This window comes from Sapajus apella, unplaced genomic scaffold (assembly GCF_009761245.1).
Source record: "Sapajus apella isolate SASKATOON/1434 unplaced genomic scaffold, GSC_monkey_1.0 scaffold25, whole genome shotgun sequence".
Lineage (NCBI taxonomy): Eukaryota > Metazoa > Chordata > Mammalia > Primates > Cebidae > Sapajus > Sapajus apella.
In genome coordinates this window covers 20,844,206-20,916,294 of record NW_022436965.1, presented here as the reverse complement: position 1 = coordinate 20,916,294, position 72,089 = coordinate 20,844,206, and the positions used below count along the sequence as shown (strand labels likewise).

The 72,089-nt window shown below is 40.4% G+C and overlaps 1 protein-coding gene across 1 annotated transcript; it reads right to left on the bottom strand.

Annotated features, from left to right (window-relative positions):
• Positions 1-36,553: 36,553 nt before the first annotated feature.
• Positions 36,554-66,639, bottom strand: DPT (dermatopontin). The gene is made up of 4 exons (XM_032291458.1): positions 66,255-66,639; positions 53,853-53,978; positions 40,693-40,800; positions 36,554-37,702 (listed from the first exon to the last, which is right to left on the bottom strand). Exons 1-4 carry the CDS (start codon positions 66,557-66,559, stop codon positions 37,636-37,638), a joined length of 606 nt encoding a protein of 201 aa, XP_032147349.1. The 5' UTR covers positions 66,560-66,639; the 3' UTR covers positions 36,554-37,635.
• Between the last annotated feature and the right edge of the window lie 5,450 nt (positions 66,640-72,089).

Below are 72,089 nucleotides of genomic sequence, written 5' to 3'. Positions count from 1 at the left end.
GAATTCTGACTCCTTAGGGCCCTTTTTTCATCAATTACAATGAAAACAAAAAAAACAATAACTGTCAGACAAAAAAGAAAAAAAGGTACCAACGACACCCTCTATCTCCACATATCCCCTTATCTCCTTTTTATTTCTTGTTCCTTTTTAGCCAAGCTACTTAAAATGGTCATTTAAACACCCTCTCCACTGACATTCATCACCAGTGCTGTTCTCAATCTTTGGCAACGTCAGCTACTGGATACTGACAGCTTAGATATCCCTGGCATTACAGAAAGTTTATCACACTTATTATTGTCTTTGAATCCTGACAACATTGTGAAGGAGTTATTATTATCTTCATATTGGAAATAAAGAAACTGAGTCTGAATTTAATTTGCCCATTGTCACTTCTAGCACGTGGAGGAGCTTCACTTCTTCTCAATGGCTTTCATGCCTCCCCTCAGCAAATCAAGGCTCATTTGCTGACTTAGTCAAGAAATAGTTTTGAAATTTGTATCCACATTTTCATTTGGCTTTTAATTCTATGAGATTGTTTGCTTGTTTATTTGTTTTTACTATATCAAGCTGCATTTTCCTTATTCTATCTAGAGTGGGTTGCGTAGAATTTAGAATTTTGTCTTTTTAAGAAAACAAGTCTTTTGTGGTAGTTCTTTATATTTGTGTAGACCCTCATGCTTTCCCTTAATACTGATCTCTCTTCTGTTTTCCAGCAGAACAGATAGACATATCTGAAATAAAAGATTAATGATTCACACTTCAACCAAGTTCCTCTGGCAAATTAAATTCAGACTCAGTTTCTTTATTTCTAATATGAAGATAATAATAACTCCTTCACAATGTTGTCAGGATTCAAAGACAATAAGTACGATAAACTTTCTGTAATGCCAGGGATATCTAAGCTGTCAGTATCCAGTAGCTGGCATTGCCAAAGACGTTGCCTGGGAAGTGACAGCTAAATATACACTTATTTATAATGCAGCTTACAAATATCTGCAAAGCAGAGGACACGGTATCAATATTCTCCAGTCACACATATGAGAATACCCAGTCCCTGTTTACCTAATACCTATTGGGCCAGAGAAACATAGTCTGGGGCATGGATGTGTGCATCTGTCCAGGTATCTCAGTCCCGATTATGCTAATTACTTGAATGCAGAGTCCCAGACATTAGAGCCAGGAATAACTTTAAAGGCTCTTATTTCACCATTTCACAGGTAGGAAGGTTGAAAAGTTCAAAGTGACCTCTAAACCAGTTTTAGAACAGCCGGGACTTAAGTCAGATACTCTGACAGCAACTGCAGCACTCTTTCATCTTCAGAAAGTCACTTGGTGTAGCTGAGTCCTGTGTCAAGGGACACATGGCAATTTGGGAGTTCAGAGATTCAAGCAGTTCCTTCATTGATATGCACCATGTTACTCTTGAGCCAAGCTGATGATTTCCTATTTTCTCAGACTCCCCTGGGGATAGGAAGGTCTGAATTCCAATAAAATGCTCCTCTTTGATTCTGAGTTTTTAATGGAATGTATGCTACCATCCTTGTGAATTGGAAAGAACAAGTAACTTTCTGCAGAGTTGATGACTTGATGCAGATTACCTTGATATGGGTGTCCTCAGTGAGCCTTGGATCTATAAACCGTAACTCTTAGCCACATTCATCATGTTGGTCAATTAATTAAGCTTCAGCTTAAAAGGGCCATTAATATCTATAGATGTTGCTTGCCAAACTCCAGAATCTTTCTTCACTTGAAAAATATGCTGATCCACCTACAAACTTGGAGTAGAAAAAACATAAAAGACCTGAAGAGCTGGCTCATCCTGCAGTCTTGGCCAGCAATGCTCACTGCTGTGAGTTGACTCATGTTCTTGGCTGGGGAGGTGGATGCCAGTTCAGCGCCCTAGAAATCCTGCTCTCCTACTGTGAAATTGGGGTCCTGAAAGCCACCCAATGTTTATGCCAGAAGGCTAGGAAATACTGGGATAAAATTTTCCAACATGCTCATCTATTATCCCCTCTTATCCCCATTTCTAACTCTGGCCTTGAATATCTAATAAAAATCCCTGCAGTATCAATGTTGTAGTAAAAAGAAAGGCATTTTAATTTTGTTACTACTCTTAATTATCTGTGAGTCCTTAGTCACATCACATAACCTCCTTGGACTTTGTATTCATTTTTTATGGCTACTATAAGAAATCACAAATTTAGTAGCTTACAACACATAAATGTATTCTCTCAGAGTTCTTGAGGACACAGTCTGAAAGTAGCATCACAGTGCTGAAATAAAGATGCTGGCAGGGTTGTGCTACCTTTGGAGACTCTAGGGGGAATCTATACTTTGCCTCTTCCAGCTTCTGGTGGCTGCTGGCATTCCTTAGCTGTGGCAGCATCATTCAAATTTTTAAGACCAGTGTCTTCAAGTCTCTCTCTGCTTCATCTTCACATCACATCATTCTTTGTGTATCTGTGTGAAAAATCTCCTTCTGCCTCTCTCTTATAGAAAGACATGTGATTTTATTTGGGGGTCCACTTGGATGACCCAAGGTCATCTTCCTATCTCAAGATTTTGAATTTAATCACACTAACAAAGACTCCTTCAAGGACTCCTCTTTTCCCCGCTTACAAAGGTTGCATTTGCCAATTCCAGGGATTGGAATGTATTAATAGTATTTTTTTGGGGGGAGGCATTTTTTTTTTTTTAGCATACATAGACTTCAAATGACTCATTAATTGAATAACAATAACACTGTAACCACTGGAACTATCTCACTTTGAGTTCCCTTCCAGCTGTGAGATTGAAGGTGCTATGAATCATATATCAATTGCAAAGTATTCCACATTTCAACATGGCCTAAAAGAAAGCTAATGTGATAGCCTTGGATGTAACCTGTAGCCATAAAGCTATTCCTGGATAAATTGACAATTAGTAAATGTTTGTTCCTGAGACCAATTTTTCACTTTGGGTCCTTACCTTTGCCTCAGTGTTGTCCCATTCATCGTGTTCAAAGCCTGGCCATTATTCTCCTGTATAGATGCTTATAATTAATAGATACAACTAGCCACCTACCAATAATTTGGACTCCCTTCTCCATAGCAAAGAATCTTTGCTGGGAAGCAGCTACCCAACCAGGGGGCTGTATTTCTCAGCCCCTTTAAATCTGGGTGCAGCTATGTGCCTAATGGAATGTGGGTGGAAGCAAAGTCTGTCATTTGTAGGCCTGGCGCACCCAAAGCTTCCATGTAATCCTTCATACTGTCTTTCCTTGATGGTCCATTCCCCGGATGCATGCTCTTGCAGCAAGCTTAAAAACCATATTTTGAAGATGTAAGAGGTGCCAATAGCACCAGTTCCTCAGTGGGTGTTTTCAGTAAGTCCACAACCCATTCTCCTACTGATGAATGGACTTTGGTGCTTTAGAAATAATTAATGTTGTGTCAAACCATGAGTACTTTAGAGTTTATCTATTATAAGCAACTGCCAATCATTTTCAATACCAGGACTGCCAATTTATTCTCATTAGCATTAATAAATGGTTAAGATGGCAGCAGAAAAGAACTTACCACCTTCCTCAAGTCCTAATAGCTAGATTACCTGCATAAGAATCCTTTGGGTTTCTGAAAATTCCTATATCTCATTCTAAATAGATGAAATTATGATTGTGGGAGTGGTGGTTGGGTGAGTTTTTGTGGTAGTGGTGATGGTGTAGGCTATATTCCTGCATTTTAAATCATCTTCCTAGGTAATTCTTAAGCATCCTAAATTTTGAGGAAACCAATTTATAGTGCTACCCATCATGTTTTAATAGAGTTCACTTCGTGTTTCAGGGGCCAGCAATCCTGGAGCAGAGAGAAATGACAGAGGTTATCCATATACTTTGCCTGTTTTTAAGAACGGATCTTGTTTTGAGGTTGCATGGGATAACTCATGAGTGGTTTACAAGGAATGTAAATAGACAACCACTTTCACATTAATATTGTCCTGCATGTTTCCAGCCTTCATTGGATATTGGAGGTTTGGTTATAACAAAGTAAAAATATATGTAAATTGTAGCTATACCAGGACTAGGACTAGGGTGAGGTGGGTGAGACACTTGCCTTGGGTGTAAAAGTTAAGGGAACACCAAAAACCTCAAATAAGAAAATTGTAATGATATATTTTTAAAAATTAAGATTAATGCAAAAATCTATAATGAAAAAAAGTCAAAATTTTAAATAAAGACAGGCACCGCAGTTACCAATTGAAATGGAAAAACTCAAATTAGTGTTTCTATTTTTATAAAGTTGAATTTTGTGCAGTTACTGAGATTCTCTACCCCAAACTACAAGGTTAGTCAAAAGGAGAAACTTGATGAAGAACATGTCAGTAAAGGTCAGTGACACTTGGCAAATATCAGTGCAATGAAAGTTTACTAAACACAACTTCTTTTGTTACAGGTGCTGAGAATACAACAATGAACGAAACAGATTAAGCCTCTACTTTCGTGGAGTGCCCTACAGTTAAATGACAGATGTCACTTTTGCTCTCACCTAATTGGCCAGAACTATTTAAATGGCTCAATTCAACTAGAAGGGAGAAAAGTAATGAAATCCTGCCATGTGCCTGAAGATTGGGGCACAAGAAATACTTGGTAAACAGCACAAATGCACGTTTTTCACCATCAAACCTTTGGCCATTCTCTCTCTCACAGGTAAGGTACTCTCCCGTGGGAGACAAGCCAAACATTCTACTTAGTCATATCAGGAAGCTGAAATTCTAGAGGCTCTGGATGGTGCCAGGCAGTCTCTATATTAGATGGCATTTATATCAAGTTTGGATGTGACTTATCTTCACGCAAAGCTCTATGAAATGAAAAAGTAACTTTTACACCCCGTATAGATTTCCCAGGCCTGACATAACAAATAATCACAAATTTGAAGGTTTGAAACAACAGAAATTTATTTTCTCATGGTTCTGAAGCTCGGATGTCTGATATTGAGGGATCATCAAGGCTGTGCTTCCTCTGAAGGCTCTAAGGGAAAATTCTCTCTTGTAGGTAAGGATACAAGAAAGGTATAGTGTAGGTACCTCTAAGCATTCCTTGACTTATGGCTGCATGACCCCAATACCTGCTTCCACATTCACATATCCTTCTTCCCTCTTATCTGTGTCTGCATCCTTCTGTGTGTCTCTTTTAAGAATACTTATCTTTGGATCAAGGAGCCACACAGGTAATCTGGATGATCTCACTTAAAGATGCATAATTAATTTCATCTGCAAAGGTGTTTTTTCCATAATAAGGTCAAAATCACAGGTTCAGGTTCAGGGATAAAGATGTGTGCTGACTCTGTGCGTATGTGGGGAGTGTGATGATCTAGTTTTGTGGGGAGTGAGATGACCCTGTGCTGATACGGGGGCTGTGCCGACCCTATGCTTATGCGGGGAGTGTGATGACCTAGTGCTGATGTGGGGAGTGAGATGACCCTGTGCTTCTGTGATGACTTCCTCTATACTCATATGAATGAGGTAAGGGCTTTGGAAAGGCAATTCCTGCATAATATCATACTTTGCTCTCTGTTCAGGTGATTTTTGTATTGCTCCATTACTAAGTTTGCTAGTTAGTTTAATGGGTTGTAGAAAAGAAAACATTTCCTTTAAAATACGAGGGCAACAGAATAAACAATTCATGCAAATAAGGTCAAATGTTTTCTAGTTGACTGAATATAGTTTTACAATGTCTTCTATAGTTGATCTACCAGTGGAAAGATTATTAGAGAGTCATTTATTTACTTCTTAGGGCACTAAGTTCCCAAAGCCATCCGTTCCTATAAAGAATCCTGGGGTCTGTAATATTTTATGTCATAGCCAAGGAATAATTTTCCACTCTTCCTCCTGGGTTTATACAATATCACAGCAATCGGTGACATTAAGGCTATTATTTACAGACGAATTGAGTGACTCATAACTTATTATTGATTTCAGAAGCTTTAGCTGACTTCTGCCTTGAGAGTTTGCATTTATCCAATCTCTATTTCCAAACAGTAGATGCTAACATCATGAAAAACAATTGCCGTACTTCATAAATGAAGTTAACCATGCTGGTTCACTATGCATAGCACACGCATCATGTGTTGTGGGGAAAAACTATGGCCTCCATATTTATTTCTTAAAACTGAGATGACAGCACTGACTCAGTATCAAAAGAATATATTCCTTGAATATAGTTTTCTAGTTTGTGAATGATTTTCCTGAACTGAGCTATTTATTATGGCTTATTATCATTTGATACATGCATTTGAGAAAGAGTTGTCTCTAGTGAGGGATAACAAGTGTTTTAAAACAACAGAGTAAAGTCCTCTGACTCTTGGAGGGACCTCAGACATCACATGCTTGAATGGAGAAATTTCAGTGTCTTCTTATCTTTACCATTGTTTATTGCCCTCCACAAAGAAGGACCCAAATCTGAATTTTTAAAAACATATTTTCATAAAAGCATTTTGGCAGTTATGAGATTCAAATATAATAAATATTCTTTAAAAATGTAAGTGAAGGTTATATTTACTCAGAGTAAGGCTTGGTTTCTTGAAGCAAATCACATGTCATGCTCATCAGCAAAATGCAAATAAAAACCACAGTGAGATGTCACCTCACCCCAGTTAAAGTCCCTATTATCAAAATGACAAAAAATAACAAATTCTGGCGAGGATGTGGAAAAAGGGGAACTCTTATACACTGGTGTTGGTAATATGAATTAATGCTGCCATTATGGAAAAAAGTGTGACATTTCCTCAAAACACTGAAAATAGAACTGTCATATGATCCGGCAGTCCCACCGTGGAGTGTATATCCAAAGAAAAAGAAGTTAGTACAGGCATATTTCATTTTATTGTGCTTCACTCTATTGCACTTCACAAATATTGTGTGTTTTTATTTTATTTATTCATTTTTTGAGATGCAGTCTCTCTGTCTCACCCAGGCTGGAGTGCTGTGGCATGACCTCAGCTCACTGCAAACTCTGCCTCCCAGGTTCAAGTGATTCTTCTGCCTCAGCCTCCCCGAGCAGTTAGGATTACAGGCATGTGCCACTATGCCCAGCTAATTTTGTATTTTTAGTAGAGACAGGGTTCCACCATGTTGGCCAGGCTGGTCTTGAACTCCTGACCTCAGGTAATCCACTCGCCTTGGCCTCCCAAAATTCTGGGATTACAGGCATGAGCCACCATACCCAGCCAGATACTATATTTTTTACAAATTGAATGAAGGTTTGTGGCAACCCTGCATCAAGCAAGTCTATCAGGGCCATTTTTCCAACAGCATGTGCTCACTTTATGTCTCTGAGTCACATTTTCATAATATTTCATAATAATATTTTTAATTTTTTCATTATTATTCTATCTGTTATGGTGATCTTTGATCAGTGGTCTTCGATGTTACTATTGCAATTGTTTTGGGGTGCCATGAACTTCCTCCATAGAAGATCGTGAAATTAATCCTTAATTGTTGTGTGTATTCTGACTGCTCCATTGACTAGCTCTTCCCCTGACTGTCCCCTGCTCCTCAGGCCTCATCCCCTAAGACACAACAATATGAGAATTATGTCAATTAATAACCTTACAATGACCTCTAAGTGTTGCAATGAAAGGAGGAGATTCATGTCTTTCGCTTTAAATTGAAGGCTAGAAATGATTAAGGTTAGTGAGGAAGCCATATTGGAAGCTGAGCTAGGCCAAAAGCTTGGCCTCTGGCACCAAAGTTAGCCAAGTTGTGAATAACCAGGTAAAGTTCTTGAAGGAAATTAACAGTGCTACTCCAGTGAACACATGAATAATGAGAAAGCAAAACAGTCTTACTGCTGACATGGAGAAAGTTTTAGAGACCTGGCTAGAAGGTTAAACCAGCCACAACATTCCCTCAAGCCAAAGCCTAATCAAGAGCAAGGCCCTAACTTTCTTCAATTCTATGAAGGCTGAGAGAGGTGAGAAAGCCGCAGAAGAAGTTTCAACCTAGCAGAGATTGATTCATGAGGTTGAAGAAAAGCAGCCATCTCTATAGCATAAAAGTGCAAAATGAAGCAGCAAGTGCTGATGTAGAAGCTGCAGCAAGTTATCCAGAAGATCTGGCTAAGATCACTGATGAAGGTGCTCATACTAGACAACACAATTTCAATGTAGATGAAATACTGGATCCTTATTTTACAAGAAGACGCCATCTAAGACTTTCGTAGCTAGAGGAAAGTCAATTCCTGGCTTCAAAGCTTCAAAGGACAGCGGGGCACTCTTGTTAGGGGCTAATGCTACTTGTGACTTTTAAGTTGAAGACAGTACTACTCATTTACCATTCTGAAAATTTCAGGGCCCTTAAGAATTATGCTAAATGTGCTTTGTCTGTGCTCTATCACTGGAACAATAAAGCTTGGATGACAGCATATCATGTATTCAGCATGTTTTACTGAATAGTCAAAGCCCACTGTTGAGACCTACTGCTAAGAAAAAAAGATTTTTTTCAACATATTACTGCTTATAGAAAATGCAACTAGTTGCATTTTGAAAGAAGTTTTACTGTGGGTAAAATGCTATCAAACAGCATCACATGTTACAGAGAAATCTGTTTGAAAGGAAGAGTCAACTGATGAGGCAAATTGTTGCCTTATTTTAAGAAATTACCACAGCCATTTTAACCTTCAGCAATCACCACCCTGATCAGTCAGCAGCCATCAGCATCAAGGCAAGATGCTTTACCAGCAAAAAGTTGACAACTTTCTGAAGGCTCAGATGATTGTTTGCATTTTTTAGCAATAAAGTATTTTTCAATTAGGTATATACATTTTTAAAAGATATAATGCAATTGCACAGTTAGACTACATTATAGTACAAATATAACTTTTATATGCACTGGGAATTAAAAAATCCATGTGACTCACTTTATTGTGACATTTGCTTTATTGTAGCAGTCGGGAACTGAACTCACATTGTCTCTGAGGTATGCCTGTACGTCAAAGAGATACCTGCACCCCCAGCGCTATTTGCAATAGCCAAGATATGAAATTGAGCTAAGTGTTCATCAATGTATAAATGGAAAAATAAAATGTGATATATTTACACAGTTGAATATTTAGCCATAAAAAAATGAAATCCCATTATTTGCAGCAATATAGATTAGCCTGGAGAATATTATGTTAAGTGAAATAAGCCAGGTGCAAAAAGACAAATACTGCCTAATCTCACTTGCATGTGGAATCATAAAAAGTTGATCCCACGAAACTTAAAAGTAGACTAGTGGTTACCAGAGGCTAGGGAGAAAGTGGGAGTAGGGAGGATAAAGAGAGGTTGTTGAACAGGTACAGAGCACAGTTAGGTAAAAGGAATTAGTTCTGGCATTCTGTTGCACAGTAGAGTGGCAATATTAACAATAATGTATTGTATATTTTAAAATAGCAAGGAGAGGATTTTGATGTTTTTACCATAAAGAAGTAGAAATGTCTAAGGTGGAAGATACGCTAATTGCCCTAATTTGATCATTACACATGGTGTATATGTATGGAAGCATCACTTTTTACCCCATAAATATTTACAATAATTATGTGTCAATTAATTAATAAAAATAAGACAATTGAAGAACAATAGAGAACTAAATGGCCACTCTTTGAATCATTTGTCAACTAACTATATTTTAATGTATATCTCATTTAGGTATCTGCCAGGTATTGACTTTACAAAGATGAGCAAGATTGATAAGATACAGTTCCTATCCTAAAAAGCACAGAATCTTCTTTAAGGATAAATATATCAGGTATTTCTATTTACATCAGGTAGGGGAATGAGTTTAAAGGGAAATAGGGCATAAGAATTATCAAAATAAATTATATATGTTTCAGTTATATTTCCCTTTAATTATTGTTAAACTCCAATCTTAAGATTTTGTGAAAATCTTCTTTTCCTTTCGTCTTTTTTTTTTTTTGAGACAGCATCTCCCTATGTTGCCCAAACTGGTCTCGAACTCCTGGGTTCAAGCAATCCACCTGTCTCTGCCTCACCAAGGCTGAGATTACAGGTGTGAGCCACCACAGTGCTGGGATTACAGGTGTGAGCCACCACGCCTGTCCTCTGAGAATCTTATTTTCTATTTCATTTATTATCTAGACTTTGATATACTGCTTTCATTCTGTTTCTTCTCCCTTTTGACAGTAGGACTTTCTCTAACTTTTTATAAACTCTTATTTCTATGCTATTAAAACCGTCTTCTTAAAAGGCTCATTATGTCACCCCCCTACTTCATAATCTTTAATGGTTACCTGTTAGAAGCATTATAAATTAGAAATCTACATGAAATTTGAAAAATGAAATTGGGAAAATGCCAGAGTTAGTTTCAAGTATTCTGAGATATCTGTTAAGTTACTTAGTGCTTCTAATCCTCAAGGCCCTTATTTGTAAAACAGAGAAACTAAACTTACTTTTCTCATAGGATTTTGATGAGGACACATTCCCTGGTTTATAATAAGTACTCAGTAATTGACAGCCATCACAGCAATTAAATACTGTGTATAAGACCTCATTCCTTTAACATGTTTCTTGTCAGGGATACCATGGAACAGATTTCTCTTTGGCTAAGAGACTAATAATTGTAAAGATCACTTGTAAGATTTTCTGGATTCTCAGCCCATTCTAACACTATATGTGTATTACAGTCATGAAACAGCAGTGTTCAGTACATAAATCCCTTGTAAAAGTTTTAAATAACTCTCAACACATCTCTTAAAGCCCACAAGACGGTAATAGGACAAAGGAGGGGATGCTCTTCTTGCATGCTGCTAATATTGGCTAGATGCTAACCAAAGACACCGAGGGGAAGGACTTGGTGACATGGTGGCAACATTCCCAATGCCTTAAGCTGAGTAGTGCTCTCTTCTGCAGTGACTGATTGCTATTTATAGCCTTAATTTTTGGAGCTTCTAAGTAAGTGTCCTCCAAGGAACTTATCAAAGAAAAGCAAGAAACTAGAAGAAGCAGCCAGTTCCTTTTCTATAATTGTGATTTTGAATACAATCACACTGAAGATTATGCATTGAAGATAATGTATATCTTGATTATATTTATGGACTTAAGAATTTCCAGTCTCTAAAAATGAGATATAATGTGTCTACAGTACCTACAGGTCTCAAGTACTTTATCCAAAATGTCTGCATGTCCTGCCTTTGTATGTTCATGAAGGCTGACTCAATCCCAGCAAGTCAGAGTCTTTGACATGAAAGTTCCTTTCAAAGTGTCTTCCCAATTCCATTTTCTTCCACAAACAGAGACAGAAGAGAACAAGAAGGTGTTGCTGATCTTCCCGTAGAGAAAGAGGAAGGGAAAAAGAGATTCAAGTTATCTTTTTTATCTCCAAGCACATAGAGTTTTCCTTCATGGGAAGCTGAATCTTGATATAATCAGATGTGGGATAGCTTCTGTAATGTTAAAGGGCCTGGGTTGATGGACAAGTCTGAGGACTAGAGGGGAAGGAGAACGATGTCATGTAGGAAATACGAAGAACTAATCTAAACCCTTTGTAGAGTTCTGCAACAAAAACAACAACAACAACAACAAAAATAGACAAACAAAACACTCTTGGGTACAATCCCAGCCCATTCTTAGGTCTTTGATAGAAGAATATGATAAATAAAGCTCTGTATGAAATTTTCAAAATATTTAGCAATGATTATTAGATGGAAGTGTTTGAAGTAATGGGTATTTTGTAGCCATTCAGGGTATATATACAGAGCTAGGGTTAACTAGGTAAGTATCATTTAGCTTAATAAATATGAAGCTTTATTCTATATATATAGAATTTGTTTATTTATGACTTCATGGGTCATTGTGTTGGAAATAAGCAACAGTAAAGTGTTTGCCAAAAACTTTGAAAAATTAAATAAATTACTGTGAGACATACGTAAATATCACAAGTAAAATATGTAATGTCATTTTACTAGTTAGGATAGGCAAAGTTTCATTATAGATAAAATCAACTACCAAATCTCCATGGATTACTCATCATGGTTTGTTTCTTGTTTAGAGTATGTGTCCTTCACATATTATAGCAAATATCTTATCTGAAGCCCTGTGTTCCATATTTTCTTTCCTTTGGGACCCAGAGCAGACCTCAAGTAATCTCTTGAAAATTCAGTTTCCTAGAGGGTTTTCTACAAAGAGAGAGAGAGGGAGAGAGAGGGAGATAAAGAGAGAGAGAGAGAGAGAGAGAGAGAGAGAGAGAGAGAAAGAGAGAGAGAGAGAGAGAGAGAGAGGGTCAGGAGGATAGCAGCATCTAGTTCACTTAGTATAGTTCTATTTTAAATTAACACATCAATATCTGGTTTTATAAACTGATTTCTTGTAAGCTTAGTTGACTTGAATTAGCTTCCTCATTCAAAGGGGTTTACTATATACTTTTATAAACAAAATCACAAAATGTGCACTTCATGCATGATTCGATGTATTTTTTTCTATTAGATTTGACAGTAAAATAAGTCAATTTTGTGAGTCAATATCTTTATGTTGTCATATAGAGGACTGTACAAGATGTTGCAAAAGAGATTAGCATTTGAATCAGTAGACAACTGAAGAAGGTTGCCTTCACCAATATGGGTAAACATCACCCTCTTTTTTGAGCATCTGAATAGAACAACAAGGTGAGGGAAGAGTAAATTTGCTCTCTCTGCTTGAGCTGAGATACCCATTTTCTCCTGCCCTTGGACATTGGCCCTCCTAGTTCTTGGGCTTTTGGACTCGGACTGGGGCTTACACATCAGCCCCCTGTCAATTCTCAGGCTTTCAGACTTGGGTTGAATGACACCACTCAATTTCCTAGACAGCAGATTATGGAACTTTTCAGCCTCTGTAACTACATAAGAAAATCCCTGTAATAAATGTTCTCTTACATATCTCTATACATCCTATTAGTTTGGTTTCTCTGGAGAACACTGACATGTAGTAATGGTACCAAGTTATTTACCTAAATATTTATGTAAGTGTTTTTATAAAGTCATTTTGAAGCTGTGGTTAATATCTACAATTAATTGACTTAGTAAAGATTGTCCTTGGCCAGGGATAGTGGCTCATGCCTGTAATCCAAGCACTTTGGGAGACCAAGGAAAGTGGAACACTTGAGGCCAGGAGTTTGAGACCAGCCTGGCCAACATGGTGAAATTCAGTTTCCACTAAAAATACAAAAATTAGCTGGGCATGGTGGTGCATGCCTATAATCCCAGCTACTTGGGAGGCTGAAACACGAGAATCGCTCGAGGCTGGGAGGCAGAGATTGCAGTGAGCTGAAATCACACTACTGTACTCCAGCGTAGGTGACAGAGGAAATCTCTGTTTCAAAAAAAAAAATTAAAGATGTCTTTGATAATCCAGATAGGTCTTATTCAATTAGGTGAAAGGCCTTTAAGAGAAAAACTAAGATTTTCCTGAAGTAGAATGAACTCTTTCTGTGGATTCCTCCCTGCTGGGCTGCCCTACAGATTTTGAACCAGCCAGTCTCTATGACCACATAAGCCAATTTCTTGGTGTAAATCTCTCTCTTTTTCTCTCTCCAATATAATATCTGGGTTTTTGTTTTTGTTGTCATTTGTAGATATCTGATTGGTTTCTACAAAGAAAGCAAACAGCATCTTACTTCCCGGTACGAAAAGAAATCTATACCCGTCACATACTGGGAAGTGAGGTGCTGCTGTAACAAATGTATACAAACAAGGAAGTGACTTTGGAACTGGGTAAGGGGTAGAGGCTAGATGAATTTTGATAAGCATGAAAGGAAAGGCCTACATTGCTTTGAAGAGACTATTGGTAGAAATATGAAGGCTTTTCTAAGGAGGTGTCAGAAGGAAACCAGAACATATTATGTGGAACTAAAGGAAAGAATCTTTTTTTACAAACTGGCAGAAAACTTGCCTGAATTGTGTTCTATTATTGAATGGAAAGCAGAACTTGTAAACAATGAAGTTGGATATTTAGCTCATTTTCTTTTCTGCTTGGATTAAGGGGAAAAATAAAAGATATAAATTGAGGGAAAAAATAAGTAATTGAAAAACATATTCAAAAATGAAAAAAAGAAAATTTTAAGCAAAAATAATAAACATCTGATAGCTTGGGAAGTTCCCAATCTATCCAGATTACAAAGAATGCTAAAATTAGAGAATTCACTGTTCAGAAAATGTGCTCTGTAGAGAAGGCCAAGGGTATAGCTGGACAACCTTTTATTGAAGAGATTAGCCCTGCCACTCATGGATCCAATCAATCATTTCAGAAGAAGCCAGGAATAGAGATGCACTTAAGAAGAATCAGTGGAGAACTCTATTGTTTAATTCAGGGAATACTCTTGACATACATGGGAGACCATGATGGGTCTGGAACTGTTGCCACAGTAGAAACACTTTCAGCTTGGACTGAAAGGGACAAAAGCTAGATAAAATAAAAAAACATTGATTAGATTCCCAAAATTCTATAGGCAAACAATGAAGTGATATAGCTACTCAGCTTCAAATATGTACTACCCTTCGAGGAAAAGAAAGAATGATGCGGAGGGTGGAACTGTGGACCCAGAAGCTGATGATGGCAGAGCAGCTGTTAAGGAAGTAGGAAGAGGGCTGCTCTAAAAACACAGGTGCAGGAGTGACAAAGCTGTGGGCCCAGAGGGTGAAGCTGTGAGCCACAGAGGACTATTCTTAGGCCTTAAAACCATAAGCCAAGGAGTGTCAAGAGCCACCAGATGCTGGAAAAATCAATGAAAGATGCTCGTTTAGGGTCTTTGGAGTAAAAATGGCCCTGATGACACCTTGAGTTCAGACCTAGAGAACTGTGAGAGAGAAATTTCTATTGTTTTAAGCCACTAAGTTTGAGGTAATTTGTTAGGGCAGCCCTAAGAAGTCAGTGCATAACCTTATATTACTTATTTGTACACATTTGTATTTAATTTTGTATTCATAAATACAAAAATAAACATTTATTATGTGCTTGCTCTTTGTAAAAGGCACTGGTCCTAGATGCTGAGAATATAGCAATGAATAAAATACATTCCAAAATGTACCAGGCATGCAAAACAAAATACTTGCCACACTGTGTAATAAGTTCTGTGATAAGGATAAACCAGAAGCTATGGGAATGCAGAGCCATGCACCCAACCCAGTCTAGGTTGCTTAGGGAAGGCCTCTTCAAATGTTAGGAGTTAACTGTGGAAGGGGATAGAGTGAAGAAAAGAGCAGGTACAAAACCCCAGATACAAGAGAAGATGGAGAGTTTGTTCAAGGGACTGTAAATAGCTCCATCTGGCTGGAGTCTTGGGGGTGATAGAGGTATCAGATAGTAAGGAGGTGGACAGGGCTTAGGTTGGTGATTGTCTGAGTGGGCACAGGATGGCAGAAACAGAGAATGACAACAGGCTTCAGACACTGTAAGTGATGGGGCCATTCCTGAGACAAAAACAAGAGAAATATCAGATTTGTGAGGGAGAATGATTCAGTTTTTAATATTTTGAGAGTGAGGTAAATGTAGGGCATTCAGTAGAGGATGGACAATAGGCCACTGGAGTTAAGTTTATGGAGTTTGGGCAAGACTAAATTGATTCCTCTCAAATAGAGGTGGTATGGAGTTTGTAATTGGAAGCTGAGGAAATGGAGATAACTATTTTTAAAAATTCAACTTTGAATAGGAAGAGATACAGTAGAGAAGTCACTAGAGGGAAATGTCACTTGAGGATGGGTTTATTATGAGAAAGTTTTGAATAATCTTTCAAGGTTGATATAATAGAAACGAGAGAAAAACACTAAATCAAGACAGAAGGAATAACTAATCGGTAGGGTGAGGTCCCCGAATAGACAGAAGGAGATGGTTCGGGGCACTGGAGGGATGTTTAGTCTCAGACAAGTGGCACATTTATTCTGTGTGGCAAGAGGGAATAGGGAAAGTATAGGCTACAAGTGCCAGCAAGTGTGTGGGTTGTGGCAGGAAGACTTAGAGAAAGACACCTATTGTATTGGTTGTTTACTGCAATGTAACCAATTACCCCAAACTTAGTGGCTTAAAACAATGAACATGTACTACCGCATAATTTCTGTGGGTGGGTTTCTGGCACAATTTAGCTCTTATATTACAAGAGACTCATTCACAGTCCCTTATAATACAGCAGCCAAGTTGTCAGTCGGGGCTGCAGTCATTTCAGAGCTCAACTGAGGGAGGATCTACTTTCAAGCTCACTCACATGGTTGCCGGCACATGCACCTCTTTAGAGTCACCTTGAGAATGAGAGTCCTCAGAACATGGTAACTGGTTTCCTCCAGAGAGGGCAATTCAAGAGGGAGAAAGCCAGACAGAGCACCCAAGATGAGAGCCACACAGCCTTCTTATGACTTAATACTTTCGTGGTTCATCCTGGACTTGTGAGATTCAATCTCCAAGTTAGTGCTTTCATCATAATTCCCTCCTCATCATGCCCATCCCGAGTTCTTTTCTCCAGATTGTGCAGTAGCTCTGTTTTGGTTGCTTACCTCTCTAGTCCAGTTGTAGGTGTCCTTCCTTCTATTGTTAAAGTAGCAGTCTTCTAGCCTTCTTTTTTGGAAAGGTCCAAATCACGCACCTGTAGGTATTGCAATTATTCTTATTTTCATTATATGAACTCTCAGAAAACATGGTCACAATAGACATAATATTAAAAAACTAAACTAGTAGTATGTCAGTACAAAGCACTGTAGTTAATCCACAGGAAAGTTAAAAATCGACTGTTCACATTTATAATTGCATTGCACTTAAATTGTATATATAAGTCTTATCACTCGAAGCAATGCAACCATGTATAATTCATTATGCATTGTGAGCCGCAAATAATGGTTGCCAACCTCAGTAGTCATGGGAAAAAAATCAACAGCAATAGCTACCACAGAAGGTGGATAATCTGTGTCACATTCGACACAAAAAGTAGTGTTACTTTCAGCCCTATTTTCTTTTTTGAGCCACAGTATGGGTTTTGTACTTTTACTCTAAGCTCTCATACCCATTTCCATTGGGACTTTTTCTAGAGAGGCAGAACTTTCAGTGCTAACACTGGGATGATCCCAGGCAAACTGGGATGGTTGGTCTTCTTATGTTATTAAGAGATCCCAAAAAGACTGATGCCACTACCTGGAAGATAAATTCATATTGTGGGATATCCCTTACTTCTAGTTTTACATTTGGCATGACCATCTCTGCTCACCAATATTCTGCAATGGGTTTCTCAAGGAATATCTTTCCCTCTTCGCCTTTTCCCTCCTTCTCCCTCACCATATACCTCTCACAGCACATTTTAAGCTGGCCCTAGGCACTGATAGAACTTTGCAAGAGAGAGGAAGGATGGAGGAAAATATCTGAACAACCTAGACAAAAAGGTTTATTATTATTGCTAATTTGAAAGGAGGCAGAAATGAGCGTGGGCCATGAATAATGACTTGATCCTTGTATGCAAAGGAAAGAGTTTGTCCTTCTGAGTCAGAGCCCTCTATAAAGTGCTCCAATTGAGGCCAACAAGAAGACAGAAAGGTTCTGAAAAACCAGCTTTCTCCCTCTGAAGTGTCACTGAGAGTAAGAAGCTATGGCCAGGTCTCTAAAAATTATCTTTGTTCTTTACTTCCCTGTGTCTTTTAAGGAATTCTTTATTTTTCAGGAGTTTGTCTCTAGCAAGAGCTATTCACCACTTGTCTCTAGAAATGAACTTTCTCTTATTTTGTTACTGATGAGTTCCAAATCATCTCCCTCCACTCAGGGGCCAGTGTCAGAATGGAGTTTGGTTTGTGACCACCTGGTCAGCTTTTTTAACTTAGAGCACAGGTGCACATGTTTACTAACTCTTTTCATCTTTTTCTTCTCTGTTTTTGCTTATTTTTACATATGGCGATTACTCACCCTTGTCCACTTGTCCCTTCCCTTACTGCAGGTACACAATCTACAAAAGGTGTTGGAGCACTAAATATTTCTATCTAGTTGAATGAGGGGCTAAATTTTTCTTAATAGACCCATTTTCATAGGGATTCCTTTGACTGAAAGGCCTTGCTTACAGAAAAACAAACAAACAAAAGCCTAAATGAGGACGTGTGAGGAACCTAATTTTCTTTTAGGACTTAAAAAATTTAGTTATCTCCACTGATTTTGTTTTGGGAGAAGATAACTTTGCCTTAGTGACCCGTTGTCTGAATTTCCCCAATTTCCTGTGTTGTTCATTTATAAAGATGCTTTCTAGCAAAATCAAAAAGTTTCTGCAAAGTTTTAAACACTTTTATTACAAAAACAACAACAAAAAGTTCATGTATTTTTCTGAACAATATTTCAGCCATACTGAATTGTGGCATGGCCTATGGACACATTCTTGAGTACCTCCAGTGACGAGAAGTGGCGTCTGGATCAAAATAGAAAGAAAAGGCTTTGTCTACAAAGCCTCATGTATTCCAGACTCCCTCATCCTATTGTAGAGCTGCTCAAGCTAATGCCACTTGCACACGACTTTCAGGAAGAGGAGGCTGCTGTGGGAGGACTAGACGGTTTTCCTTTGACATGGAAAGATTTTCAGTTTGGTGGTGGGAAAAGAGGGGAAAATATCCAGAGTGACTAGCTGGAACTTAGGGTAATGTTTTTAAAAAGATGGCATTGTTAAAAACATATTTTAACCAGCTGTCTTTAATGGTGACCAGATCTCACAAAGCCCAGCAGTCCTTTGCTTGGCGCTGTCTGGGATCCCAGTCCTTGGCATTGCGAAAATGCTAGAGAGAGTCAATTCATTCACTGCCAGGTGTGGTCTCAGTGCCAGGCAAGCATCTTTGCTTTTGTCTTTTTCAAAATTTTTCATTTGCTTAGCAGTGGTCTTCAAATCAGCCTCCTAGACAGTATATTGTACATTCTACAACTAAAATATTTAGTGTTCCACCACTAATGTAGAATAATGGAGGCTACAGCCCAATTCACAGAAAAAACAGAATTACAGAATGGATAGATACCTGATTTTAGCTGTTACTCCCATAAAAATTGGCAACACTTCAATACCTGAGTGAACAATTAGCTCATAACACTAAAACAATAGGAAATATTTATTAAGGTGATTGAATTTAAAATCCTGACCCTGCCATTTAAGTAGGCAAGTTAATCCACTGCTTTCTAGCTTCAGTTTTATCATCTGCAAAATGGGCATATAAAAATACTTAGTTCATTGGGTGGCTGTATTAAACTATACCTTAGCATAGTAACTTACATGTGTTACACACACACAAAAAATGCTCATCATTTAAAAAAAGGTATGGAATCTGGAAAACATGAAATGTAATCCTTAGGTATTTTTTTCCTAATTTGTCTTATAGCATTACATGCATGAGTATTTCACTGTATTTGGAGTCACTACAAGGGCCCACCTCTTCTCTTGATCAAGCTTGTCAATCAGAGCATGTTATAGTTTCTTACTCATCCTTGAGGTCAACTTCAGTGAACGTGTTTCCTATACATTTGCCAACATTTCCATCTTCTTCTAGGAAGTTAGGGATCCTTGTGCTAAGACCTACATTTTGGTTTCTGTCTTTTTGTTCCTCTTCAATTGTGGTGTCATTCCTTTCTGGCCTCAATTCAGGAGTGGCTCAATTATGGGATGAACTTTCCCTTGGCTACGTCTCGCTAAATGCCCACATCATGCCCAAGCTCCTGTGCCTCTTTCACAAAGTCTTGCCCTCCTGCTATGCCAGACCTCAGCACTATCCATCCTTCACCTCTGCTATGTGTGAATCCATACAGCAATGATCTCACCTAATTAGCCTTAAATTGACACTGTCTTGATTTTTTTCAGTATTTGTTTCTTTTGTGTCTGCATTGACTATATTATGAGATATTTAAGGTCAGGACCATCATATGATATACATATTATTATTTATTTTAACCCTTGTAGCTCCTAGCAGAATGTGGCACTCACATCTGGTGCTCAGTGAGTACTAGCTCTCAAACTCCTTCCTAATTCAAAGTTGAAGACATTTAGGGAGCTGAAAATAAGTAAATGGCAAGTAAGAATGTAGAATTAATACTAATAATGAATCAGCATATGGTGTTCAGAGTACGTTTTATCCTGTCTCAACTGATGCTCACAAGAATACAGTGTGGTACAGAGGAATTATTATAGCTATCTTCATTTTACAGACAAAAACTCTGCCATATGAGGACTGAGTCACTCGCCCAAAGCTGTGCAGACCAAACATTACAGAGGCAGAATGAGACGCAGTAATCTGACTCTGCGTCCCATACCCCACAACTCTGCTGTGCTGCTGCTTTCCCAACCTCTTTGGTGAAATATTTTCCTGCAAAACTTCCTCTATAACTGTACACACCTGGTCCAAGGCATGAGGTTTCACACTTAGCCCCTAGAAGCAAGAGCTTTCATTGTAATGAAATTTCTTTCCTGATTTTCTTTGATGAATGAAATTTACCTAAGGCTTGTGATCTTGGTTAGAAGCAGATTATCTGCATTTTAAGTTAAAATATTGTCCTTCAGAAAAAAAAAAATTTGCTTAAAAATCTAGCAATTACACCAGGTGCACAGATATGGAAGTCAGGTCAATGCAGAAGGCAGCTGGCACATGTGGGGTGGAGCCAGCACACGGTCTGAGGGCAAAGCGGAGGCTAAAGCCCCCGAGCTGCCATTAGGAGGTCTCTCTTGTTGAGATCCTTAAAAGATATTCCCATTGACGGTATTTTGAGGAAGCAAGCCATAGTCCCTGGCGTCTCAGGATTCACCTTGGGGAAAAAGACTGACCATATGGGGGTTGAATGAAAGCTGAAAATTGGCCTCAAACATCTCCAAGGGGGTCTTCAAAGATTCTTTTTTTTCTCATTAAAATACCCTTTTTTTTTTCTTTAAGCTGCAGGATACATCACAGAACATTCAAGTTTGTTACATAGCTATATGTGTGGCATGGTGGGTTGCTGCATCTATCAACTCATCTTCTAGGTTTTAGCTTCATATGCATTAACTATTTGTCCTGATGCTCTCCCTCCTGTCTCCCCCAAGCCCTTGACAGTCCCCAGTGTGTGTTGTTCCCCTCTTTGTGCCCATGTGTTCTCATTTTTCAACTCCCACTATGATGAGAACATGTGGTGTTTGGTTTTCTGTTCCTGTGTTAAGTTTGCTGGGAATGATGGCTTCCAGCTTTATCCATGTCCCTACAAAGGACATGATCTCATTCTTTTTTATGGCTGCATAGTATTCCATGGTGTATACATACCACATGTTTTTTATCCAGTCTATCATTGATGGGCATTTCAGTTGGTTTCATGTCTTTGCTATTGTAAATAGTGCTGCAACACACATACATGTGCATGTGTCTTTATAGTAAAATGATTTATATTCCTTTGGGTATACATTCAGTAATGGGATTGTTGGGTCAAATGGTATTTCTGGTTCAAGATCCTTGAGGAATTGCCACTCTGTCTTCCACAATGGTTGAACTAATTTTCATTCCTACCAACAGTGTAAATGCATTCCTATTTCTCCACAGCCTCGCCAGCATCTATTGGTTCTTGACTTTTTAATAATTACTATTCTGACTGGCATGAGACGGTACCTCATTGTGGTTTAGATTTGCATTTCTCTAATAATCAGTGATGTTGAGCTTTTTTCTATATGTTTGTTGTCTACATAAATGTCTTCTTTTGAGAAGTGTCTGTTCATATACTTTGCCCACTTTTGGATGGGATTGTTTATTTTTTTCTTGTAAATTTGTTTAAGTCCCTTGTAGATTCTGGATATTAGCCCTTTGTCAGAGAGTAGATTGCAAAAATGATCTCCCATTCTGCAGGTTGCCTGTTCACTTTGATGATAGTTTCTTTTGCTGTGCAGACGCTCTTTGGTTTAATTAGATCCCATTTGTCAATTTTAGCTTTTGTTGCAATTGCTTTTGGTATTTTTGTCATGAAATCTTTGCCCATGCCTATGTGCTGAGTGGTATTGCCTAGGTTTTCTTCTAGGGTTTTTAAAGATTCTGGGTTTCACACTGAAGTTTTTTAATCCATCTTGAATTAATTTTTGTGTAAGGTGTAAGGAAGGATTCCAGTTTCAGTGTTCTTTATATGGCTAGCCAGTTTTTCCAGCACCATTTATTAAATAGGGAATCCTTTCTCCATTGCTTGTTTTTGTTAGGTTTGTAGAAGGTTAGATGGTTGCAGAGGCGTGGTGTTATTTCTGAGGTCTCTGTTTAGTTCCATTGGTCTATATGTTTTTTTTGGTACCAGTACCATGCTGTTTTGGTCGCTGTATCCTTGTAATATAGTTTGAAGTCAGGTAGCATGATGCCTCAAGCTTTGTTCTTTTTGCTTAGGATTGTCTTCATTATATGGGCTCTGGCTCTTTTTTGATTCCCTATGAAATTTATTTATTTTTTCTAATTCTGTGGGAATAGCATTTAACCTATAAATTACTTTTGGCTGTATGGCCATTTTTATGATATTGATTCTTCCTATCCATGAGGATGAAATATTTCTCCATTTGTTTTTGTCCTCTCTTATTTCCTTGAGTGGTGTTTTGTAGTCTTCCTTGAAGAGGTCCTTCATGTCTCTTGTTTGATGTATTCCTAGGTATTTTATTCTCTTTGTAGCAATTGTGAATGAGAGTGCTTTTATATTGTTGGAGTATAGGAATGCTTGTGATTTTTGCACACTGATTTTGTATCCTGAGACTTTGCTGAAGTTGCTTATCAGCTTAAGGAATTTTGGGGTTGAGAAAATGGGGTTTTCTAAATATAGAATCATGTCATCTGCAAACACAGACAATTTGACTTTCTCTATTTCTATTTGAATACCCTTTATTTCTTTCTCTTGCTTGATTTCCTCAGCCAAAACTTCCAATACTATGTTGAATAGGAGTGGTTAGAGAGAGCATCCTTGTCTCGTTCCAGTTTTCAAAGGGAATGCTTCTGGCTTTTGCCCATTCTATGGGTTTGTCATAAATAGCTCTTACTATTTTGTAATATGTTTCATCAATACGTAGTTTATGGAGAGTTTTTAACATGAAGGATGTTGAATTTTATTGAATGCCTTTTCCGTAACTATTGAGATAATTATGTGTTTTTTGTCATTTGTTCTGTTTATGTGATGGATTACGTTTATTGATTTGCTTATGTTGAACCACCCTTGCATCTTAGAGATGAAGCCAACTTGATCATGGTAGAAAAGCTTTCTGATGTGCTGTTGCATTCAATTTGCCAGTATATTATTGAAGATTTTTGCATGGATGTTCATCAGGGATACTGGCCTAAAGTTTTCTTTGTTGTGTCTCTGTCAGGTTTGGTATCAGGATAATGCTGGCCTTATAAAATGAGTTAGGGAGGAGTCTCTCCTTTTCTGTTGTTTGGAATCGTTTCAGAAGGACTTGCATCGGCTCCTCTGTATATCTTTGGTAGAATTTGGCTATGAATACATCTGGTCGTGGGCTTTTTTTGGTCGGTAGGCTATTAAGTACTGCCTCAGCTTCAGAACTTACTTGTCTATTCATGGATTTGACTTCTTCCTGGTTTAGTCTTAGGAGGCTGTATGTGTCCAGGAATTTATCAATTTCTTCTAGATTTTCTAGTTTATTTGCATAGAGGTGTTTATAATATTCTCTGATGGTAGTTTGTATTTTTGTGGGGTCAGTGGTGATATCCCCTTTATCATTTTTTATTGTGTCTATTTGATTCTTCTCTCTTTTCTTATTAGTCTAGTTAGCGGTCTTTTTTTTTTTTTTTTTTTTTCCCAAAAAACGAACTCCTGGATTCATTGATTTTTTTGAAGCGTTTTTCGTTCTCTATCTCCTTCAGTTCTTCTCCAATCTTAGTTATATTTTGTCTTCTGCTAGCTTTTAGATTTGTTTGCTCTTCCTTCTCTAATTCTCTTAATTGTGATGTCAGAGTGGCATTTTGAGATCTTTCTAGCTTTCTGATGTGGGCATTTAGTGCTGTAAATTTCTCTCTTAACACTGCTTTAGCTGTGCCCAGTGATTTTGACATGTTGTCTCTTTATTGTCACTGTTTTCAAATAAATTCTTGATTTCTGCCCTAATTTTATTATTTACCCAGGAGTCATTCAGGAGCAGGTTGTTCAATTTCCATGGAGTTGTGTGGTTTTTAGTGAGTTTCTTAATCCTGAGTTCCAATTTGATTGCACTGTGGTTTGAGAGACTGTTATGATTTCAGCTTTTTAGATTTGCAGAGGAGTGTTCTACTTTCATTTATGTGGTTGATTTTAGAATAAGTGCCATGTGGCACTGAGAAGAATGTATATTTTGTTGATTTGTGGTGGAGAGTTTTGTAGATGTCTATTAGGTCTATTGATCCAGAGCTGACTGCAAGTCGTGAATATGCTTGTTAATTTTCTGCCTGGTTGATCTGTCTAATATTGATAGTGGAGCGTTGAAGTCTCCCACTATTATTATGTGAAAATCTAAGTCTCCTTGTAGGTCTCTAAGAACTTGTTTTATGAATCTCAGTGCTCCTGTATTGGGTGTATATATATTTAGGATAGTTAGCTCTTCTTGTTGCAGTGATCCCTTTACCACTATGCAATGCCCTTCTTTGTCTTTTTTGATCTATGTTGGTTTAAAGTCTTTTGTCAGAAACTAGAATTGCAACCCTTGCTTTTTTTCTTTGCTTTCCATTTGCTTGGTACATTCTCACTCAGTTGGGTGTTACAGGGAGCAGGACCCATTTAAGGAAGCACTTTGGCTATCCCTTGGTGGAGTGGGTGTGCTGTGCTGGGAGGAAACCCACTTTTCTGGGCTGCCCAGATTCCTCAGAACTAGCAGGAGGAAAGGCTATGTCTGCTAGTCCATGGAGACTATGACCACCCCTCCCACCAGGGGCTCAAGCCCAGGGAGATCAGAGTTTTGTCCCTGAGCCCCTGGCTGGAGTTGTTTGAGTTCCTGCAGGGAGGCCCCACCCAGTGAAGGATGGGTCAAGGTCAGGACTGAAGAGGCACTCTGGCTTTGCCACAGCCGGTGTGTTGGGCTGTGGGGACAGGACTTGGGACCAAGTCGTCCAGCTTCCCTGGCTCCAGAAGAAGAAAAGCATGGCCTGGAGCTATAGAGATGGCTGTCACCCTTCCCCTGCCCTGGGAGCTTAGTGTGTTAGGCAGCTAGCAGTCCCAGTGTTGGCTGCCACCTCTCCCCCAAGAGCGCAGACAGCTTAGACAACAGGCAACTGCCCCTCCCCCACTACCTCAGCAGCTTTCAGCAGATTCTAGGTGAGTGGTTGTTGAGAATCTACATGGCTTGGTGGTTTGTACCTTAGGCCCCAGTGGCGTGGGCTCACAGTGGGGTCTTCCAATCCGTGGTTTGCACAATTCCATGGAAAAAGCAGTTTCCCAGGCTGGGTAGCGTGCTCACTCATGTCTCCTTTGGCTGAGGGTTGGGGTTTCCCATGCCCATGTGGCTCTCAGATGAGCCACTGTACCACACTGCTCTTCCTTCCTCTCTGTGGGTCATGCCAGCTGCCTAATTAGTCCTGATGACAGAAGTTGGATATCTTGATTGCTGGTGCTGGATTTACATGCTGCTTTGGTTTGTTTTTTGTTTTTTGAGACAGTTTGACTCTGTCACCAGGCTGGAGTGCAATGGTGGTTCTTGGCTCACTGTAACCTCTGCCTCCCGGGCTCAAGTGATTCTCCTGCCTTAGCCTCCCAAGTAGCTGGGACTATAGGTGCACATCACCATGCCCAGCTAATTTTTGTATTTTTAGTACAGACAGGGTTTCACTATGTTGGTCAGGATGGTCTTGATCTCTTGACTTCATGATCCGCCCGCATTGGCCTCCCAAAGTGCTGTGATATTACAGGTGTGAGCCACCGCACCCAGCCCTTGTTTTGGTTCTTTTGAAGAGAGCCTCCAATCACACTGCTTCTAGTTGGTCATCTTGGGCCTTCCTACCCCTCTCCGTCCCCAGATTCATAAGAAAGTGGAGAATTCTGCAGACATTTAATGTATGTGATCCCCAAATAATAGCAGTGATAACATACTCAGTAAGTTAATAAAAATTTTAAAAATAAACAATGGGGTATTATGTAAGAGCACAGAGATATGAAGGAAGCCAGAAGAGAGTAATAAATGTCATCAAAATAAATTTTATTAAAAGCTCTAATAGCCAAAGTGCAGTTTTAATGAGGGGATAGAGCCATTTATAAATAGGGATTCAGTGTGTTAAATATAATAACACTGAAGGAATGAGGTAATGTTAAGCTTCGCTAAGACTTTGGCTTTTTTCCCACTCTTGAGCAGTTTAACCATTGTGCTTAAATTGTTCAGTTAAATAAATCACTGTTTGTTTCTTCATTGCCCTGATTAGCTGCTTGATAAAACAGTTTGGTCATAATGGCTGAGTTATGGCTGAACTGATGGTGTCCATAAATACAGATTAGAGAGGATTATGTACTTTTCAAATTGGAAGACACATTATAGATTGCCTAGTCCGAGACGTGTAACCAAATCTGCCTTAACAGAGCTAGTCTATAAAATCTCATTTTGGAGGGAACTTGGAAGGACTAAGTATATACTTTTTTGGAAAATCTGACATTTGCCTCTTGCATGGTACTGGAAAGAGCTTGGATCTGGGAGTCAGAAGATTTGAGTTTAAGTCATAGTGCTATTTCATATAGCTATGTAAACTTGGGCAGGTCACAAGCTTTGGATGCTTACTTCCTCAAGTGTAAGATGGGGGCAGTGTTACCACCACACAGGCCTGTAGAAGAACTGTACGGCTGTTTATTGTGTTTGTGTTCATTAGTAATAATCATGTGTAGAACACATTTCACTGGAGGCAGTTTTGTATTTATAGGTTATCTCTTATTGCTTATGGGTGTCCCTTTATTTTCACTCAATAAGTTGTGAAGTGCTTGAGTGTCAGAAACCAGTTATTTTATTATTCCCTATTACAACAAATATGGTGCTGTCCCCAGCAGATGATTTTAGCTAGCATGGTTGACCAATTGGCTGAATCCTTGCCTAATCATAGGAGACATCAAGTGGTGGCTACCAATGAAAGAGAACAGGTAATGAAATTTCATTAGCTGCTGTGTATTCTACCAATAAATGTACTTGTGTTAATGTTATGTATCGTTAGTTTTGAAAATGTATATTAGAATCTTTTTGCTTTATGAAATTAGCTGCATTTTATGAAGAGAATTTGCATTTTTATTTTCAACATACCTTTTATGATATCTTCAGATTTTGATTTGAACTGAGAACAAAATATTGTCCTCCATTGAAGAACTTTAATGAGAAATGTAAGTCCTGTATCATTCTGCGATACATTTAGCTTATTGTTTGCTGAAAGACCTGATCTTTGTCCACAAGTTTGCTTTCCTTTGCAACACATTGTGGTATTTTTCTTGCCAACTCATTACTCTGCCTGTTATTAGATACTATTAGTTCAATACCCATAAATCAGCACCTACTATGGGTCAGAAACTGTGCTATCTATCAAAAATTTAGAGATAAATAAAATGCAATCCTTATCCTCAAGGAATTTACTGTCTGGCTATGGGAACATAATTTTCATAAAGTCTTCATAAAGCATTATGGCAAAGGCAGTGATGATGTTCTGTACACAGTATTGTGGGATTCCCATAGAAAGGCTCCTAACCAGCCAGGGAGGGATCAAGGAAGGCAGGAAGTGAGGCGATCAGAGGCAGAGGACACTATTCCATGGAGGACGTTAATGCCTTTTCAAGAAGTTGAGCTTAAACCCATGTACTATGAGGAACATGGCAAGTATAAGCACTGGAGTCAAAGATTTCCATGTTAGATTACTCTGGCAGCTGTGTATAAGTGGAATTTGAGTGGGGCAGCAAGAACAAACACAGCTATATCAGGTAGAAAGCCACTGCAGTAGTCTGGAATGGAGATGATGAGTTCTACTTGTGGTGATTTTCCATGGAACTATAGACTCCCAGGTGTCAAAAGACACTCCTTTTAGTCTTTAAACATTTATGTAGTTAATAGTTAATGAACACCTACTATATGCTGGGCACTGGGTATGAAGAGACAAAGAGAACATTTAGTTACTCTCAAAAGAGAAAAAAAAGCAGAAGTGTGACAAGTGCTATGACATAGGTATCAGCAGGTTTATGGCAGCACCAGTGAGGAACTATTAACCCATCTTGGAAACCAAGAAACACATCACTGAAAGTCCTCCAGGGAAGAAGGTACAGGTACAGAGGCATCCAAGCATGTGAAATAATATGTGAAGGGTGCTATGCCACTGAAAGAAAATGCGTTTTGCTTGGAAAGTATTTAGGAAAAATTTTAAGTGGGGATAGCACCTATTGGATTTATGTTTTGGAAAAAGCTCCCTCCAGCAATTAAATGGACTTCCTAAAGAAAAGCCTAGACCAAAGGAGATAGGAAAGCAAGGATAAGGATCTGAATAAAGGAGGTAGATGGAGAATAGATGAAAGGGTTCAAATCCAAGAATTACTTAGGAGGTCAAAATTATACTCCAGATTCCACAGCACTCAGAGCCTACAGGACTGCATGGCCCTCACTCAAGATGACTGCAGGAAAAGCTGGGGTTCAGTTAAGGTGAGGGGCTCAGGCATGAGTCTATGAAAAAATGGAATATGTGTGGTCATATTTTTTCATTTTTTTAGAGGCATGGGGTAGAAGTTCTAAGGTCCCAGATAATGTAAACGTTTGGGGACATGGGGATGAAAGCAACAGTGAAAGAATATGGATTTAAAGATTCTGAATGAAGAGTCTGGGGAATAACAGGTGAATGAAGGGACTGCCACTTAGAACATTATCAAGAATAGTCAACTAAGTCATTCATTCACTCAGAAAAGATTCCCTTAGTGTGTTTATTCTGTTTATGTTTTATATATGTTTATATTTCATTTATTATTTGTTGGGTTTATTTATTTATAAGAAACATATATTTGTGACTCAACAACAACAATGCACTAGTTACTCTGTGAGGCATTGGGGATATAGTCATGAATCATGTGTACCAGGAAAGGACCCAGTAATTCCAATGTTTGAAATGAGCTTTGATGTGGAGTTGGTGTGGTGCTCATATTGGTGGAGCCCTGGGTGGTGAGAGAAAAGATGCCCTGAGCAGTCATTACTTCTGTAGAAGGCAGCATGGCATAGTCTATATTGGAGTCTCAGGACAGCACAAAATATCCTGGAATGCTCAGGCTCTGGACTCACCCAGGCCTGAGTCTGAGTTCTGCTTCAATGTGTACGGTTATGTCCCTAAGAAAGCAACTCCAGCACCTGGTCTCAATCTCAACCTTTGTAAAATGAGGATAATGATAGCCATCTTGGAAATTTACTTGAGTAATCAAATGAGGTGCATATAAAGGCTAAGTAAAGACCTTGGCTCAGAGTCAGCACAAAAGTAATTAATTGTTTTCATCATTATTATTTGGTACATATATTTAGAGCCATAGGAGAATCAAAGACCTGGATCTTCAGGAGATATATACTTGCTTTGATTGCACTGAGGCCAGTGTGGACTGAAGCGGCACATAACTTCAGAGACAGCTTTGTTGGTGGCCATAGAGACTGGCTTCCTGTGGAAGGACCTTAAGGTTGCAGCTACTGGAAATTTGCTTACCCTTCTACATTTTTTTAAATAAGTAAGAGCTTTACAGTGTCTAATAGAGCTGAGTCACATTATTTCACATCCTTAGATTAAGTGTCCAAATTCCTTTACTGGCAATTAAAGCTAATGAAAAATTATTTATGTATCTAGAATCTGTTATAACTATCAGATTCCAGTGATCAATTTGGTTTATGATGCAGATAACCTGCACAGTCTAAGATAACTCTGAAAAGGAGCAACCTGAGGTGAGGTGGGCTAGAACTGTGATATCAGCCCAACACATTTCTGCTGACAGACCGAGTATGCTGGAGTTTAATCAATTGAAGAGAACAGTGGCACATATTGAGTGTGCTAATTCTCTAGGCAGAAAGCTGCCCAGAGCACACACAGCAAAGATAAACAAGGCCATAACTTGGTGTGGAGAGCCTACACAATTGTGGAGGCTGAAGGATCAAACAAAGGCAATGATAATCTCAGTTGTCAGAGCAATTGTGCTTATTTGGGTTAGATTGAGTTTATGGAGTGTTCGTTATTTAGGAGTTATTTTAGAAGGCAGGCAAGAATTATTGTCACTCCAGGAGATGTTGAACCTGTGTCTGATTTTACTATGATGGGTAATGTCTACATTAATATAAAAAAGTCGATTAGCAACATTATTGTTTTCAGAGAACTCATCTGGCTTTCTAGACTTCCAACATTCTCCAGACCAACTTACAATGCCATCTCTCCCTTCAGAGGCAATGTTTAAAATACTGGAATAAACATTTGAACCTTTTTTTCATATTAGACATTATTCAACTATTTCATATTGTACGTTATTCAAAAAGCAGGGTTTAAGACAGTTATCTCTCCTTCATCCCAATGGAAACCTTTGACTCCAAGGTGACTTAGCAGAGATGACTGGGCTTTGTAGACAGCTAGACTTCAGTTCAACACCCACTTTCACTAGCTGTGTGACCTTGGGCAAGTCACCTACTATTTTGGGGACCTTTGAAGCTATCTGTAAAATGGCAGTAACTATACCTGTTTAGGGTATCTGCAGGTAGTCAATGGGAAAGCTTGTTTGAGCATGGAGTACAAGAGCCTGCAATGCATGTTCTCTCCCACTCCCTTCGCCTCACTAAACCACTCACTGGACAGGAACCTGACAGAGGATATCACTGTGCTCAGATCCCAGAGGCTTGAATTCTAAGTGTCTCCAGCATTTACTCATAAGTTGTCCTTGGGCAAGTCATTTACCTCACTGGGCTCCGGTCCGAGAATTAGATTCAGGAGCCCCAGGTTTTTCTTGGCTTCTTGAGGAGCTCCTCACTTCCACAGGGATGCTCAGGCAGTCTCTGCTGCTGGCATAAATCTTCTTCATCTTCTACCTGTCCTAATGCCTTCTGTTTCTTCAGCCCATAGTGTTCCTTTGCTCTCTGCAATAGCATAAGACTTTCTGTGTGTATCACTCACTGGGTGTGTGATTGTACGCAGCCTTCTTTTATTCATTAAACTTTGTAGTTTTTTGTTCTTGTCTCCCACTTTAGAACAAAATATCTCTCTGAGGAAAGGCATGTGTTTTATGCTTCTTGATTTTCTTCAGTTTGTGCCAGGAACAAAGCAGGTGATTAACGGCACCTTGTTGAAGTAGTGGTCAACATTATGTGTACAAAAGCGTAGCCAAGTGATATGATTCATTTAGAACACGACAAAGTGCCATTCTGGAAAGCGCTGAGTATAGCTTCCCTGCCCAACACAATCCACTTCTCTACCTCTTTCCGTTTTTTCTGCTCCTCTGCAGGGACCTGGGAATTTTCTCTCTAGGCTCACCTATTCATGGAGAGAACTAAGAGCCTACCTTCACTCTGTGAATTTCTGTGGACTGAAGTCCTCCTCCAAGTTGAGCTGTGCCGTTTCATACCATGACACATTTTCCATTCCTTCTTCCCAGAAGCCTATTGGCAGAACCACTCTGCATGCTACACTATCGTGGTAGGCGGCAGACAGACGTGACTCAGAGCATGTTTGATTTCCCAGAACATGTTTCCATGGGAGTAATGGTGAATGAGCTCACCTTTGAGTCTGCCAACCAAAGAGGCCCACAGAGACACCCAGGACAGCTGAAATCTACCAGACACAGAGAAGGAAGATTCCAGACACTAGCAGGGTCTACGAATGCCTGCTGGCCAGCCATATACCTAATTCTGAGAAACTGGCTTCACTGTCTTGGTCCAGCTAATCACAAGCTAATCCCACAGGTAAACTTTAAGTGGGAGTAACAAGAAAAAGAAAGGGCTTTAAGATCTATGTTCATGAAGTCATAATCTGCATTAGGGTCTGTCTTAGGGCTCTACTTTTATATTTTCATCAAATATTTGTTAAATTCCTACCATGTGTCAATCCCTATTCTAGGTTTAGGGGATATATCAGACAAAAATCCCTGTCCACCCCACCCCTAGAACTCATATGCTTATATAAGACTTAAAAACAGCATCCAAATTTACACAGGCTTACACTATTTTACCAACCTGAGCCCCTTTGCCTTTTGGTACCCCAGTCTCCCAACGAATTATTCAGTGAGTCTTTCTCTCATGTCCGCCAAGTGCCTAGTACTGTGCTAGCTATTGATACAATTCATAGTTCATAAAAATACCAAAATTTTCATGTTACCTAGGATGGTAAAATATACTTTCTGAATGTTTAAGTGATCATTGTGATTGTCTGTTATACTTTCCAACTCACTTATCATTAGTGAATAACGCTTAAAGGGATGAAATTAATGATTACCTAATGATGCTGAATAAAGAGAGTAATGGTATTAACCCCCATTAGAACCACAGTACCATCATAATACCTTGCCTCTTAACAGAACTTCATAATTATCAAAGTATTTTTTTAGTTATTGATTGCTTAGAGTGTTGATAGATCTATTGAAACCCACCAGGAATCCAGATTAGTTTAAGAACACATGTCTTGGATACCCATTATGTGTAAAACACCTAGCTGGGCATGGGAAATCTGTGAATGAACAAAGAGAGATAAGACTCCTGTCCTCAGGGAAATGGAGATAAAGACACAGAATGCTGAGGGAGGGAGTGAAGAGCCCCAGCCTAGGAAGGCTCAGGGAAGTTTCATGGGGAGGCTGAATTTATACTTGATCCTGAATTAGGACCCCTGTGAGTGAAAGACGTGGGGAGATTTCCAGCTACTGCTGTAAATGTTAGTTTCACATTGGCCATATGACGGGCTGCACATCTGTTCCATTGTCTCTGGGGATGGTTGGAGACGTTGGAAAGAGCAGGTAACTCTGCATATTAAATTATAACCCATTAGGCGGCCGGTTAGATGAAAGGGCCTGGATTCATAATCTCTTTCTTTCCATGAAGTAACCATATGGTCATCTTTCAGCTGAAACATCATCCTAGGACTGAACTGCCTGGCAGCCAGTGACTTTTTTTGTTTATAAGATTAGAATTACTTTTCTTTATTATTATAAATATGGTCAATGATATTTGTTTTTGTAAGTTAGGGAAGGCAGAAAATATAAAGAAGAACAAAGGAATAAACAATAATGCCACAATTCAGAGACAATTATAATTTGCATTTTGGAATATTTCTATTGAGCATTTTTCACTGATGCAGGCAGTTATTCATTCACATTTATAACCGGGCTCCTTATGGATAAATAAGCCTGCATTAGTGTGAGAGGAAGAAGAAGGTCACACAATGGTAGATTTGAGTGCTTAGCAAGACACAGTGCCATCTAATGAATAGGTTTAAAAATTAATAAGGACATTCGATTTGTTCCAGTTTTTGGGAATATTTTTTTCTATGAAAAATTGTAAGCCCCATGAAAATCTGATATATGCATGAATATGTTACTATTATTTCTTACAATAAATTTTGAGGTAGTTTTTAAAAATTCTTGCTTTATAAAGGAATACATTTAATAACAGAAATTCAATAAGTTAATAGGAAAGGGATGCTACACCCAAGTAGGGTCCAGGCAACATTTTATTAAGGGTTCTCCTTATCCAGCTTCACCAATTCTGGATCCCAGGTTGATAACCAGGTTCAGATACCACTCCTTAATAATGTGGTTCGATTAAACAGAAGTGGTTTAATTAAAACTCATTGAGACTTTAAAAGGGCAGTGGATGCCATTGACTATGTGGTCTCTGTTCTGTTGGCCACCACGATGTGAACAACTGTTTAGCCATGGACTATATTGAGAAACATTTTCTCTGATTGAGAAGAGCCAAGTAGGCTTGGAGCTAGCTGGGGGACCAGCTAGAGAGACATAAATCCTTGATTTTCTGGTGAAAAAGAACATTTTTAAAGACAGAAATGTGTGGAATTTGTTGTTGTTGTTTTTGAGTTTATGGGGACTGAATATCAGATCTGTTTAAGCTTTTGTGAGGACTAACACTTTTGTGAGAATAAATTTTTCTGAAGGAACTTGCAAAAGTGTTGAGTTCCTTGTCTGGGTTAAAGCAGTCAAGCAAGAAGACATACGTATGGATGAAGGGCCAGGCTGGACAGAGAACTTCTCCAGGCCATCTGAGGTCCAGGTAGATAGAATAAATTACAAGTAACATGCACAAATAGTAGAATGCCTTATGGTACTGATGTGAGTGACCAATCTCTCTTTAGGGCACTACACTGCATGTTGGACCTCCCAGACCCCCTTGGTAAGGTCGGTATTTCCTGGAGAACCCTTCTCAAACCCATGCCTTATTTTACGCCTTCCATCATATCGTTTCCATTGCCTTAAATGTCGCCATTCCCTTTCCTATCCTGACTTTTCACTGCCTTCTATTGAAATGCCGCGTGCCCTTGACTTGTCAAACTGTACTGTTATGGTTTGTTTGCTTGTCTAACTCTTCTAGTTTATAATTCTCCAGAATGCAGGAACTGTGCCTAGTAAAACAGTTGGTATATAATAAACACTTCATAATATATTGATTCAGTTACTGAAGCAAACTTATGTCCCACTTGTTTAATAAATGTTTCCTATTATTGACCTCAACTAAAATCCAGCTTACCTGAGGAATTTTATTTTTAATATATACTAACACTGTTTTCTTCTCTGACTACATATATTGGGTACTTATTATGTGCAAGACACTATGTGATCCATTTAATTCTTACAGTAACCTTGTGATGTAAGTACTATGATTATGTCTACAGGTAAGGAAACAGAGTCTCAGGAAAGATAGATGACTTGGCCAAGGTCATAAAGCTGGGAAGTGACAGGACCACGATTTTTGCCCAGGAAGTCTGATGTCAGAGCCCACAGTCTTTTCCACTCACCTCAGAAGTCCTGCTTGTCCTTCAGGGCTAAGCATAGACTCAGCTTCCTCAGGAAACTTTCTTGCAGTCATTGTCATTGTCTATCTTCTCATCTCACCATTAGACTGAAGGCCTTGTGAGGCAGGAATAGTGTCTCTCTTCCTTCTGTCATCTCATTGTATGTGGCCAGCATCTTGCAAAGTTGTTTGGAAAGGGATTCCTACCTGTGCTGGGCAGATGAGGGAAAGGAAGCTTGGGGATTTGTCTATCTTACACAGCCACCCTCTGTTGGAGCCAGCAGTAGGCCCCAGGTTATCATCTCTAGTTCCAGGCTCCTTTCCTGGAAGAAAATGCCTTAGAAAATCCCTTTACAAACAATTCAGGAGGTGATAGAGTTTAGAGATGCTTCGAATTGCAAGAAACCACAATGGTTACCTAGGTAAACGTCCTCGTTTGAAACAGCAGGCCTAGAAAGGAGAGGTGATTTATCCACAACTGTGGAGCAAGTTAGTAGAAAGATTAGAGCAATGAAAGAACAGAGAACAAAACTTGCAGTTACCAGATCTGGAATTTAGTCCTCACTCTGACACTTAGTTCTTCCCGAATGACCTATAATATAAAGGATAATTATTCAAATTCAAACCAAGTTGACAATGTCTTTCCTGTCATTGTCCTTAGACTATCTATATGCAAAGAATAGTTTTCTTTTTAGTAAAATTCCTTTTATTCTGTTTGGCACAGGCACTTCCTATTGAATTGCTTTAAAGTTGTTGTTGTTGTTTTTCTTGACTTACGTTCTCCTGCAGTCTCCCGGCTTCTCCCAGCTGCAGCCTAACCACCCCCAGCCGTGCTCTCTGCACCCGCCCATCTCCCCATCCTCTCACCAGCCTTTTGTTTTCTTCATGGATGCCAAGTCAGCCAATCAACATTGCTTGCCTCCTTTCCTGCTATGCTCCACACACCCAACTAAGGCCATTTCCTGGTTGCCATCCTGAACCAGGCTGCAATCGCTAAAATATTAATGGCTCCCCTTGTGAAAAATAACACTGGAGCTTCTTATTATAAATTAAAATTGCCAGAGAGGCAGAAACAATGACATGGAGGAAATAAAGCAAAACTCTAATATGAAAGAGTGTTCTAGAGTTAAGGCAGGAAAAGATATCCTTAGCCCTGCCTTCCCCATCACAATGCTGGGATCCTGCAGTGGGAAACACTATCACCATTGCCTGAGAGTCACCATCTTGACCACCGAGATAAGGTGTATGGCAGGGTAGGGGACCCCTGTGGTTTTGCCTGGCTGGTTTTTCTTCTCGGTCCACTGGGAGAGAGGATAAGGGAAGAGAAGCGTGGATCAGAAACAAAAAAAAAAAGGCAAACTGCTTTGTGGATAAAGAAAAGAGGGGCTTCCTGTGGTTAAAAATTCATGTGACTTCTTGGGATGAGGAAGGTTGAAGGATGCTGAGAAAATATCAGATTGAACTCAAAGTCCAAGAAATGTGATTCCTTCCTTTGTTTAATCTTAGGTAAAGCATTTAGCACTTTATGTTTTAATTATCTGATTCCCACACTTGTCATTGTCATCATTGTATTCCTGGGGCCTTGCATGGTTCTTGGCACAAACCACAATGCTAACCAGTGTTTTCAGAATGAATGGATAAATAATCAGAAAGGGAGGGAGTAGAGAGCAAAAACTGACCCTGAATATTTTCAGCACAGTGAATGTTAATATTTTTATTTCTTTCGTAATAAAGAGTACAAAAGGTCGGGAGCAGAGACATCGCAGGAGGAGGAAAGACGGTGCCATCTCTGCAGAAGAACCCCTGAGCCAGCACAGAAGGAAAGTGGATCCCCAGGCAGCCTTTCCTACCAAGAACATCAGGCCCAATCCAGGACAGTTTGCCAGTAGCTCCCCAGCGTTCCAGGGTGTCTGCCAGCCTTCCTAGGAACCCTGGGCATGCCTCTAGGTGCCAGTGACTCAAACTCCTTTTTCCACTTCCCAGTTCAACCTGGCCACTCTCATCCTCACAAGTTCCCAATCTGAGTCCCATTCTCTGACCTTTCTCTGCTTTCTTGTTTTTATCTTAGTTGAGATTGATCCTCACAGGTTGCCCTGGTCTTTGCACTCATTTTCACTAGTGGGTATACAAACATTTGTCTTCTAATTCAGGAAATCCTTCCAACCCTGTTTTCAGCTCTGCCACCAAACCCTTCCACCTTCCCATTTCACTTTTCAGTCTCCCCATTCCTGGAGCAAAGAGCTCTGCACTTGAACTTCTAAGCATGCATGGCTCATATGGAGCAGGGGAGTGGGAAGATGTCCCTCAGGGTAGAAAGCCTGCTTTTGGTGAGGACCCTACGTATCATTCAAACAAGCATAGCAGTAGAGAACTTTCACTGCACCTCTCCTCCAGCTCTGCCTCTGCCCTCCACTATGCTGAATCTGCAGCTCATTCTGCAGTAAAAGTGCTAGCCTGGCTGCAGCAGGTGCTCCAGAAGCCTGGCTGTAAGCATGCATACTGTCTATGTGGTATGCAAGGAAGCCATTGTCAGTCATATAAAGCAGTTGCTATGGAACATGTGAAAAGTGAGAAACATGATTTAATTGTGGGTTTTATTATAAGTGTGATACTAGTCAGAAAGGCCCAGGAAGCTGACATTGCAGCTACCAGCTCAGGGAGAAGGAAAGAGAGCAGCAGAAACAGCTATAGGAGATCCAACTGATGTTAACGTATGTGGACACCCTCCGGTCTCCTGGCCCCTTTCCTTTCACCCAGACTTGGTATGTGGCAAATCTAAGCATTTGCAAATTCACAGTCGTAATCAGTCATCCGGCACATTATGAACTTCCACTGGCGATCCCTGTGGGAGGGAGAGTCAGAAAATGAACATCAGCGAGAAAGGACACGGCAGGAAGAGTTTCTGCTGGGGAAACAGCAGCAGAGAACATTTGGAGGATCTGGGAACTGAAGGGACACTTAACTTCATTTTCCTCTTAGAAGATATCTTTATGCAGCTGCTCAAGAACCGACAAATCTGTGAGTTCAGTCACCCTTGAAGGTGACTAACTAGGTCACTGGCTGTGTGGAGGCCTCTGTTCATCACTGGTGGTCAGCTCACCCCTGCTGCCTCCTAAAAGTACCTCAAGGACCCATGGGTTAACAGCTTGGAATAAAAGCATGTATTTAATATAATCTCCATTTCATTGTAAAGAATCTTATTTTAGGCCAGGCATGGTGGCTCATGCCTGTAATCCAGCACTTTGGGAGGCTGAGGTGGGTAGATTACTTGAGGGTAGGATTTCGATTGAGACCAGTCTGGCCAACATGGGAAATCCCAACTCCACAAAAAAATAGAAAAAATTAGCTGAGTGTGGTGGTGCATGCCTGCCAGTCCCAGCTATTTTGGGGGTTGAGGGGGAAGGATTGCTGGAGCCCGGGAGGTCAAGGCAGCAGTGCACCTAGATGGACCCCTGGCACTCCAGCCTGGGCAACAGAGTGAAACCCTTTAAAAAAAAAAAAAAAAGAAAGAAAGAAAAGAAAGAAAGAAAAAGGCTGGGCACGGTGGCTCACATCTGTAATCCCAGCACTTTGGGAGGCCAAGGTGGGTGGACCACGAGGTCAGAAGATCAAGATCATCCTAGCTAACATGGTGAAACCCTATCTCCACTAAAAAATACAAAAAAATTAGCCGGGCATGGTGGCACGTGCCTGTAGTCCCAGCTACTCAGAAAGCTGAGACAGGAGGATCGCTTGAGCCCAGGAGCCAGAGGTTGTAGTGAGCTGAGATCTTGCCATTGTACTCCAGCCTGGGCAACAGAACGAGACTTCATCTCAAAAAGAAAAAAAAAAAAGGAATCTTGTTTTAAAAAGTCCATCCATTTTTCCACTGACTCTTTCTGAGCACTTGCTGAATGCTGAGTGCTCAGCACACACTGGGCTCTGTGCTATGCATGTGTTTCCTTTCAGAAAACACTGCTACAGAGGAATGAAAGAATCTCCTAAATTAAAAAAGAAAATGGTTGCCATTCTGGCAACACAAGAATTGTTATGAATTGCCTATGTGTTTAAGTGGTTGGGGATGGGAAGAGCGTACATAGCATTACTAAATTTTGAAAAATGTGGTATGGATACATTTCAAGGAATGTTCTTTGCTCAGGGCAAACTTATGTTCTTTATTCATCCATTTGAGAGAAATGTATTGAGTGCCTACATTGCATGACACTCCTGTGGTCTAATATCGCTGAACTGTGATCATGATAATTGTAGCCTCCAATATATCTGGCATTGCACCAGAGGCTTCACGTGTTTTCTCATTGTTTCCTCACAACAATTCATTGTTTAGATGAAGAAGCAGGCTCAGAGAAATAATTAACTTGCTTTACGGTAGAACTAGTAATAGCTGACGATTTCACATTCCAAGTTTATTGGACTCAACTGTTAGTCTTTCTCTTAAACCACACCGTCTTCCTAACTAGGTAATCTTAAGCCCAGCAGAACACATGACTGCCATGCTCTTTGCAAAGTCCTGATAAAGGGAAAAAATGAAGACTTTTTGCATATTTAATTATGCAAATCATTTCAAAGCTCAGTGGGGTCCTTTACAAACTTAGAGTTATCTATCTCCCTTTTCAATCTGCAAGGCCTCTTTCAACAGTTTATCCTAAACACTGTGACTAACAAGGCCTCCATCCAGCTTCTACACTGGAAAATGGGGTTGATTGCTCTCAGTGCTAGGAAGTAGGGCTCACTCCACTCAAACAGCCTAAGGCAGGCTTTCTCGTTCTGAGTCTGTTGCTCCAGGTCGTTTGTTTAGAACAACTGGGTATAAAGTCCCTCAATACAAATCTGGGTGATCAACTTGAGTTTCTGGGTGATACCTGGGGCTGGGTGATATTTTGATTTCTGCAATTGTTAAAAGAGGTTATAGCTTGTTTTAGAAGGAAATTAGAAAATTGGCGGCATGTGGGTTTACTGAATGACTGTAGCCAGGTCTTATTTATCTGTGTACCAACAAACACAGATAGCAAGATCTTATGATCAGGCATTCAAACTACTCTTTTAAAAGGCTAATAATTGATGCTGAGCAAAACTTAGACTTGGTCCTATGAAGACCAAATGATTCCACCAGGTTCAGTGGCTCATTTTACTCCAGGATGGCAGGGGCAAATTTGCTCTCCTAGGGAATACTTGACAACGTCTGCAAATACTTTTGGTTGTCACAACTCAGGGTGGGGTGCTAGTGGCATCTAGTGGGTAGGCTAAACAACTGGAAAGCAAAGGACAGACCCTGAAACAATGAAATATCTGGCCCCAGATGTCAATAGCACACAGATGGAAAAACTGCATTCTCCAATCCCTTTTCCTTCTCTTCTCTCTTCTTTCCTAAAACCCAAAGTGTGGATCATACAGAGGCACGGGGTTGAAGGGGGTCCATTTGACAATAGGCACTCCTCTAACCATATTTGCTTTATCCTCCTGATGTTTCACAAGGAAAAGTGCTCTGTGAAATTGAGTGAGGGGAAAAGCTTTGACCATCAAGGGATACCATGTTTAGGACTCTCTGCTCTTGATCGGGCTGGAATCTACCCTCGTCTCCAAGGTGAGCAGCTCCATGAGGTGAGGTCATGAGGACAGTTAACTTCCCACTGCCTCCCATTGTCCAGCCAAACCTGCAGTTAATCCTTGACCAGTTAGGAAACTAAAATAAGAAAAACTTCAGGTCAAAGTTCTTGCAGAAACATATGTGCATGTACGAAATCTGCACTTGTATTCCATGTATATATTCCATGTATATACATGGATTACAGATTTATATTCCCTAGCCTATGGGGAAGGGGCTATCCTTCTCACCTTTCCACTGCAGAGAAAGTGGTGGTTGCTCCTCGGATATAGTAATCATAATTGTAGGAAATCATGTCCATTTCCTCACCATAGTGACCTGGATATTCTGTTGTCAGCCTATGCAGGGAGAACAAAAGGTTAGAGAAAAATAAAACACATTATTATTGCTGGGAGCAAACAGAAGACATTCTATGAAGAAGAGATGAAGTTTGAGCATCTTGGCAAATCCAGACTGAAGTTGGATGGCCTCCACTAAACCACTCCAGGCTGTGAAGAAACAGATAGCTCTCCTTCCACTTCTCATCTTCCTTTTCTTGGCCATTAAACTGTACGCTGAAAAAGATGTAGATACTTCCCCAGGCTTTGGAATGATCAGAATAACTTTGGAGTTCTTGATATTGACTAATATCAATATTATTCCTATTCAAATCAACAGACAATGTTTTCAAGTTTTAGATTATGACTCAGTTGATAACAAAATCAATTTAATTGGCTATGACTAGCTTTAAAACAATAAAATAGAAAAAATATCAAAGCATGCATCACGTGCAATAAGGATAAGTTTATGTATGTAAACATTTTGTTTCAAATATATATATGTGTGTATTTATAAGATGTACATATTGTGATAGTTTAATATATGTTATTTATTGTGAGTTATAATTGACAAAGTGTTAAAAAATTATTTAATTAAAATGTAAGCTCCCCGAAGGTAGAGTTTTTGCCTTGTCCACTATTGTTCATCTAGCACCTAAAATAGGTACATAATAAATATTAGCTGAATAAATATATGGGCTGGAGAGAGTCAATTAATCTCAGTTTCCTGACATGTAGAAGAATAAAGTCTACCTTATAGGTTTTTGGAACTAATAAAAATGAGTGATGAGTGTGCTATACTAGTACATGGTAGGTGTTGAATCACTAAGCACTATTTTGTTTCAGAAGAAACAAATAGTGCTTCCTCTTCCTTCTTTCCTTTCCTTCTCTCCCAATAGTGAGTAAATCCTGGGCCTCCATATGAGTAGGTGCATTGTAGTCCACTCTGGAATAAGTCTAGAATCCCACAGTTCTCATAAGGGCGTTGCCACTGGGACCTTCAGGACCCAAACAGTCCTTTTACCATGAAATAGTTACTCCAAAATTTTTATCCACACCCCAGGACAGCTTGGAAAGCAACTAATTTTTGAATGTTAATAATTTAATCTGATTTGGGTTTACCAGATCACTGTTTATTGATGCTAGGAAGATCTTCCCCTCTGAAGACTGATAGTGATCTTTCTCTGAGATTGTCATGAAATCATGAAAAGATTGATTTATAAACTGTAAGGGCTGCTAGAAAGATCTCAGTACACAGATGGAGCAAGATCAATGGTTAGCCCATTCTCTTGGTTCATAATCATTCCTTTTACCCATTATTCCCTAATCCTTGTTCTCTGATTTGACTTTTCCTAAGACATAATTATGTTCTATCAGGATGCCGAGCCCAACCCAAAGTGGGGTACATGTGTTTTCGCTTAATGTGTTCATGAAGGGAAATAAGACCCTGCTAATCCAGAAACCTATTTTGTGCTTCTAAAGAGATCCAGAAGCAGGACTTTATCTTTCTAATAAAAAAAGTCAGGTAAACATCTTTTTTTTTTTTTTTGAGATCAAGTCTCACTCTGTCACCCAGGCTGTTGTGCAATGGTGTAATCTCGGCTTACTGCAACTTCTGCCTCCTGGGTTGAAGCAATTCTCCTGCCTCTGTGTAGCTGGGATTACAGGTGTGTGCCACCATGCCCAGCTAATTTTTGTATTTTATATATATATATATATATATATATATTTTTTTTGACGGAGTTTTGCTCTTGTTACCCAGGCTGGAGTGCAATGGCGTGATCTTGGCTCACCGCAACCTCCGCCTCCTGGGTTCAGGCAATTCTCCTGCCTCAGCCTCCTGAGTAGCTGGGATTACAGGCACGCGCCACCATGCCCAGCTGATTTTTTGTATTTTTAGTAGAGACGGGGTTTCACCATGTTGACCAGGATGGTCTCAATCTCTTGACCTCGTGATCCACCCGCCTCGGCCTCCCAAAGTGCTGGGATTACAGGCTTGAGCCACCGCGCCCGGCCTGTATTTTTTTTTATATTTATAGTAAACTCATTTTTGACAAAGGTGCCAAGAACATACATTGGGAAAAGACAATCTCTTCTCTAAACTGTGCTAGGAAAACTAGATATCCATATGCAAAAGAATGAAACCAAACCACTATCTCTCATCATATACAAAAATCAAATAAAAATGTATTAAAGACTTTAAGACTTCAAACTATGAAACTAACTAAAAGAAAACATTGGGGACACTCTCCAAGGCATTGGACGGGCAAAGATTTCTTAATACCCTACAAGCACAGGTAACCAAAGCCAAAATGGACAAATGGGATCACATCAAGTGAAAAAGTTTCTGCACAGCAAAGGAAACAATCAACAAAGTGAAGAGACAACCCACACAATCAGAGGTTGTCTCAAAAAACTAAAAATAGAGCTACCATACAATCCAGCAATCTCACTGCTAGGCATAAACCCAAAGGAAAGGAAATTAATTTTTCTATTTTTAGTAGAGACGGAGTTTCACCATGTTGGCCAGGCTGGTCTGATACTCCTGACCTCAAGTGATCTGGTCACCTCAGACTCCCAAAGTGCTGTGATTGATTACATGCGTGAGTCACTGTATCCAGCATGGTAAATGTCTTATAAGTAGAACTAATAGGGCCTTAGTTGGATCCCACTGATTTATGATCCACTAGATATTCTAACAAGGACTGTACTAAAGTTTACCCAAAGAAAAGGAGGTTTGTTGAGAATGTGAATAATGAAAATTAGAATTATAAGAGGTTTTGTGTGTGTGTGTGTGTGTGTGTGTTTTCCTTACTTCAGGGAACAAAAAACATTTTCTAAAACTTTTGAAGCAGTCTTGGATAAATATGTAAAAGTTAATTACCTTTTTTTTATTTCCTAAGGCAGAATCTACATACAGCAACACTGCATTAGACTAAATCCAATTGCCAGAGTATTTGGAAATTATGAGGTTAAATTTTCATTTTTCAATTTTTTACTGACCACTCTGATCTGTCTTCAGAATACTTGGATAAATACCATGGAATAAAGTGAAAAAGAAAAGCTTACCTTTAAAAAAAATTCAGAAGTTTTAAGCTTCAAAGAAGGAAAATGTTATTTAATACTTTAACTAAAATTCTCTCTTGCTTCATTTTTGGTAATGACCAGACATAAGACCCCTGTCTAACTAGACAGTTTGTCTGAGAAGCCTCTTTGTGGGGGACTGCTGTCCAGTGAATTTCTGGAATCTGCCAAAGAAGGTGAGGTGCATGATCATTGGCACATTTTCACCTTGGTCCCAGACAGGTTTTGTTTTGTTGGATTTCCAGTTGTTGTTATTTTGTCTTGTTTTTATTATAATACCATGGGATTGAGTTTACATGTCTTAGAGAAAGCTGGGTTAAGGAGGACAGGGAAGGAGGCTAGATATTGATGGAAATCTCTCCTACTTCATGAAATAAAAAATACCAAGGGAGAAATGACCCAAATCACTGGTACAAAGTGAACCTCCCAAACACCATCCATAGGAAGAACTGTTATGTCAATGTGACCCAGGATTCTCAAACCAGATATATGTGGGTGCATTCAATTCTTGATGACATCACGTGTGCGCGCAGACACACACACACAGTATCCTAATAAATGAAAGCCTCAGTAATAGTTTCTTAGAGAGAAAAAATAATTTAAATTTTCAGAACTATACACTGAGACAGGGGATAGGGACTTGTCAGGAAATTAAAAGAGGCTACAAGGAGGCAGAATGATCAGGGTTTCCTAAGCTGTGACATTGAGCTTTGCGAGTGTGTGTGGCGGAAGAGTTCAGGGTGGTTTTAGCTTCCTTGTGAATTACTAGGTCACTTTAAGCAGCTTTTGGGCAAAATACACTTCATACTGAGCATGGACATACATTTCTAGACCAGTTAAAACAACCAAACAAACCTTCGGGTTGGCAAGATGAAGAAGAGCACAGGTCAGGAAGATGCCTTTATTGAAATGAGTCTATTTTTCAAACATTTCTATGGGAAGCCTTATTTTCTCCTTTCCCCTAAAGTAGAGTTTGAATAGATTTATTCAATTTTATATTATTCATTTTTTAATAAAAGCTACTGGTGGGTATGTGGTGTGTGTGTGCATGTGTGTATTTCTCCTGTCGCTTTTGGATGAATAACTCTTGTGGTACAATTTCTCACTTTGCAACACTTTTTCTACTGTCAAGATGACAGACAGAGAGTTGTTCCAAAGCTAAGTAAAAACTTGATAACATGAAGCCACTTGTACAACTCTTGTGTCAGCTGAGGCTGATGGGAAAAAATTAAATAATATCTTAGTTATAAGTTGAAGGAATGCATCCAAACTGAAGAAAATTTTAAGTTTGAAAAGGATATTTTTCATCTAAGATTCTTGAAGCACTAAAATTATCAACAGATCCAACTAGACTCAGTGAAAATCTGCTGGTCAATACAATATCATAGACTGAGCTGCTGCTGATAGATGTCTTGGATCCTTTGCCACGAGAATAGACATGTCGCATAGCTGTGCCCAGATATATGCTCGCACATCCATTTTAGAAAGGGAAATAGAGATACAATCTAGTTATATACAGTGGTCAATTTTATTCATTGTCAGAGGTTTGGTTGAGAACTGATTAGGTTTTTAATAGCTAAAGATTTTCAATCTACTCCCTGACATAAAGTGGTGCAGCATAAGATTTTGTGAAAAATCACCTCTAAGAGACCTTATTCAGAACTAAACACTTTTCTTCTACGAAAGTCAAACCTCATAGTACGGAGGTGTGTTTGTTACAGCCATTTTACTAGGGGGAATTAGGGCAACTGGATTACTTGCTGTTACCAGGAAGCTCCTTTTTCAGGACTTTCCCTCCTATTGATGTGCACATGAACACAGATGCAGCTACATCTCATGGCTCTGATTAGCAACTATCAGATCCCAACCTTGGCCCACTTTGTGGGGACACCAGAAAAGCACATGCCACAGACTCCCCACCATAAAAACTGGAAGAAAATCCCAGCATTTACAGATGAACAGCTCAAAATGGGTACATCAGGAAGCCATATTTCAGCTTTTTAAAAAATAAGAATAAAATTAGGATGTCTTCCAAATGAGCTTTTATAGCTAGGCTCATGCTCAAACAACATTTTAGAGAAGCTTCTACTGTTCATTCAATATTGAATTTTGTTTTTTTCCTATTTCTCCATCACTCAATTAGCACCTTACTTTAAATATCCTATTCTAATGTCTGGTGACATGTCAGCTGATATGGTTTGGCTGTGTCCTCACCCAAATCTCATTGTGAATTCCCACATGTTGGGAGAGGTACCCACTGGGAGGTAATTGAATCATGGGGCAGGTCTTTTCTGTCTTGTTCTCATAATAGTGAATAAGTCTCATAAAAGCTGATGGTTTTAAAAATGGGAGTTTCTATAAACAAGCTCTCTTTTTGCCTGCTGCCATCCACGTAAGATGTGACTTGCTCTGCCTTACCTTCTGCCATGATTGTGAGGCTTCCCCAGCCACATGGAACTGTGAGTTATCCATTAAACCACTTTCTTTTGTAAATTGCCCAGTCTCAGGCATGTCATTATCAGCAGCATGAAAATGGAGTAATACATCAGCACTATATATTTAGCATTTGATTAAAATGATAGAATGCTGTATAACACCATGATGGCCAATATAGTGAGCTCTTTGAGGGATCATTGGTGCATGGCATCAAATATACTTTTATGATCTGGTTCACAGGTGGCTTTGGAAAATAAACTCAACATTTATGGATTTGATGTGTTAAGGTTGGCTTACGTTCTATATTTAGCTAAAAAGATGTCCCTTTCCGACAGGCAACTCATTGAGAAGTTTGTTAAATAAAGCCAGTCTGTTCATGATCAATCCTCTTGTATAATGCTTTTCCAGCAAGATATAAGTAATTAACATATTTCAGATTAGTTTAGTTTGTTTTTATTAGGAGCTACGTCAGACCCTCTGAATTAGTTTTGCAAAGACAGAAAAAATAAACCCCAAATGGAGTTATGTATAAAGGAAAACACCCACAAAAAAACAATCCTCTGGTTTCTTTTCACAAGAGCTGGAGGTTGGCCAAATGAGACCTCTGTAGTCACCCAAGTGCCCTTCTCTGCATGGAAAACCTGAACCCTGGGGTTCTGGGGTGTGAGAAATAAAAACAAATGTCCATGTGTATCCTCTTGTGGCATTTTGGGACTTTATATTTCAAATACTCAGACATGTATCACAACACAAGGGAACAACAATTCTAGGGATATCTGTGGCTTAAATTAGTAAAGGAAAGTCCCTGAACACTTTCCAAATTGCTCTCTTGGAACTGAGTTTCTAACTCACTGTCCAAGCCCAGGGTTAGTTAGCAAGCACATTCGCTTTGACTCCTGTTGATTTTCATTAGCCACGTTATGTGGTGGTTCACCCTGGGTCTGCACATCTGTAGGGGCTCTTCCACCTTCAACAGCTCCCCTCCAATTAGACTAGCTTTATTCTCTGTTTTCTACCAGATGCCTACTGTGCTATTATATAATGCTTCACCTGTAGAAGTCTTATTCCTCGTCTAGAGACAGCTCAGTACTATGCAAGGAGCATGGGATTTAGAGGCAGATAGACCTGTTTGAGTCAAGTATGAAACTATGAAGGAAGCCACAACTTCTGTGGCTCAGTTCCTCTCATCTGTATGATAGTATCACAATTTTTGTGTATGAGGATTAAATGCACTAACACATGAACACATGGTAAGTGTCAATAAATATTATTATCATCATTACCATTATTAGGATTTGAACCAAAGCCAATGAATTTTATTTCATATCCATTCACATTCATTGACTAATTAAGTGAATTAATTAATAGAAGTAAAAATGATTATCTCTAGAATCTATTATAGTAGAGGGAAGCAGACTAGATAGAATAAAGCATCAGATTTGGTTTGTAACTGAGAAGTTTACTTTGTTCTAAGTAGCTGGCCTTGGGTTAACCAATACTTAGCCAGACACATCTATGATATTTCTACTTTTGGAGTTTGAACATAGGGAGGGAGGTATCACCTATATGCAGGTTGCAAATACAGTCGATATGGTTTGGCTCTGTGTCCCACCCAAATCTCACCTTGAATTGTGGTTTCCACAATCCCCACCTGTCATGGGAGGGAACCAGTGGGAAAGAATTTAATCACAGGGCTAGTTACCCTCATGCTGTTCTCATGATCATGAATGAGTTCTCACAAGATCTGATGGTTTTATAAGGGACTTTTCCCCCTTTTGCTTAGCACTTTTTCCTGCCATTATGTGAAGGACATGTTTGCTTACCCTTCTGCCATGATTATAAGTTTCCTGAGGCCTCTCCAACCCTGTGGAACTGTGAGTCAATGAAACCTCTTTCCTTTATAAATTATCCAGTCTTGTGTATGTCTTTATTAGCAGTGTGAGAATGGACTAATACAACAGTCATCAGTAGCATCGGCAGGGGATTGATTCCAGGACTCTCATGGATACCAAAATCTGCAGAAACTCATGTCCCTGATATAAAATGGTTTAGCATTTGCATATAACCTATAAATATCCTCCTGTTTATTCTAAATCATCTCTAAATTACTTATAATACCTAAAGTAATGTAAATGCTATGTGAATAGTTATTATACTGTTTTTTTATTTGTATCATATTTCTTGTTGTATTTTTATTTTTATTTTTCTGAATATTTTTGATTCAAAGTTGACTGAATCCTTGGATAGGGAACCTCCAGATGTGGAGTGCCAACTGTACATGTCTACGTTTTAAATATGGCACAGTAATTATGAAAACCACTCCAGCTGATGAAAGAGATGATTTATTTTGCTCAAGTTCAGAGAGGCTGCTGTCTGCCAGAATGAGTGCTATGTATATCATGCAATGCAAGGCAATGGTTTTAGTAGGGCACAAAGCAACTAAACCCAATACAAGTTCCTTTAAATTGTGACATCTAGTCCAATTTTCTCAAAACATAATTATATCCATCTTTATAATAATAGCTTCCAGCTTGCACAGAGGACATGCATGGAAGTTACTCTTCTTACCAGGCCTCTGGGAGCTGAATTGCAGGAAGCTGTTTGGGCACAGGTGGCATATGACATGCACAGTAATGCAGGGGCCTGTGAAATTTTTCCTGTCCCTGCAACAGCATTACGGGAGTGGGCATGCAAGCACTCCCTATCTTGTATTAAAATCTGAACAATAAGGCTAGGAATTAAATTTGACTGGGTGCTTCAGGGTGGAAGGGATAAGAATGTTCTAATCAACTGATTTTGTTGTTAATGAGAGCCATACAGGAATGAAGGAAAAGCACTCTCTGGCTTATGACATGCACACACAGAGAGGGGAAATAGGCAGTGGAGAATGCAAAGTCTGAGAGACAGAATATCAGGGTTGAAGAAAAAAGGTCATCTGAATGGATGCATTATTTTGTGGTCAAAAGATATTATCCAATGAACCTAATGAAAGGCCATGAGTCTGGAGAAGAACCATTTAGAAAAGAAAATAATTCACAACCATCATTTCCTGGGACACAGAGTCTCCGCCTGGACACTAACAGTCTGCTCTGCAGCCTGCAGCTGCTGAGCTGCTTGGAGAAGGGAGGTTATAACAAACAACGTCTAAAGGGTTGTGGCAACTTCTGTGACATGTGTTTGTAGTTTTCAGACCACTGGACTAAGAATTAGAATTCTCATATCTAAATAAATATCTGTAAAATTCACATATTCATCCCATCCAGTGGAGACCGTTTCATAACGGCATGTCCACATCTATCAGGAATTTGCTTTCTTGCCAGAGTCCAGTGAGGCTACAGTATCCATCAGAAACTGCACAAGCTGAAATGAGAGCAGCACCTTGGTTCCCACCAAACAAATAAATCCCACACTCATTTGGGAGTTGGTTGGATGATTTGTTTTTTCCAGCCCAAAGTGATGATATTTTTGAATCCTTAAATGCTCACAAACACAGGCACTAGATGCTCACTTAGCTAGTTCATACAGTGTCAGGCTCCATGCTGCAGAATGGCTTTCAAAGAGGGAAGGGAAAAAATGTGGTTCCCACCCACATGGGTCCAGTTCCCTGCGAGGTAATTCAAGCTAATTAAAGTCATGTAAGGGAAGGTTTCAGATAAGAGGGTTATCAGCATTTCACTGTGGGAAGGTGCAGGGAAAACAGTTCTCACTTCACTCTGTAGAACTGTTAAGAGGATCAAATAAAATAACGTACATGAAAGAAGTCTTTGTCAACTACAAAACATCGTCAAATCAATGTCGGGTTTCACCATTGCTACTGCTCCTAGGGGCTTGCAACATTCTGTTACTCTTATTAAGAATCTATTTTGTGCTAGGCAATGTGCTAAAAATGTTGAAGAAATAAGACCTAATTTATGCCCTGGAGGCATTTAGAAAGACATATAATATAACATCATGACTCAGGCAATTTAAAGATGCCACTAAAATGTCTAGACACACCAGCGGGATGGTGAGTCATACACTGTGTACCATGGTGCATACTTGAATCTCGTTCTGCTGCTTCTCCAATGCTTTCTTTAAAAAAAAAAATACCATTTTATTTGGCGACCATGATAGCTCTCAGCTCCAACACCATGCCATCAGAAATAGAACTACCCAGGGGGAACCATGCCTTAGTGGGACTTGTTTCAAAGTTAACTTATCATGTCTTTCTGAGTAATTATCTCTGCTTTCCCCCACTTTGGCTCTACAGACCAACAGAAACATGTCTGAATGGTAGGATGGGGTAAGGAAGGGTGAAGGGTGGGCAGGTAGGGGTGGGGTCGGGGTGGGAAAGTCATTGCAGATCAAGGCTTTGGGTAAACTTTTCCAGCAGAGACATGAATATCTCCAGCAACTCAAAATTGCTCATGTTTATCTGTCAGTCTTTCACCCTGAGACTTTGTTCCTACATATACGTCTACATGATCATTACATTTTTAGCATCTTAGCTGGTGAACTGCATCTAAGGGAGCTTGAGAAGTCATTTCTAAAGTATGTGAGAGGAATTGATACTTAACATTTTTGAAGCAGAAGTATCCTGGAACCAGTCTCCAGGTGACCACTGGAAATCTGGGGCATCATTAAAACAACAGATTTTTTGTTGGAAAACAAAGACTTGTCTTTTTCAGATCTCAGCAATCAATTAAACAGGATAAACTTCAAGAAGCCATGCTCAGTGAGTTAACACAGATCACAGAGATCCATGGAATATGGGAATTCTGGGAAGATTTTGATGTTTACCTCTTTCTCTCACACTTACCTTCATCCACCCCTACCTCTGCTGTTTGACAACTTTTCTAAAACCAGTGAGCCTTGGTTCCTTACCTACCTGATCACCCAAAGCCTTGAGGCCCAAGTTCACTCCCTGTTGTTCTGTTTGGGCAGGGGCCAGCCAGCCATGATGGCATGGCCACAGACACAGCAGGCTTTCCCACTCATCTCTGCAGAGACCTCAGTTCTTGCTGTGATGAGGAATGTTGTTGCCTCAGCTTACTCCTCTCTGCCTGGGGAAGAATGAGTTAGTACCCCCAATAACAGACTGTTCAACTGGTCAAGTGTCTTGTTCTTCTGCATAACCATCCCTCTCTCAAGTTCTACTTCCTGCAATGACCTGACACCTGCCAGGTTGTTCCTGGGCAGACTTTGCCTTTGAATGTCCTGTTAGTTGGTGAGGAAGCTGGTCTCTCCTGCATCTGGGAGGGTGAAGGGGACTCTGCTTCAAGACAGGTCAGCTCTGTGTGATCATAGATAGTAGCAAGGCCAGAAATATATTATCTTATCTGATGCTCATAACTAAAAGTAGGCTGAAGTCATTCCTTCATCCAAACAAATTCTGTGTGCCTGGCATTATTTATAGGGCTCGGCATATGTCAGTACAAAGATCTCTGCTTGTGTAGAGCTTATATTCTAGGCAGAAGTGGAGGGACAGAGGAGATTACAAAAAATTTCATGTAAGAAAATTATATTTTCTGGGTCACCTCACCTTATTATATACACCCTCCAGCGGTATTAATGTGGACATTTGTTCAACAGTTGTTAAGAAGACACTATGTTCCAAGCACTAAGCTGGGCATTGAAAATATGAAGATCAATAGGTGGCCCCATATCCTCCAGACACTGGCAGTCCAGGTGGAGAGGAGCAGCTGTACGCAGGTCGTAGATGCTGTGGCAGAGGCATCTACGACAGGCAGAGACAGGGCCACCCACACCCAGGCCTCCAACTGCCCCTAGGCTGCCCATCTTCCCCTTCTTCCCCAGTGCAGCCCAATCAGGGCTGCCCCCGCACCTGCTCACTCCTTCTCCTGCTCCTGAGCCCACTCCTCTTGACCACCCAGCATACCCCAGCCCTGATGTGTTCCTTTGGAGTCTGACTCAGGGTAAGTTATGCTAATGTAGTAAATGGATTCGCTGACTGAGTAGTAGTTTTTGCTTGCTCTTTCAGGTACACTATATACATTTTAACTGGCTTTTAATGCCTTGCAACAAAGGGAGGCTGGTTTCCTTCTGAGAAGTGCCATTCTGTTAATAGACCAGGAAGGAGAGACTTGTGGAGGCCAAAATCCTCCCAGTCAAGCTCCTACCACTCTTCCCTTTCACTGGGGCGCACTAGTCTTTGGAACTTCCTTCCTCCTCTCAAAACAGTTCTGGCATCTGGATCATCTTTTGGAAAACTGCCTTTGGAGTTAAGACATTTTTAGCGTTCAAAACAACCTCAAGGATCTTGTAGTCCTGGGAATTTCAACTTATGATCCCGGGGTTCTTGGCAGTGTGTCCATGAATGGCCTTCAGGAAGCTTGAGGACTCTGCTAACATTTTAATAAACATGCTTCAGTGCATTTCCCCACTGAAGACAAGGTCTATAGTTTTCATCAGAGTCTTAACGATCTTGGAGACTGAAAAAAGGTGGTCATCATTTTAGGTGATGTGCTTGAGCCTACAGAGGAGTTACAGAGGGAGGGGAGAAGAGGAGAAGGGAAGGAGAGGAGGCAGGTGAGGAGAGGCCAGCACAGAGACTAGAACTCAAGTTTCTTTTTGCCCACACTACTTTTGTTTCCACCTCTCCCACTGCAAGAGGTTTTTAGGTCTTTGGTTCACTGCCTATCCTAGTTGCATCATAAGCCTCTGCCAGGCCTGCTCACCTGCTGAGGTGGGGTAAAAACTGATTTATGTAAGCAGTCTTGAAGAACTGGAGGAGGTTTCTGCTTCATCATACAGCAAGAGGTGACTTAGAGCTCTGAATTTACTATTGGTCCTGACTTTAAAAAGAAAAACGTTAAGCTTTTGGGGCTTTGTATCCTTAGAGATACTGTGTGCCACTGGGTATTTATGAAGTAAGCTGTCTGATTGCAGAGAATAAGCATGACCTGTGAAGCTGTCCTTGAAAGCATTAAACTATAGAGAGATCAATCACTTAAGTGAGCCAACCTTCACATGTTGATACTTCTGGATCCCTTTGCCCAAGGCAGAAATGCCTGTCTTGTTTTCAGACCAAAAAACCTGGGCCAGTTGTGTTACCAATACCCAGTATAAGTCATCTTTTTTTTTTTTTCCTGTCTATAACTGTGTACTAGACTCTGACCCATGACAGGATTGGTTTCTCCCAAAGAGGGTCTGCAGGAGACTAGGCTCCCAAATAAGCCCTGCAGGCTTGGATGTGATGAGAAGTTAGTAGTAGTTAGGGAAAAGGAGAACAGCACTGTGATGGGAGTCAGTAGGCCTATGCTTAAGACTTGGCACCCCCATAGAGCAGGTGGGTGACTTTGGGCCAGTCACTGCCGGCTCTATGATTGTGTTTCCTTTTCTGTCATGTGAGGGGTTGGATAACCTGAAAGATCCCTCTTGGCACAAACATCCTCCTAAGTCATTCATTAATTCTCGTCCACATGCCAGCGCTGCCTTCCAGGTTTGCGTGTGACTCTCAAGCTTATCTGAAGCTGGAAACATAGGCCAGAGCACTTCCTAGGTGCCTCTCCCACCCCAGCAGTCACGAGGGTTTGGTCGGCTTCCAGACTCACCAGCAGGAATATGGGCATCTCTTGCTGTAGCGACAACAGTAAAACTGCCACTCCCGATCCAGCACTGACTCGAAGTAGCGGCTCTGGAATCCTGCTACCAGCCCATTGTTGGAGCATGTCTGGTACCTGAAGAGAACACAACAACCCCAGGAACCTAAGGACAGTGACACATACACAGACCCCTTCCCAATATCCCACTGCCACAGTTACACACTCTTTCTCTGACCTAGGTTCCTAACAATTTATTCCACTTTTATGCAAATAACAGTCTTTGTTATATTTGTAGAAATAATACAGCCTCTCGATTAAAATTTAAGTGACTCAGAATCTTCTAACTGAAGGAAATTTAGGGAACACTGCCCCTTTATACCTCTTTGAATATATATTTAGATGGAAGCACACATAAATGGGTAGATCTAGAATTTTACAAATTCAAGATTGTATTATTCATGTCATGGAAAATAAAAGATATTATAATTAATTTTGCTGGAATTTAAACTGCAAAGAAGACAAAGAGAAGCACAATGTATTGATGGATTTCAAATAAACATTTCTTCTGCTTAAGAGTAGAGCCCTGGAAATTGAACACAAGGATGATCATTCGCTCTGCCCCTACACAGCATGCAAAGCCTGGATGGGTACAGTGACTTGCCCAGGGCAGCCCAGTGGGAAAGCTGGGATCGCACCCGGGGTTCTTGCTACTTATCCAGGAATCTTTTGACCACCCACAAGACAATAAGCTCTACACAGCCAGGGCATGTTTTACTCATAATTCTGTTCCCAGTGGCCACCAGGAATCCTGGCTGTGGAGGCAGTCCTTACAGAGTTGCAACAGGCCAGTTGAATGCCTCGAACTCCCTCTAAAGATCCCTTTCCTGTCCTAGCTGCTTAGTCCTAATCCTTCAAATATAGTAACCCGTCTGCTCCAATCCACAGACCAGAAAGAATTTTTTCTCTTTCATTCTACCTGTGCTGCTGGTTGTCACAGTGAGAACCTTTCTAATCAACCATTGTCTTAGTTAGAAATGTACCACGATCCTTGAGGAATCACCACACTGTCTTCCACAATGGTTTAACTAATTTACATTCCCATTAACAGTGCAAAAGCATTGCTATTTCTTCACAGCCTAGCCAGCATCTATTGGTTCTTGACTTTTTAATAACTGCCATTCTGACCAACTCATTGTGATTTTGATTTGCATTTCTCTAATGATCAGTGGTGTTGAGCTTTTTATGTTTGTTAGCAGCATGAATGTCTTCTTTTGAGAAGTGTCTGGTCATACATTTGGTCCACTTTTCAATGGAATTTTTTTTTTCTTGTAAATTTGTTTAAGTTCCTTGTAGATTCTGGATGTTAGACCTTTGTCAGATGGGTAGTTTGCAAAAATTTTCCCCCATCCTTCAGGTTGTCTGTTCACTCTGATGATAGTTTCTTTTGCTATGCAGATGCTCTTTAGTTTAATTAGATCCCATTTGTCAATTTTAGCTTTTGTTGCAATTGCTTTTGGAGTTTCCATTATGAAGCCTTTGCCCATGCCTGTGTCCGGAATGGTATTGCCTAGGTTTTCTTCTGGGGTTTTTATGGTTTTGGGTTTTACATCTAAGTCTTTAATCCATCTTGAGTTAATTTTTGTATAAGGTGTAAGGAAGGGGTCCAGTTTCAGCTTTCTGCATATGGCTGATCTAGCCTCCTTTGTTCTACCATTGCTCACATCTCACTAGGAGTATACTAACTACTTTGTAAAGGCCTGGCATATTTCAGCAAGTTATATGAGTAGAAGGGACTAGGCTTATGGTATGGTGGAAAGGTAGTTTTGTGGGCTGATGTACTAGGATGGTCTATTTTATCCTCATTTCTAGTAATGTGGGTGAGAGGTAATTTCAATATGAAGCACTAATAATCATAAGCAAAGCTTATATGTGTCCAAAGAAAGAAGGTTGCTGCAAGCTAGTGCTCTCTGTGACCTATTCTCCTACCATCACTAAAATGCTGCTTTCCTCTAAAACGAAGCCCTTTCAGAACTAAGCCAGGCTGTGGTTTCCATGGAGCTGTTGTTTCATTGTTTTGCCTTGTCTTGTGTACTCAGACCCCTACAAGGGACAAAGCTCTCATTGTAGTAAGTTCGCCTAAGTAAAAATAACTGTAGGAAGATAAGCTGAACTGTTTCAAGGAGTACCAGTTCTGAAGGCAATCCAAGTTTCACGAATTCCCTACTGGCTGTTGGCCAGGCTGCTGGCCCCAGTGCCTGTATGGGAAGTGTGTGTCACTTTCTCACACACCACCTTAGATAACTCTGCCCTGTGAAGATTATTTGGACCCTAAAGGCTCAGAGCCTAAGAATGTATGGTGAAAATTAGAAAACCAAACATAACCCTCCTCCTCTAGCTTTGGTTTGATTGCCTTCACATTTTGGTAGAGTGAGCCTGCTTGGGAGTTTGGTATGTGAAAGCTTTCCTTCCAGAGCTGGATCTTTGTAGGGGTACCTTTTCACACTGTGGGGAGCAGATGACAGAGTGGCTAAGAACATTGGCTGTACTGCTAGATGACTTCACTGTTCTTAGCTGTATCATCTGGGTGGGCTTTATGCCCTCAATAGCCTCAGTTTCCTTGTCTGTAAAATAGGCATAATAATAGCACATATGTATTAAAGTTGTTGTGAAGACCAAATAAGACAATGCATGTAAAATTCCTGGGAAAGTCTTTTAATGCCTAATAAGTTGCTTACTATGGCATTATACTTACATTCTGTTTACACAGTAATTATGAGTCTACTTTGTAAAAGCTGACCCTTGGATCCCGATCTCCAATCAGTGAAACACTGATGGATTCATAGCCCCCCCACCCCGAGCTGCTGTTTAACTAAAACAAAGCTCAATGAAGTTGGATGTCTTAGCCACCCACTTTGGAGCACAGGTACTTTAGTATGCCTTGCCACCCCCAGGAAGTGGTATTCCATTCAGTGTCTGACATTGTTGTCTAGCAAATGTTTAATGGAAAAACAAGGGACCAAATGAGTGACCCGGCTATCTCCTGTTATCGGAGGCAGAATTGATTTTTTAAGAGCTTATCACTCAACTCCATGAAGGGCCCTGAAACTCCCTCCAAGTAGTTTCCATGGATCTTGGGTGAGTGATCCCTTTTCTTGCTTTCATCTTCTTCCTGCAGCTCCATGATGAGGGGGCAAAATAAATATAGCTTTGAGCATTCCTCTCACTTTCACTTTTTAACAAAGCTCCTTATTTAACAAGACTCACCTAAATTCAATGAAACTTGGATTGCCTTCAGAACGGGTACTCCATGAATTGAGTTTTGGCTCAATGCTCTGTTCTGCTTGGAGGAAAAGTACTTGAAGGGAGTCTCAGGGTCCCTCATGGATTTGAGTGAAAAGTTCCTAAAAGTCACCAAGACAATGTTGATTTTCCTGGTGCATTGTATGACATGACACCAGCCCTCAGGAAATGAGAACATTTCCTTAGAGCAGGAGGGCACTGGTACCTTGCTTCCGAGACTCTCTTCTTTCTATCTGAGAAGACGTACTTTTGTTCTCACCACCTCTTTGAAGGCTGAGGCTCAACTTTACTTTCAGAAACTGGAGCGTTGGTAGCCCTGCTCCATCTGACACTGGAAACTTTCTAGAAGGAAAGTGACAAGGTCATTACTCTCCTCTGAAAACACATTTGTGAACCTATTCTGAGAAAGTGGCCTTTCTGAAAATGATTTATTTTAGGGCCATCACCCTGAAAGCTAAAATGGAAGACCTTCTCCTGTATCTGAAATAGTAAAACACAAAAACAGTGGGGTGCAGGGGAATGAGGCCTTGTTGAGGAATCAGCAGACATGAGTTCTAGACCTAGCCCTGGCCTTTACATGCTTTGTGGAGCCTCACCTGAGGCACTGTGTGGAGTCAGTGATAATGCCTACAAAACTCCTGGCCAAGGTAGTAGCCAGAAAAGCTAGGACCCAAACTCAGAGGTTCATCTGAGGTCAAAGCTCATGTTCAAGAGCTCTCAAGGAATACAAAAAAAATCCCTTCGAGATCATCCCACAGCTCTGATTGGTATGCTGGACAGGACTTCTTTTTGTTTTCTGCATTCTCTACCAAGTCCAAAGCTATCGGAAAGGCAGAATTACAGAGCATCTGCAAGGTGTGTGAGTGTCTGGTTTTGTTGGTGAACCTCTCTATAGAGTTTGAGAAGTTGGACTTGCTAAAAGTTTGGACTTTAAGTGGGGTGGGGATGAGTCAAATGAGGAACAGGGTAATAGGAAGCAGCACCGTCTTGGTCAAGAGCTCTCAAAATTCCATTAAATAGACAATACATGGGCTGGTTGTGCTGGTCTTTTTCTTCCCAGTTTCACAGAATCATAGGTGTTTCAAGGGCTTTTAGCCAATTTCCAACCTCACTGCAGAGATGAACTATGAGAAGCTTTGCCCATGATCCAGACCAGTGGCTCACTCCATGTGGCATAGCCTCCTTAACACCCTCAAACCTCTCCCTTCCCCAAAGGTGGATAAGGCCTTAAATTGTACCAAAAGAGTTTTATTTGTTTCTTTTAGAGTAAAGCTTTGATTTTTGTTAATTGTTTTCCCCAGAATAACTCTTTGAGTTGCTATTAAGCATTTATAACAGGGTTCACAGAATTTTAGAATGTTCATTAAGTCTTCTGACAAACATTCACTAGAACTTACTCTATACCTGATGCTGCACTTGGTGTGGAATCCTTTCAGAAGACTGGTACCGATAAGTAGACACTGTGATAATACAGATACTGGAAATAAGTAGACTGGTACCAAAGACAGAGGAGCAGAGGAATAGGAGAGTGGGTGAGGGCAGTGGAGCAGTGAAGCAGCAAGGGGCGGAGACAAACTCAGGTGGAGGCAAGTTTGCCCAGTAAAAGAAGCCTTTAAAGTTCTGGATCTCTCTGCTAATTCCAAACAGAACTGTTCCATGACCCATCTCTCCCCTTCTGCTGATATTTATACCTACTTCTATAAAATGAGGATGACAGCTCTTAACCTGACAGTATTATGTAAAAAGTAAAGAGATGTTGTATGTAAAGTGTGTAGCACAGAACCTGGCACAACATACATAATTAAAAGGCAGGGGAAGTTGTAGTGATTATTACTATGATGGTAAAAATATCTGTAATTTAATAGAACGACAGGCTACATCCTAGTCTCCATAAATCACTTTCAGTAAATATTGGAGCCTCCATTAGAAATTGTCAGGATTGAACTCCAACTGGGCAGTAAGATGAGCCTCAGAAAGCACACATCAGAGCACAAAAGACAATACTAAGCCTCCCTTCCTTCAAGGAGTCTTCCTCCCTTGACAATTCCAAATTATACTAACTTTCCTTCCTTGTGACATGTGGATATCACCATCGCACATTTCACCTAACACTTGCTATCACTGAGTAGCCTCATGGGGCTACAGTGCCAAGTTTTTGAAGGCCAACACTGTACGATTTATTGCTCATCCTCCTGCCACCATGGTGGAGGATATGAACAGTCTCTTTGAACAGTGTTAAGTTGCATACATTCTGCTCTCTTCCTGCCTGCATCTGGGTAACAGTTCTGCTGTCTTTTCCATATCCAGGTTTTAAGTCTGCTAGTCTGTCTACAAGGTTTTAATACTGAAGCAGAAATGACCTGCAAAACAGCATCTGGGGATAGAAAGCCCTAGCACAGGAAAGAGGGAGAACACCTCCAAATATACAAATTCCTCAGTCTTTTTTGGAAAAATACAGGAGAGGCAAGCCCAAAGGCCTCTGAGAAGATCTAGATTATCTTGTGAGATACATTCACGTCCTGAGAGCAATTCTAGGTCATTCAGGGATTGCATGAGCTATGTTAGCATCACAGTAAATTTGATGTGAGTTTATAAATATCAATTATAATACTTTTTAACCAAGAGATCCAATGCTATCTCAGTGTCTATTAAAATGTAATAAATATTCAAGACACTCATAATGTACACATAATAGACTGTGATTAAATTATATGTTTCAAAAGCAAAATGATATATATCAGAGGCTCTGTAATCTAGCAATTTGGTTTTCAACTTAAGCTTTGTAATTTATCAACTGTATGATATTTGTCTCCATGAGTCTCAGTTTCCACAGAGTAGTCATGATAAAGTAATAATAAATAACCTTTATCATGGGCTTACCCTGTGCCAGGCATTGTGCTTAGCACTATACATGCATTAATTATTGTAATTATCAGAACAATCCTATGAAATGGCTCAAATAATGAGCTTCCGACCACAATCACCGTTTTATGTATAAGGAAACTCAGATTTAGAAAAGATAAGTAATTTCCCAAAGGACACACAATAATGTACATATATTATTTAATTCTCACAACAGTTCTAGGGAGATGTGTTTAAACGTGGAAGCTGAGGATTCAAGAGTTGAGATGACTTGAGTAAAGGTGGTAGTGGGGTTGCATTTTGAGAATTGTTCTGTCTGACTCTAAACTTCATAAACTTTCCAAAACTTCAAGATACCTCAAAGAAATACACACACACACACACACACACACACACACACACACACACACACACACACGGTTCCTTAACTATGCAGAACTCTCTTATTGACTGGGAAGATTGGGGAAGATCAGTGCCCAGACAGAAGCAAATCCCCTTGGAGGAGGAGGGAGCTTTTGCCATCCTTACAAAAACAGTAAACAGCCATTTTTGCAGAGCTCAAGTTCCCCTAGACAATCGATTTCCTAGCACTTAGGAGAGTGACCTAGATGGAAAGTTGGCAAGAATCCTAGATCTGCCATAACCCTATTCTCCCACACTCAGCCTTCTTGCCCTCAGAAGTCATCCTTACATAGATTTGATATCTTTTTTAGGTCAGCACTCTCTATGGCTTTATCCAGGAACAAAAATAACATCAGCATTTTGTATCACCCGCAGCACTGTGGAATCAGACGGGCTGGCTGAGGTCCTGCCTCTGCCATCCGCTAGCCATGCAAGGGTAACCGCCTCATGTGCAAAACACCTGGCTCCCAATATTGTTGTGAAGATCAAACAATATTAGATTTTGAGTAACACATGGGCATAGACTGTATGTTTTTCATCTCCATCTTCCTGGGGCCTGGCAAAGTTTGTGCAAATAAGCATTTGGTAGTGAATGAATGAATAAATGAACATGTAAATGAGGAATACTCTATAAATCACCATATAGATCAGGGTTAGGACCATTGAACCTATACTTATATAAAGTTATGGATTTCTCTCCTCATTCCAAACAGAATTGCTCCATGACCCATCTCTCCCCTTCTGCTGATATTTACATCTACTTCTATAAAATGAGGATGACAGTTCCTAAACCTGACAGTCATGTTTTTATTCATTTTCTAATCGCTTTAGTCTCACAGCCTTTATTCCTGTTCTACGCGGTAAGGAGGTTGCTCTAGATTGCTCCTGAGACCCAATCGCTCCAGTGCTGGGATTCTCGGATTCTGATGTATCATGTTTGTGACACATCCCTATATTGGTTTTTTTCAACCTTTTTATTTTGAACAGTTGTAAAGCTAATACATAAAATTCATGTATACTCTTCATCAGCTTCCTCTAATGTCATTTTTCATAACTCTGGAGTATCTAGGAATGCTAAGAAATGTTAAGAAATTAACCCTGATATAACAGCAAACTCCAGACTTTGGATGCCATCAGCTCTTCCACAAATGTCAAACCAGGGTAGGTTACTGTGAAGCATTTAGTCCTTATGGCTTTTGAAATAAAGAGTTTATTATTCAATTTTTGAAACTGATCGAGACCTTAAGATTATTGAGAGAATGGAGACCTGATGAAAACTTCATTCTGTGGTGGCAAAGTGTATCAGCCATCCTCTGTGCATGTTTTAGTGATCCTTAGGAAATCTTGAAAGACCATCCTGCATGTTAGTAAATGCAACAAATCAGAATGAGATGTGAACAATATAATTGAAACCCCTATTATAGACACGTAATATTGAGAATCAAAGATGTAAGCAAAATGGTTCCCCCCTGTGGAAAATCTGCAGGCCTCTTTGCTGAGGCCCGTGGGGACACTGGCTGAGGTTTGCACTGCTGATTTAGTCTTTCACTGCATATCTACTGAGGGCCTGTTATGGACCAGCACTCTTCTAGGCACTGGGGATACAGCGGTGAATGAGACAAAGCCCCTGTGTTCATGTAGCTTATATCTTGGTGAGGGAGACAAAACAAGAAACAAACAAGTCAGGCTGTGATAAGGACGTTGCAGGACACAAAGCAGGCTGAGGGAGTGGAGATGGTGAGACAAGGTGGGAGAGGAGGTGGTCTTGGAAAGCATCCCCGAGGAAGTGGGGGCTGCGAGTACTCAATACTCAGAACCATCACTCAGGACGACTGCCCTGCGCTACACTGAGCCTTGATCTTGCTTAGATTAGGGAAATAGTCCGTCCGTGGAAACCAGTTCCCACCCAACCTACTCATCTTCAAACGCACCTTGATGCTGCTATAGCCCTGTTGCATAGCTTCCTTTCTCCTCTTCTCCAGTCTGTGGCTCACCACTGGTGAATTCATAAGCTCAGCTCTAACACAAACTGCCACTCCAAAACATCTCCTTGGGATTCTTTGAAGCCCAGGGTAAAAAGTAGATGCCAATAAACGGAACACTCTTCCTCTGAACTCAGGCTCCATGGGAAGCTGGCTTGCCCAGTATGAGCCACATCAATTCCAGGTTCACTAAACTTTTACTACCTGCCCATGATGTGCCAGGCGTTTGTTTTTGACTTTAATTTGCTTTAGAGTTTTCTTATACCTTCTGCTACAAGTATCACAGCAACACAAGTAACAGCCTGTGAGGTGGGACTCACGCCTTCCTTTCTTCCTTCTTCTTGCCTTCCTGCCTCTTTCTTTCCTTTTCTTTCTTCTCTTTTTCTTTTCTTTTCTCTTTTCCCTTCTTCTCTTTCTTTTAGCCAGAATGAGGAACTGAATGCCACAGATATGAGCAGGAGCTGTGAATCCAGGTTTCCTGCATCTAAGCCCAAAGTAACTTCCACCACATAGTAGCTCAATCTCATTAGAAAATTTCAGCTTCATCTAGTTCCACACAGGACCCAGTGCCCTGTAGCCTGTGCCGACCCAAGTTAGAGCAGATTCCCTGAGAACAATCTAGGCATGCCCTAGGATGGAAAAACAGCACTCACAGGGACCCAGGTAAGCCTCTGGGCAGTTGTTAGTGCCAGAGACCAGCATCCACAGTTCAGAAGCCGACACCTTGAAGGGGTGGGTTTTCAACAGAGAAACTGGTCAACGGCAGCACCACAGACCACTCAGCAATAATGGCAGCACCTTTTAAAGATGGCGCTTTGATTAGAAAGGTTTTCTTTTTAGCAGATCCTATGTACTATTGTCAAGTCTGTGTTCAAGTCTCCTTCCTTCTTTTAAAATAAACCTGAAAGCTAATTTGGTTATACAAGGCATCCAAACTGCACAAAACCATCAACAACTTTTCCCAGAGAACAGACAAAGCCTGTAGCCAACATGAAGATGTAATTGCTCCCCAGCCCATAAGCAGTTTCTTTCCTTCCAGTTTTTTCCTGAGACTGGAGCCTGAACTCAAAGGCATAATCATCTTTAAAAGTGCCTCCAGAGGAATTGGTGCTAGTCCTAGAAAAGCTGGATCTTATTGTAAAGAAGTTGTTTTACATGTTTGTGAGTTTTCAACCCTGTGATTAGTACAGGGGAAGAAGGAGGCAACAGAGGGTGGAAGGAGGAAAGGAAACCAAAATCACTAGACCCTGCACACCCAAAAATGTGGAGCAAGAGGAGGTAGAAGAGATTTCTCGTCTGTCAGCTTTTCACTTGACACCATGGGCCAAATAAAATCATGTTATTTCACCTTCTTCCTCTTTTGCTTTTCTTCAAATAGTTTGGGAGTTCATGAAAAACCAATCACAGTTGGCAAGTTTAAAACTAAACATCATTTGGCTTCTCTGTCTAGCAGGGATGAACACAAAGATCAACAGAATGCAAGAAAAAGCCAAGAGCATTTTCAGGGGTGAGCCACAGCTCTGTGGATCCGTCAGAGATCATGCAGTCTGACTGCTCATTTTCCAAATGAGGCAGGAGCCTAGATGGCTGAGCGCCTGGGCCCAGGTCACACCACAAGTCATTAGAACCAGGATCCAGACCCAGGCCTCCTGACTCAGCACCAGGGCTCTTTCTCTAGGGCTTGGGGAAGTGTGGCTCAGTGCTGCTTAACTGTGGCTCTGAAAAGGGCTGTTAGAAAGCAGTTCTGCCCATGTGACGGTGCCCCTGAGAGGTGAGGACTGGAGGGACAGTTGTAGCTAGGTCATTGCTATGCTCCACATTAGGCAGTGGGCCTGGCTGTGAGGAGTCATGGAGACTACCCTCAAGATGAGCCTAGTCTCTGAATCAGCATATGTCAGAAGGGGTTTAGAATAACTAAATCTGCTCATCAGAGGCCATGCAGTAGATGAGGACAGCCCATAAAGGCTGCCCAAGCAGCCTCCACAGCCCCAGTGCCCCAACCTACTGCTGCCTGTGTGAGCCCACGTCCCACCCCTTCTGCAGGCCAGCTGAGCCCCTCCACAGTCCTGGTAACCAAGCAGGGCTCATCCCTCCAGCGCTGGGCTTCTGCTGCGGTCTTGCAGGTCCCCACCCTCTCCAGGATGAAGAACTGCCCTGAGTCTGGTGGCCCTAGCTCTGCTTACAAAGTCAGCTGTCGGGTGGGAGCTCACGCTGGGTGGAGGCAGTAGGCTCTCAGGAACCCATCAGTGTGGCAAGGCACAAACTCTTTGGAGCAAAGACTCTCTGGTCCAAAACCCAGCTTTCTAGCAGAGGAAATACCTGATCTCTAGACTGTAATTTGTCTACTTATAAATGGCATATACATTTGTTTTGAGCTTTATATGAGATGAACCACATAACGTGGAGCCTGCTCGGGGTAAGCACCCAATGAATGGCAGCTGTTGTTATTACTTAGAGGCCTGCACTCTTGCCTGGCTCCTTCATCCATCAGTGTTTCTTCCTCTTGGATTTCCCATCATCATCTCTCTACTGGTTGTGTCCCCCAGCGTTCTTTGCTTTTTCTTTCTTTCTTTTTTTTTTTTTTTTTTGGAGACAGAGTCTTGCTTTGCCACAGTGGCGTGAGCATGGCTCTCTATAGCCTCAACTCCCTGGGCTCAAGTGATCCTTCTGCTTTAGCCTCCTGAGTAGCTGGGACCACAGGCTACGTGCAACTACACCTGGCTAACTTTTTTTTTCTGTAGAGACGGCGTCTGGCTATGTTGACTAGGCTGGTCTCAAACTCCTGATCTCAAGTGATCCTCCCTCCCCAGCCTCCCAAAGGGTTTGGGATTACAGGCATGAGCCCTCATACCTGGCCAGGTTTAATGCTTGACCCCTCCCGTCCCCACTACACTAAGTACTTGTTGGCATGCATCTGGCTTGCTCTACAGATAGCACATGCAGCAGCCCTCCAGGTGGGCTTCCTCCTTTCTGGACCACCTCCCCCATTCTCTCCTCCAAACCTCCTGGCTCCATCTAGGCTGTTGTAAATAATCATCCTAGTGGTCAAACTAGGATGAGCTTCTGACCAAGCCCCTGGGCTGAGACCCAGCTGAGACAATCACATCCCACAAAAAAGTACATGTTCCATGACACTGCCTAGGGCAGAGTGCAGTCAGGGGGAGACAGCACCTCTCTCTAAAAGCCTTCAGTAAACTATTTTCTAGCCATAAAACTCACTTTAAATTCAGACAGAGAGAAGGGCCTCAGTACTCAAAATTGAGAAAGCACATTTAAATCTGGGCAGTAGACAGCTATTTAATTTCACTCCCCTTTACCTAAATTTCCTTGCCCCCTCTTTTCCATTCACTTGCTCTACATCAATATTTCTCAGCTCTCTATGCTGAGAGATCAATTGTTTATTTTTATTGTTCCCAAACTACTGTGGGCTAATACTTTTGTAAAATGGTAAAAATAAATTGCTACAAAAGAAAAATGCCATTCCAATGGCACAGCCAGTTTAAGTTGCCGTAAAGTTTCTTACTTTCAGTTTCTATACATATCTTTTGGTAGTCTGGTAAGAATGCTTCTTGCAGACCTACCCCAGCCCCTGGCCCAAACCAAGAGTAGGCAGAGCTGCTTCTAGAAGGAACAGAACCACAGAGGAATCTATCTCCCATAGAGCCTCCCCATCCCGGGTTTTTGCCCTATAATGTAGTCTGCTCAGCAGCAGCCCTGCTCCACCCAGAGCATGCAATGGTGAGGTTTGGGGTGAGATTTGCCCAGGCTTTGGGTACTGATATTCCTTGAGAGTCTAGCCGCCCCCAGGAGGAGGGATATGCAGAGATGTTCCCAGCCCAAATGCAGTGCAGCGACTGGCCCTTACCATTCCATGCCAGCCCTGTTGATCTCCTCCCACCAGCACTCCGTGGGTTCCCCGAGGCTCTGTGGCGTGGGCATGCAGGCGTAGTTCCATTGTCTGTCAGAACCTTCCTTCTTGCTGAAGATGCTCCTCACGGCCACTATCACCTGCCCCTGGGGACACTGGTAGCTGAAGCCCTGACGATTCAGATTCACCCACCCATCATCGCTGTAGTCATGATACTGCTGGTATGGGTACCCATAATCACCGTACTGGCCCCAGGCTATGGTGACCAGTGGCAGAAGCACCCAGAGAAGACTGAGGTCCATGCTGTCTGGGATTCTGGCAAGCAATATCACTCTAAGATTGCTGGTCTGACTGTTTTATATAGCTGCTGCTAACATGTGGCTTCCAGATGTGGATGAGAAGGATCCAAATGCAGTGTGTCATTGCTTAAGCAAAACTTTTCCATGCTGAGATGTTAGCCATAAGCACATTCAGTTTGTTTTAAGGTGGAATTCTAGGAATATACCAGCAGCATGTAAGTCTAAGAAACTCCCTGGAGAAAGAACAACTTTGCAGGTACATTATAAAAGCCAACTGCTGCAACCGTCTGTAGATACATTCACTTGAAAAACACTGATTAGCAGCATATTTGTCCCTCACCTTTCAGCACCTCACCCCTTTCTGTCCTACCCTCCCTGCCACTAGCAAACACCTATATTTGTTCTCCAAACTAGCCTTTGGGACTGCACAAATACCCAGAGAGTAATTTTAAAACACCGAAATCAGAGACTGAAGGCACAGAGTCATCTAGATTTCTGTAAGCCTGAATGTGTAGTTAAGTTCTCAGTCCAATATCTTTTAACCCTTGAGTATAAGCATGGGTGTTCCAGTTTGCAAGGCTACTCTGAAAATTCGTATATTGCCTAAGGAAGTACTTATCTCGCCCATGGGGAGATAAGTTGGATGTGATTTCTAAACTTACACATTCTACTATGCTGGTGAAATTTGACCCAGTCAAGTCTCAAAGCTGTGCTCTGCTCTCAAAATGTAATGGGTTTAATCTAAATAAACCTACTTTTCATCCTTTGGTATTTTTGCCCACACATTGAATTTTCTTTTCATTGAGTTGTAATTTATATATAAATTAATTCACCTTTTAAAATACTTAGTGTGCAGTAATATAGTACCTTAATCAAGATGTAGAACAGTTCCATCAATCTAAAACATCCTCTTGTAACCTTTGCAGTCAAATCTTCCCAAACACCCAGACCCTGGTAGCCACCAATTTACTTTCCGTCTCTATGGTTTTGCCTTTTCCAGAACGTCAAATAAATTGAATCATACCACACGCAGGCTTCCATGTCCGTCTTTCACTTAGCATAATGCTTTTAAGATTCATCCATTTAAAATTCAATATCTTGTTGCATGTGTTAGTATTTTGTGTCTTGTTATTGTAGAGTAATATTCCATAGCATGGATGTACCACAGATTCTTTATATATTTACCAGTTGAAAGACATTTGGGTTGTTTCCAGTTTTTGAAAATGCATTATATATAATTAATACATAAAAGTCATTATAAATAAAGTTGATATAAACATCTATGAATAGGTTTTCATGTGAACAAATTTTAACTCCATTTGGGACAATACCTAGGAGTGGGATTGCTGGATCAGAAGGTAATGCATGTTTAACTTTAAAAGAAACTCTCTAACTGATTTCAAAAGGGGTGATACCATTGTCCACCCCTACCAGAAAATTGCCTTTAAAAAATTTAGCTATTCAGATAGGTTCGTAGTGATATTTCAGTGTGGTTTTGATTTTCATTTCCCTAATCACCCATGATTTTGGCATCTTTTCATGTGTTCTTTACCCATTCTATGCGTTCTTTGAAGATTTGGCTTTTTAAATCTTTTGAAACCTTTGGGTATCTCTTAAGCATATAGTATTTCCCATTTCTCATCAGTGCTGTTCTTAAAGTTTCTTAAAATTGTGATCATAGACCAATTCTATCTAAAGCCTCTGTGAAGCTTGTTAAAATGTAGACTCCAGCTTATCTCCAGGCCTGCTAAATCATAACCTCACAAGGGGTGCTCTGGTATCTACATTTTAAAAAGAGCTTTCCAGGTGATTCTTATTCACATCAATGGCTAACAGTTACTTTCCTAAAGGAATATGGTAACAGAGAAAAATCACACTATTAATCCCACCTCTGCCTAACTTATAGTACATTTACCAGATGATAGTGAGTCTAGATCAAACATCAAGACAGTCTTGAAAGGGAAAGAAAGTCATACATGAGAATAAAGCAACAAGTAACTCTCTCTGTCTCTCTGTCTCTCTGTGTGTGTGTGTGTGTGTATTGGGCATGCAGTTTTCTCTGATGATGATGCTTACTGAAGCAAGGCGGAGAGGCTCTGGGCTGAACAGCTGTGTGAGTCTCAGTTGTGTTTTTAGCACCATCTTCTCCCACCATTTCCACCCCTAAGTTACCGCCCAGTGCTGGCAATTGAATTATTCCTAGCTTAGAATGATCTCTCTGATTCATGATATGCTGGAGCAATCATTCTCAACCTTATCAGCATTTAAGGATTATCTGGAAAGCTTTTGGAAACCTTCAGTGTCTGAGCAATTTCTAGACCAATCAGCTCAGAAGCTTCTGAGGAGGACCGGGGCAATAGTGTTCGTTGAAACCTCCCAATGGGCTTCTCACAGGCAGCCAGGGTTGAGGAACTCTTTGCTAGAGGATTCTTTTTTTCAGTTTATCATCCTGATGCTCATGGGTTGTATCTTGCACTCTGGGCATGACATGAGCTATTTTAAATTGTAAAGAGCTCTAAGAGACAAAGCAAATTATTGTAAGCACTCATCTTTATTATATATTTATTTTCCAACAATTCCAGGGCCTGCCTGATCTCCATCCTCTGCACACCTCTTTCAATTACAGCTAGAACTACCTCAGCTGGATTCCCTGTAATGTGCAAAAGTAAACATCTTCACGCTATAGTCCAGTTTGAATGTAGATTTCTGTTATTGAAAGGTGAAGCAACCTAACTCATCCAGTGTCTCAGAAGATTCCCTAAACTGCTGAGGCCTTTGAGAGGGATTCTGGTAGCCGCGCAGAGAATGTTTTCCATATGCAGACATTAAGGACATAAGAATAATGCATTTACAGTTGACCATGTGTTTTCAACTAGTTTACTATATTATCTTCCTCATAACTGTATATGTTAGTGAGGCATTACTGGAGTTAGTTTTTCACAGATGAAGAAACTGTGGTGAGACAGCATTTTGGGCCAAATTTCTAGAACTGGAAGAATATGACTCCATGTCTTCTGATTCCCATTCTGCAATTCCTTCCATCATTTCATCAAAGTTACAGGTACTAATTATTGTATTTAGAAATAATTGTCAAATAATGCACTTATAAAGTTATGTATATTAACACACACACAAAACTAATTTTCACTATGGATTTCTGCTGTGATTTGGAAAGTCTGCTCAATAGACCCTGGGGACTTTGAAGAACTAAGTATTCGATCAGTAGTTTTCAGGGTGTTGCTCTAAAACCAGCAGCATCAGTGTCACCTGGGAACTTGCCAGAAATGCAAATCCTTCGGCCCCACTCAGACCTCTGAATCAGACAGTCTGGGAGCAGCGCCCAGCAACGTGTGTTTTAACAAGCCCTTTAGGTAACCTGATACTCACTAAAGTGAGAATCAGTGTATATAAGATAATGCAGAACACTCTACCCAAATTCCAGGAGTCACTTCTCAGGAAGTTACATAGTGATGCTGAAGCCTGTATGACTCAGTTCACTAATTTCGATTCTCGTGTCCACACAATTAACCACTGGGCTATCTTACCTCCTAGTACATAATGGACTTAAGATATTTTGGAGATTCTGACGAAGAGCATTTAAGTCTGCATAATTCTTCTTTCTCTTATTCTTCTTTTCTGTCGCCTTATCCTCCTCCTTCTTCAGCTTTATTGAGATATAATTAACGTACCATATAATTCACCACTTAAGGTATATAATTCAATATATCCCCTAAATCAGTATGTTTACAGAGTTGATTCAACCACCACCACAAGCAATTTTAGAATATTTTAACCACGCAGCAAGAAGTCCTGAACACATCAGTAGTCACTCTCCATTTCTCTTCATCCTTTAGCCCTAGGCAACAATTAATCTACTTTCTGTCTCTATGGATTTGTCTATTCTGGACATTTCATATGAATAGAATCATTCAATATGTGGTCTTTCATGAATGGCTTCTTTCACTTAGCATAATGTTTTATGCTCATGGTTTATAAAGTTCATCCATTTTGCAGCAAGTATCACTAGTTCATTTTTTATAATGCCAGATAATATTCTACAGAATAAGTCTACCATATTTTATTTATCCATTTATACGTTGATGGACATTTGGGTTGTTTCCACCTTTTGGTTATCATGAACAGAGTTGCTATGAACATGTACGTAGAAGTATATGTGTGGACATGTGTTTTCATTTCTCTCGGGTATGTACTCAGGAGTGAAATTGCTGGGTCATATGGTAATTTTATGTTTAAACTTTTAATGACCTGCCAAACTGTTTTCCAAAGCAACTGTGCCATTTTACACTCTTACCAGCAGTGTGTGAGGGCTCCAACTTCTTCTCCACATCCTCACCAATGCTTATTAAGTCTGGGTTCTTCTGAAAGGTATAGAAACTCATAACCACTCTCGTAAGGCTTTTTGGGACCTGGATCCACTCCTATCTGGCAACTTTCTCAAACATATAATCCCTTTTTCAGAGATTCTTAATATAATACTTTGCCCAATCTTAATCAGGAGCTCCCAGAATGGCCGTAGAAATAACTCATTCCTCAAGAGTTAACTTTTACACTTTCTGGATCGGGGTAGCTGCTATTGTATGTTGGGAGGGAATGATATAGACTTACAGAGGTCACCCTGGAGCAGACCTGATCCACTAGCACATTCTGGGTGTGACCTTCTGGCCCTGAGGAGGGCTGATCAGACAGGAGAAGGCAAGGCTCACCCTAGTGCCTGGGCAAAGCTGGCAGCCCCAGATGAAGGGATGCTTAACTTGAAATATTGACTGTGAGTTATTGGAGGATACCATTTTGCCTGCTGTCTTTTTTCCCTTTTAACTCCTGTGTCTAATCAGGACTTGACTGCAGCTCTAGGTGGCCAAAGTACTATTATGAACTTCCCAGCAAGTGTATGCTGAGCTATCTGTGGCCTCCAAAAAGAGTCTTTGCCAGTTTCACAGTTTAGCTGAGGAAGGCATTTGATAGCCTCGGCGCACCCAGGCTGTCCTCCCCTTCATCAAACTTGCCACCCTTGCCTGACCCATTGCTTTTTTTTTTTGTTTTTTTGAGACGGAGTTTCACTCTTGTTACCCAGGCTGGAGTGCAATGGTGCGATCTCGGCTCACCGCAACCTCCGCCTCCTGTGTTCAGGCAATTCTCCTGCCCCAGCCTCCTGAGTAGCTGGGATTACAGGCACGCGCCACCATGCCCAGCTATTTTTTTGTATTTTTAGTAGAGACGGGGTTTCACCATGTTGACCAGGATGGTCTCGATCTCTTGACCTCGTGATCCACCTGCCTCAGCCTCCCAAAGTGCTGGGATTACAGGCGTGAGCCACCGCGCCTGGCCTGCTTTTTAAGATATTTTGTGGAACCCACTGTCATATCATTTGGGGTTAGCCCTGAGGGCTACAAGTGAGGTTTAAAATGTTCATATTGGAAGAAGCAGGAGAAAGACTGACAATCCAAGTTCAGGAAATAGAGAAGATAAGATTGGGAGGAGTAGTATAAGGTGTACCTACTGTGTGCTAAATACT

What these genes read in the sequence shown, in the direction of transcription:
- DPT (XM_032291458.1), bottom strand. Translation starts at nt 66,559, where the DNA reads ATGGACCTCAGTCTTCTCTGGGTGCTTCTGCCACTGGTCACCATAGCC. An exon ending in AACAGGGCTGGCATGGAATG is followed by an intron (nt 53,979 to 66,254) that starts GTAAGGGCCAGT and finishes TGTTCTCTTCAG; the next exon opens with GTACCAGACATGCTCCAACA. An exon ending in AGATGCCCATATTCCTGCTG is followed by an intron (nt 40,801 to 53,852) that starts GTGAGTCTGGAA and finishes CTCCCTGCATAG; the next exon opens with GCTGACAACAGAATATCCAG.